The sequence below is a fragment of the Cibotium barometz genome, chromosome 17, assembly GCF_041138505.1.
Source record: "Cibotium barometz isolate CiBa-2024 chromosome 17, ASM4113850v1, whole genome shotgun sequence".
Classification (NCBI taxonomy): Eukaryota; Viridiplantae; Streptophyta; class Polypodiopsida; order Cyatheales; family Cibotiaceae; genus Cibotium; species Cibotium barometz.
The window spans coordinates 13189118-13261206 of record NC_141062.1 but is presented as its reverse complement, the minus strand read 5'-3'; the positions used below and the strand labels follow the sequence as shown (position 1 = coordinate 13261206).

Below are 72089 nucleotides of genomic sequence, written 5' to 3'. Positions count from 1 at the left end.
CCACTGCCCAGCCCAGCCCACACCACCCTCTCTCTTCTTCTCCCACCCTCTTCCCTCCCCCTCCTCTCTCTCTTCCCTCCCTTTCACTCTCCCACCCTCCCTCTCTCACTCTCTCTATCCTTCTCTCTTTGCTAACTCTCTCTATCCTCCCCCTGTCACTCTCTCTATCCTTCTCTTTTCTCACTCTATGTTTCCTCCCTATCTCACTCTATCATTCTCTTTCTTAACTCTCTCTATCCTTTGCTCTCTTTGGTAGCTCTCTTTATCCTCCCCTTCTCTCTCTCTCTCTCTATCATTCTCTTTCTTAACTCTCTCTACCCTTTGCTCTCTTTGGTAGCTCTCTTTATCCTCCCCTTCTCTCTCTCTCTCTCTCTCTCTCTCTCTCTCTCTCTCTCTCATTCATTTCTCTCTCCCTTCCTCCCTTTCACTCTCCCACTCTCCCTCTCTCTCCTTCTCCCACCCTCCCTCTCTCTCCTCTCCCTCCCTCCCTCCCTTTCACTCTCCCACCCTCCCTCTCTCCCTCTCTTTCTCTCCTTCTCCAACCCTCCTTATATGGATAATCTCTTCTTCCCTCCCTTTGGCCCTGTCTCTCTTTCACCTTGTTTCTCTCTCTCTCTCTTCCCCTCATCTTCACATGCATTTGGATAGCATTGCATGTAAGTTTATTTTCTACATTTGTATTTTTGTGTTTACATGACATTGCTTGCTCTTTAGTATCCAATTGCATGTTAATACATGTATGTGCCATTACAATACATTGCATTGCATGGCATTGCATCTAGATGTTATTACATGTGCATGTCTATGCCCTTTGCACAGTGTTGCATTTCATTTGTATAGTGTTGCATGTCATTGTATGCCTTTATTATCCAATTGCATGTCAATGCATGTATGTCATTGTATGCCTTTATTATCCAATTGCATGTCAATGCATGTATGTGCCATTACAATACATTGCATTGAATGGCATGGCATTGCATCTGGATGTTATTACATGTGCATGTCATTGCATGGTATTCTATGCCTTTTGCATAGTGTTGCATGTCATTGCATGTCTTAGCATGTGTTTGTATGTCATTTGAAGCCTTTGCATGTGATGGCATATCATTGCATGTGAGTACAATTAACAAGGTGAATAATGCAAAGAATGATACATTGTTAATCTAATTTTGGGATTAACAAGAGCTACCACCATTATCTTACATCAAGGAGTCACGGTAAATACACCAAAGGGTCACACATTCAAGATATAAAGCAATAGTGTCCAAAACTACAACTTGGACGGGCGCCTGTAATGGTGTGACGAAGTATTTATGGCGATTCTCGCTTTAAGAGCGCATGATAGCAAGATAGGATGAAGTCCTAAGTGATGTACTTTATGGATATATTATGAGAGTAGTCATTGTAGTAGCATTAGGCCTCTTATGAGCCTAAAGTGTCAAGTCGGCCACCGTTTAAGTGAGTGTGAACACTTATGGCCATGTATATAAGTAAATTTCTCTCATAATACATCATACTCTCCCATTGTGCAATTGAGTCTTGCTCTTGCTAATCTCTCTCCTTAATGCATGCTAGTGAGTGTGTGTGAGTGAAGTGAGGTGAGAGAGGAGGGACGAGGACCTGTAGTGCAACGTGGCGGTTTGACAACGCTCATGGGAGATGCAGTGGAATTGCTTCTCAAGGAGTTGTAGAGCTTCAAGACCTCAAGGGTTACGAGCTCGGCCATTGGAAAGATCCTCACAATAGTTACGGTTCACCAGGTAATCTCTTTTTGGATGTGTTCCAAGGAGGGTTAAGGTGAGCCATAACATTTTTGGCGCCGCTGCTGCTGTCGGGGAGCCATCCCTTGGCTTTTTCCATCATTTTGCCTCTAATCCATGCATTATCCATTGCCCATTATCTTGATTAATGGTTTCCCATGAAAAAGATGTGGATTTGATGGTGATTTATGTGAGATTTGGTGGAGAATAGCTCTCTTTTTTGTTTTTGAAAAGAATGCTTTTTGCTTAATTTTTAGATTAATTTATTGTTTTGATAGTTTTTCATGTTCTTAGGGCTTGCACATAGTTTGTATTAGGCTTAGTTTGAATCCATTACATCAAACAATGCAAGAGAATGCATTTCTTAGTGAATGTTAGCTCTCTTTAGTTTAAACATAGATCTAAGATCATTAATCTGAGTTTAATTGTGTGGTTTTTGTTGAAATTGTTTGGATTAGAGTGTTAACAAGCATTAGGAGTAGCTTAATCTTTTAAAAAAAATTTTAAAATCATAAAAAAATCCTTGGATTTGACTAATTTCTCTTAATGGACTAGTTTTTGTCATTAAGGGTGATTAATCTTGTTCAAGAGGCTAAAAAATTAGAAAATGTGTTAATTGGGATCTAAATTGATCATATGAGTAGTCAAAATTGGAGTTTTCGTGTTTTGAGAGTATCTAGATGCATCAAAACACCTAATCACATCAATTTTTTGATCAATTGGAGAAATTTAAGTCTCTTTACTTAAATTTATCTTAGAAGAGGAGACTATAATTAAGAGTCTAATTAATCTCCTAATTTAGATTAATTTACACAATTGTTGATGCACAAAGATTAGGTTTCCTTGCTCTATTCAATGATGTGCTCAATTGTTTGAATTGATTAGAGATTAATGGTTAATTAGAGTCCTTAATTAGTGTAAAAGAGAGTAAGATTAGTGAAAGGATTAATCTTTAATCACTTTTTTACACAACTCATTAAGGCTAATGAGCATTCAATGAGTAGATGCTCATGAGTTATCAAATTTGTCCATTTTGGAGGTTATCTATGAAGGGTATAAGGGGTGTCATTAAAAGGTTGACTGTTTTGATTCCCACTTACTTTTTTGGAAAAATGCCCATAACCCTTTCATTTTAAATTTAAAAATATCCCCCCCCCAAAAAAGGAAAATTTGTATTTTCCACTAGAGTTTAAAGAAAATCGAATTTAATATTTCAAGGAGTCCAGTTTACGACGTGAAAGTCTAAGGTTTCATGCGCCAAAAATAAAAAATAAAAAAATTAATATTTCGTCACGGCGTGAACAATTTTTTGCACTTTCACGCAAAAATAATAATAATAACAATAAATCTAATTTAATATTCAGTGAATTCCAGTTCACGGCGTGAACCATTTTTTGTACTTTCACGCGGATTTTTTTTAAATTTAATATTCCGTGAAGTTCGGTTCACGGCGTGAACCATTTTCTGCACTCACGCGAAAAAAAAAATGAATTTAATACTCCGTGAAGTCCGATTCACAATGTGAATCATTTTCTGCACTTTCATGCAAAAAAAATAAAAAAAACAAATTTAATATTCCGTGGAGTCCGATTCACGGCATGAAAGCCTAAGGTTTCACGCGCCAAAAAAAATAAATTGAATTTAATATTCTGTGAAGTTCGGTTCACGACGTGAACCATTTTCTACACTTTTACGCGAAAAAAAAATTCAAATTTAATATTCCGTGGAGTCCAGTTCACGGCGTAAAAAGGGGTCCGTCGGTTTTTTTATTTTTATATTTATTGTGGAAAACATTCCTGTTTGGAGGCCCGTATCTCCTAAACCGTATATCCGATGAAGGCGCTTTAAGGCTCATCGAAAAGCTGATATTGAGCTCTTCGACTTTGAACGTGGTCATCTGAAGTCAAAATCGATCATTTTGGCCTCCAACCAGCAGCTTCAAAATTTGACCCAGAAAGCGAGGTAAAAAACAGCCCAAAAATCACAAAAAATTATTAAAAAATAGCATGAAAACAATGACGAGCCATATTTGGGCTATTTTTTGAGGGTCTAAACGACAAAATCACGACAACTCAGGGAAACAAAGTTGTAGTACTCCAAAAATACTACAACTCCCTCGTACTACAGAGTTTTTCAAAACTCCTTTTGGAACACCCTCAAAAAAACGTGTTGCGAAACAAGGAAAAATTTCTCAAAAAAAAAATTTTCGTCTTGAGACAGTGATGGAAAATAGGTTTTAGGACCTTCTCTTCCATTTAGGAAGTTCCTAGTATACTCTTTTTTCAAAAAAAATATCTCAGGTCGTTCACGTGCGTATAGTGCCTAAGCTAATTAAGGCAAACGGACACCTGTTTAATCCAACGAAGAGTACATCAAGTCTCTTGAGGCTATAACGGGCTGTGGGAAAGTATAAAAACAAAAAAAAAACTGTGATTGCCATTAAGAAGCATTTAGGTACTATGACGGCCACGATAGAGGGATTGCCAGGGAACACAAGCTCTGAACCCCCAATGGCTGACATCTTCAAGCCATTGAAATCTATGCTACAAATTCACCTCCCCATGCCATTGGCCATGCCTATAATAATAAGCGTGTCATCGGGTTTTACACCCCCTATGACTTTGATCCCACCGGGCTTTGGTCCCTTGCCTAACCGCAAATCCTATAAGTATCAACCCTTTCCTGGATGCCCACACCTTGGACATATTGACTAGTCTAGGAAGGGGGGTGGCCCAAGGACTCACTGAGTCTCTTCCAACAAGAGCACTCACATACGGCCTCAATGATTCATACAGAAATACGGGCGTACAAATTTCTAAAATTATGGGCAAATACGACGGAACAATAGACCTTGTTCAATTCATTCAAATGTTTGAACAGAGATGTGAAGCCTTTGGAAACCCCAACTACCCAACTGAGGTACATGCGTTAAACTTATGCTTAGAGGGAAAACCTAGTCGATGGTTCATTGCATTGATGCGCCGGCGATCAAGACTAACTTCAAAACCTTGAAATCAGCCTTTATACATGGCTTTTCCAGACAAGGTGATCGGTGGAGTGCAACAAAAAAACTCTATTCAATTGAGCATCAACCTAATGAATCCATTAGAGATTTTATCCTTAGGATAAAACTCTTGGACTCACGTTGTGAGTCATGGGAAAAATTAAACGATGTTCAATTGAGGAGATGTTTCATGATGGGCTTGAAAAATAATAGCTTACACAACTTGATCATTGTATCCAATCCGCGAAAACATTCGATCAATGTTGCAAAGAAGCAATACGTTTAAATGACAACATGCTAGAAGATGAGCATGCTATGAGGTGTTCCTCATCTAAACCAAGTGAAGCAATGGCAAAAGAAAGATCGATCTCGGAATTGACATTCCCAGAATTTTATGCAGCCTTGCTTAAAACCTTACAACCAACATCCCTAAGAGAGGATGAAAACCTTCAAATCCATACATCCTTAATGCCTCTAAAAGTGAGAAGCGAAATGCCTTGTGTTTAATGCAATTACTACTACGACCATCCCAATCCTCATTGTGCATACAAGGCACCTATCCTTCTATACTGCATATATTGTAAAATCTTTGACCATGATACTAAAAAGTGTCCCACTTCATCCACAATGGACTCAAAACCTCCATCTTCCATGCACCAAACAGAAACAGTCCAAAGGGTAAAAACTGCTGAGAAAGCACTTAATCGAACACTTCAGTGTTTCTATTGTCATGGACCTCACAAGGTGGTAGATTGCATAGTTTGGAATACTTCCATGCCCATAGTCACTGACACCTTGCGACCAATGTGTGAACGATGTGGCATTAATCACATGTTCCAAGATTGCCCAAGACGAGTTACATCAATGCAGCTTGTCTCACAAAATACAACTCTTAACATCTTAAGTGTACAAAATGGAAAATTGGCCACAGTGCCCTTGAATGTACTTACACGTTTTCAAGCCAAGGCACAACAAACAATAGAAAGGAATGTAAAAGACAACACCTCAACATGGGTAGAAGAACATGCTTTAAAACAGAACCCAAAAGAGAAAACAAAACCTTCTAAACCCAAGAAAGACAAGGGACAAAAAACTATCGAAACCAAGGTCGAATTAAAAGACTATACATGATGCAGAAGCATCCACCTCAAAAGTCACAACACAAACCACAACACCTATGTGTGCGACACAGAATACAAAAACTCAAAAGAAAATTCAATCTCGTCGCATGGGCAAACATAATAAAAAACTGACAAACCAAAGAAAGAGAATGAAACAAGTTCTAGTATATTGCTAAGTGAGGATGAAACAAGTTCTTACTCTTCGCTTAGTGCACCACATAGACCAATCAAGAAACTAGAACCCACCCAACCACCCCAAATGGATAATGATAATCATATAACATATGTAGAACGCAAAAATCAAGCTCAGGAGAGCATGCTTAGCTTGGTTGAATGTCTTACAGTGTCACCGGTTGTGATTGAACCTCATAATGCCAAACCTAAAACAGTAACCCAAGATACAAAGCCTAGAGAAGTACCGCTTTCCCTTTCAAGAGGAAGACATACTCTCTATAGAAGAGTCGTTTAAAACAGACTGTACGAACTATCGGCTTGGGAAAGCATATAAGGAATTCGTTAATTCCCTTACAAGATTAAAATAGTTTCTCAAAACCTCATTCGTAAGGAGGAATGCTCTTCTCTGATAATAAAGCCAACATCACATCAACACTTGCACCTTTAATGGCTTAACCTGAGTTATACAAGGACATAATGAACTCCATAAAATAGGACTGTTAGGATTCACAAGTTTCCAAACAGCCCTCAGAGGGCCAAGTGTGCCATTGTACGCATTTGGTACTCTTGAAAAAGCTGAGACCCAAACAGAGGATGAAAGTGAATGAGAATATGAAACAGAAACCGGATCTGAGACCGAGTCAATAACCGAAACATCCATGGTTCCTTTGGAAGATTCTATCATGGTATGGTTGGATTTCCCTACAGGCAATGATGTTCAGCACAAACGCGCATTGATTAGCCCTCAAGCAAGTCATAACATCATGACAATAGACACTTGGGTGTCGTTGGGACAACCTAAACTCATCCCTGCAAGCAATAGTCTTGTAAGAGAAGCCAATGGACAAAACATTGAAGTTTCAGGTACTCACCTGCCTCGTGTCCCCGCCGCACTGGTACCCCCATACTACACATCAGTGAGTCTTTGGCCTACAATTGTCACCCATGAACGTTACCCATTCACACTTATTAATATAAGCGGTGATGTGTAATAGTATGCCACCATAGGTTTTCCCATGCAACGCCCACGTGTCCCATGCATAGCATGTAAATCTCGCATATTGATGTGTATGCATCCCATGTGTTACCACGTGCAAGTCCCACATGTTGCCACATGTAAGGGTCATAACATTCTTTCCCCCTTTTGGGAATCATCCTTCTGGATGACAAACTACGAATAACGCTTATAAAATTGAAATTTGGTTTCCTAAGTGGCATCTGTCAAGTGATGTCCTTTCCATTCTACAAGGAACTCCCAAAGAGTACAATTTTGCAATTGTCTTTCTCTATGTTCCAGGATTTGTCCTGGTCCATGATCTTCTTGCTTAGGTTCCTACAAAGCAATCATACCATTAACTAAATTATCACCGTTCGTGAAGGTAATGTCTCAATCGGCTCACATGAAATACCAAGTAGACACAATAGTCTTGTGGTGGTAAGTCCAACTTATAAGCCACATATCGACTCATTTCAAAATCATCCATGGCCCACAATATCTAAGCGATAGCGTGGTATATTTACCTGCACAAAGTGTCTCAGTCCTTTTAGGAATAAGTAGAAATACTTTCTCCCCCCCTTTAAAAGAACAAGCTATCCGCTTAGGATTAGCATACTTAACTGCCCAATCCGTAGCCTGACAAATATAATCTCAAGCTCTAGCTAAATTTACTGCATCTGAGATAGAAATTTAGCTGCACTGTGCGTCATCCTCCGAGGTAGTCCAATTGTACCTGGCATCAATGGGTTATACCCATAATTCAATTTAAATGGAGAAAAGTTTGTAGAGGAATGCTTGCATGAATTACATCCAACCACCAATAAAGGTAAATATGTTTCCCACTCGCTTTGTCATTCCCCGACATAAGCTCTCAACATATCCTCCAAGACTTGGTTAACTCTCTCAGTTTGTCCATCACATCAGTCTATGGGATGATCACCATTGCTTATATAAAGTTGTGTACCAAGTTTACTAAAAACATAAAATTACCTGTAAACCGTGGATCTCTATTTGACATAATGGATTCTGGCAAGCCATGTAATCTAAACACATTGGCAATAAATAATTTTGCTTCTTTTGCGGAGCTTCAACTTTATTCATAGTAGGAACAAAATGTGCCATCTTAGATAGTATATCCACAATTATAAAGATACTATTATAACCTTTCATGGTTCTGGGTAAACTCATAACAAAATCCGTGAGAATACTTTGCCATTTCCTCTCTAGAATAGACAATAGATGTAACAATCCCAATGACTTCACAAGCCATGTAATCTAAACACATTGGCAATAAATAATTTTGCTTCTTTTGCGGAGCTTCAACTTTATTCATAGTAGGAACAAAATGTGCCATCTTAGATAGTATATCCACAATTATAAAGATACTATTATAACCTTTCATGGTTCTGGGTAAACTCATAACAAAATCCGTGAGAATACTTTGCCATTTCCTCTCTAGAATAGACAATAGATGTAACAATCCCAATGACTTCACACGCTCGAATTTAGTAACTTGGCACTATAAACAATGTGTCACATAGTGATTAATATGTTTTGAAGAATAATTCAAAATTCACATAAACATCAAGAGCTAAATCGTAGAATTGATTTCAAATTTACAAGATTAAGCATAAATTAAAATAAAAACAAGAGATAGAATAGACGTCAACTTTAACACAGTATTGGGTGCAATCTCCCCCCCTAAGAAGTGTCGGCATACTTCCACTTCTTGGGTATTTATGTCTTTATTCACAAAAATAGCCTAGATGCCAAAAATAGTTGCACTCTCTTGCATGGGCTTGCCCTTTACATAAAACAGGAGTTGTTTTTAACAAAAGCTTAAATAAATCTTTCCTATCCAAATCACTAAGGACAAATACATATAAACCCCCAAGGGCTAATTTATGTGCAACAAAATTAATAGGTTCACACCCAAGTATAACAAAAGTGGGCGGCTAGCAAAAAACAAAAATATGCCGAAGTAAATATAACGGCCAAAATACCAAAATCATTGGCTATCCCGCCAAAGCCAAAATACTAAAAAATAAGAACCTTCTAGAGAATTTCTCATGCCAAATCACCCATCATCATGTCCCAGCCATACCAGCTTACGAGCACAAGGCTCGTTAATCTCACCAATATACAGGTTGTCCATTCAAACACATTACACATTAGCAACACCTGCTAAAATTACACAATAACACATAAGCATTAAATCCAGCACTTAGTTGCAGCCATCCCTAAATTCATATGTCCTACACATGGAATATTCGACGGAATCACCCAAGTGCCATGCCACGAACATAGTGGTAAATAGGCGTCACCAATTAACCAGAGGGACAGACGAACAATCCGTAACATCCCTCCTACCTAGGATAGCATCCTCAGTTACGTCATATCAACTCACCTGTGTTTGAAAGTAAGATTAGATGAAGTCGAGATAGGCACGAAAAAACCACTAGGGAAAACTTAATCAACACATAATGCATATATGCAATGAACCAATGAAATGAACATATGTGAAATGAGTCTAAGTGTCCCATACCACCAAGGTGTATTCCACATACACACATAAGATGGTAAAAGATAGAAGACATAAATGTGTATGGTGTAAGTACATGAAATGAATCTGATGTCTCATACCACGAGATTAACTCCATGTATCACTCCTTCAGAATAGAAGTTTGAGACGGAGTGACCAATTCCCTCTGAAATTTAAATTTCGACACAAATTTCCTTTATCTTAAATTTGTTTAATTAATACCTAAGTGTGAAAAATATTTAAGGTATGCATGCTAAAATCTATTCTTGTTTTTCATCGGATATTCTTTAGCATAATGTCCTTTTTTATGACATCTGTAACATGTAAAGACATACTTCTTAGAATTTTTGTTAGTAATGGAACTACAAGTGGTGTTGTTAACTTTTCTTAGTTCTTTTGTACTACTTCTGCTCAATCGCTTGTTGAAAAGTTTTTTCTAGAATTTATGTCAAAGTTTCCATTCTTTATATAAGAACTCGCAAATAGAGTCAATTTATGTCAAAGTTTCCATACTTTATATAAGAACTCGCAAATAGAGTCAATTTATTCTTGAATCATAGGGTATTGTGGTGAATCTGCCATAACTGAAACTAAAGAAATAATAATTATTTATGATAAAAAGAATGGTAGAGAATGGTAGAGAATGCATATCTCGTTGTTGTAATGTCATTGAAAATATCTGTCAAAAATAATTTTAACACTCCAAAGACATGTGAATCTTTATACTTTTTATGCATGGGAAAGATAAACTTCTTAATTTAAAATGAATAATTAAAGAAGGAGAGAAATAACAACTACAGTTAGAATTTATGAGTTGTTATTGCAATAGTACTTCAACACAATTCATGAGAAACTTGACATTATACAAATAAAATATAAATTGATTATTGATATAAGGATAGGAGAAACTTACCTTGAGTTGAGAATTGAATTTCAATACATTCAAAATTTAAGTAGAATATAAACATGAATATAATGAACGACTAACAGCAATTCTAATAACCTTGATTGATAAAATGAAAACATGGGTGTAACTATTTCATTGTAACTCTCTCTCTTAGGAATCAAAATAACAAAGTTCAAGTCATATCTCCACCTAGATCGTCTATCAAATCATCGATCCTTGACATTGGATATTGATGTTTTATAGTAAGTTTATTTAAGGCTCTATAATCTATACACATTCGATAAGAACCATCTTTCTTCTTAACTGCAAAACCAAAGAAGCGAATGGTGAGAAACTAGGGCGAATGAGTCCTTGCGCTAGGTACTCATTAATCATTCTCCTTGACACCTCATTCTCCTCGACCAAACTGTTACATTGTGCACAAGCTCTATTTGATGCTCCACATTTATGCACGGAGGAAAAGAAGAGGGTAGGTCAGATTTGAAAATATCAAAAAAATCCGTCAAAATTTTCTCTTACAAAGATTTGGTGGCATTATAAGTTGGAGTTCCACTTTCATGTATGTTTACAACACTTGGAAAAATTGAACCCAACCTAAAAAGAGAGACTTACAAGATATTTTAAGCATTTGTGTAGTAGTAATTAATGCATTCTTGGGTAGATCTGGCCACCTTTAATGTGCTGTATCCTCCGCTCATGTATGAATTAATAGACATGCGTTGCGAAGTTGATGACTTTTATGCATGCCATTATTTCCCTAGCACAACATCAAAACGTGCTAATCGAGTAATATCAAAGTTGAGCTTCTCAAGACCAAGGCCTACAACCTGTTGGTCCCAAACCTGTTGGTCCCAAACCTCGTTCCTTTGTCATCTGCTAGTAGCTGAACTGTGTATTGATATGGAGATGGTTGAGTCTTCAACTTTAACTTCTTAACAACTTGAGAACTAACCACATTCCCACTTAGAAAGCCACTGATATACTACGTCAATCGTGCAAAGGTAAAGTGCTAGTGTACTTTGGTGGTTTCAAATCCTTTAGTGCAAGTTTTGGTTTTAATCCCTTTGCCTCTGTACCCTCACGACTACCCAAGTGATTGGTATTTGATGTCGGTTAAGGTTCTGCAGGTGTTAACATAGTGTGGATATCATTTATAAATGAGTTCATTTGCTCCCCATAAATCATGCATTTGTTGGCAAAGAGGGACAAACTCCAGTGATTGTGGGGCAGAGCGATCAAATTCCATTTTTAACAATAATATGTAAGAAGCACTAAATGAAAAAAAATAGAAAGAGAACGGATAAGTGAGCCTCTTGGTTTCAAAGACGTCTAATGCTAATGTAGGCTAAAGCTATGTAAAGCTACAACTTCATGAACGTGCCACCAACAAAAGACCATGCATGAACTTCCTCTTAGAACCTTAAGCTAAAAAAAAAGCTTTATGTAAAAGCTTTGCTTTATAGGGATATGGCAAGCGATGATGATGACCTATTGACACTGTAGAAACGAGAGAGAGAGAGAGAGAGAGAGAGAGAGAGAGAGAGAGAGAGAGAGAGAGCCGACCTGGCTGTGTAAAGAAGCACCTAGCCTTGGTGCTTGTGGCTTAGCCAACCACCACCCTCAAAACCATAAGGCGATAGCCGACAGCAAGAAGCGACAAATGACAATGGCAATGAGATGATGGCAACACGGCCAACGAACGAACGGAATCCAGTGTTGATGGACAGGGAAAAAAAGAAATCTACTGATGATGAGCATGGAACACCTCCCTTCCAAGCTTAAATAGGCACCAAGCTTTCCCCATAGCCATGAAGAAAACCCTAAGCTCTAATACCAAATGTCAAGCCCCCATGTGAGCAACCCTGGCTTTGTGAATCTTGCTTCAGGCAAAAAACGCGAGAGAGAAGAAGAAGAGCTCCAAAATAGCAAAAAAGAAGCCTAGCTTGGTATACCACATTTAACCACCCAACCATTATATATACTAGTGACCTCAGGCGTCCAGTGTGTACCTTACCAGTGACACACCATACTCACGTGTCCTCTGTGTCCCCCCGTGCTACACATCACTGAGTCTTTGGCCTACAACTGTCACCCACGAACTTTACCCGTTCACACTTATTAATATAAGCGGTGATGTGTAATAGTATGTGCCGCCATTGTTTTTCCCATGTAACGCTCGCATGTCCCATGTATTACTAGTGTGTAAATCCCGTGTATTGATGTGTACGCGTTCCACGTGTAAGGGTCATTAACAGTATATACATGTGTATATATGTTTACACATATATGTATAGATGTATGTATATACATACATACATAGATACACACACACGTGTGTGTGTGTGTGTGTGTATGTACGTATGTATATACATACATACATACATACATACATAGAGAGAGAGAGAGAGAGAGAGAGAGAGAGAGAGAGAGAGAGAGAGAGAGAGAGAGAGAGAGAGAGAGAGAGAGAGAGAGAGAGAGAGAGAGAGAGAGAGAGAGAGAGAGAGAGAGATTTAATAAAGTCTTCAACCCAAATGGTGTATGAGAACATAACATAGTACATGTTATCTAAATGTGAAATGTAGGTCATGAAACATGGAAAGAGAAAAGGTCACAATCAAAGGGTTTGTGTTCCACTTTGAGTGTGTGCCATTTTGTCTAATAATTATAGTGATACAATGCTAGAGTTAAGTTGATACAATGCTAGGTAGTGACTTGGTGTGAAAGCTCCTTTGACCTATAGCCTTAGTATATGAAATCTTTTAAGGCCTTTTCTTTTACATTAGTGCATTACAAGTCATTAGTGTAGTAATGTAGAGGACCTTATAGGTTGGAAAAAGATGAGATTTTTTACCTTGCACGCATGTATGTGCATGTACGTTTGTACTTGTGATATATATATATATATATATATATATATATATATATATATATATATATATATATATATATATATATATATATATATATATATATATATATATATATATATATATATATATATATATATATATATATATATATATATATATATATATATATATATATATATGGGGGGGTTTCTTAAAATTTAAGCCCCCATAAATAGATAATGCATAAATCTACAAAAATGGTATCCATGCACTCATTAAAACTAAAGGTAATTTGGACTTTAGGAAACATTTTCTATATATTTGGCTTTGATTCATAAGGAGGACAATGACTTTGAGAAGACAAATTTAAGCATTTTACAAACATGCATGCTAAGGGCGAGTTGAAAAAGGGTGCTTCATTGAAGATGATGCATCATAATTGTTTATTTGGACATTTATAGGGGATTTAATCCTTTAAATAGAATTCATTACTAAAAAGTGTGCTTTCGATTAAAGAGCATTGTAAATATACTAAAAAGTTAGTGTCATGGATGCGTTAAGATGTGATGTGGTTATGAAGAGTTGACATCATAAAAGATACGGGGACTACTAGTACATGTATGTGGAAAGGTCTTGATGGAGATGCCAAGAGTTAGGAGCATGTGCAATACTAGACTTGCATGATGTGGATGGGGGAGATGGAATTAGTTGAGAGAGAGAGAGAGAGAGAGAGAGAGAGAGAGAGAGAGAGAGAGAGAGAGAGAGAGAGATTTAATAAAGTCTTCAACCCAAATGGTGTATGAGAACATAACATAGTATATGTTATCTAAATGTGAAATGTAGGTCATGAAACATGGAAAGAGAAAAGGTCACAATCAAAGGGTTTGTGTTCCACTTTGAATGTGTGCCATTTTGCCTAATAATTATAGTGAGATAGTTAAGTTGATACAATGCTAGGTAGTGACTTGGTGTGAAAGCTCCTTTGACCTATAGCCTTAGTATATGAAATCTTTTAAGGTCTTTTCTTTTACATTAGTGCATTACAAGTCATTAGTGTAGTAATGTAGAGGACCTTATAGGTTGGAAAAAGATGAGTTTTTTTTTTTACCTTGCACGGATGTATGTGCATGTACGTTTGTACGTGTTATATATATATATATATATATGTGGGGGTTTCTTAAAATTTAAGCCCCCATAAACAGATTGAATAAATCTACAAAAATGGTATCCATGCACTCATTAAAACTAAAGGTAATTTGGACTTTAGGAAACATTTTCTATATATTTGGCTTTGATTCATAAGGAGGACAATGACTTTGAGAACACAAATTTAAGCATTTAACAAACATGCATGCTAAGGGCGAGTTGAAAAAGGGTGCTTCATTGAAGATGATGCATCATATTTGTTTATTTGGACATTTATAGGGGATTTAATCCTGTAAATAGAATTCATTACTAAAAAGTGTGCTTTCGATTAAAGAGCATTGTAAATATACTAAAAAGTTAGTGTCATGGATGCGTTAAGATGTGATGTGGTCATGAAGAGTTGACATCATAAAAGATACGGGGACTACTAATATATATATGTGGAAAGGTCTTGATGGAGATGCCAAGAGTTAGGAGCATGTGCAATACTAGACTTACATGATGTGGATGGGGGAGATGGAATTGGTTTAGAGAGAGAGAGAGAGAGAGAGAGAGAGAGAGAGAGAGAGAGAGAGAGAGAGAGAGAGAGAGAGAGAGAGAGAGAGAGAGAGAGAGGCTACATTTGCAATGAAATATAAGGGAACCTAAGATGGGCTCACAAATTGTTTGCGATGAAGAAGCACGATGTAAGCTTGAAGCCATGTCTCTTTTGCCTTATTCCAAGTGCACATGCAAGAAGAGGATCTTTGAAAAGGGACTAGAGAGTTAAGGAGAAGAGAGGTCTAAAAGGAAGGCGTATAAAAGTGAAAAGAGGGGCTCATGTGAATCCTAGAAGAGCCCATCACCATGCTTTGACGTGGGAGCTTAAAAGGAAAGAGGGATTTAGCTAATGTCAAAGGCCAACTAGAATTAGAACACAAGCTCACTAATGAAATGCTCTAAAGAGAGTGTATTGAGAGTTGAGGTTCCATTTATGCTTATTTTGAAGGTCCATGGAGTGGGCTACAAGCACATAGAGAGACCACTATAGGTTTGGAGGAAGGAGATTAGAGGTAGACTACACTATACAAGGTAGGCAATGCTAGTGAACACTAATCAATTTGAAGGAGTGGGACATTAAAGGCTTTTAGGTGTATTCTTCCTTAACTCTTGAAACCCATCTAATAGTTCAACAAGCACTATGCTTTAAGCCCCATGTAAGGGTCTATTCCAACACCTAAGTTAACAAGGCTTTTGGCCTTGAGACTTATCCCCATCATGAAATTGTGGGTGATATATTTGTGTTGTGTAGTTCACTAGCTACACCGAAGGGAACTCTACAACACCACTGACTATTACAGGGCTTTTTCCCACAGCCAATTTAATTGGTCCATGCAAGGTGAAGAATCGGTAAATGCATGAGAAAGTCTTGCATTCTCGTGAACTTTTGAAATGTCATGCCGATCGATTGATCGCGATGGCCAAGTTTTGAAGGGAATTCCTAATTGTGCGGATTTGGCATCCCTAAGAAATGCTTGGCCAAGCTATATGTAATGAAAGGGGCCAAGTTAATTGTGCTTATGGGAAGGTACTATAACGAGTGGGTAAGGTGCTAAGCCATGAAAATGCCATCTCTCTTACTATTGGTTCCTAGTAACTACTACGGTTTACTTCTACCTCCTGCAGCAGGAGTCAGGACTCGAGAGGCGCGGGCGGGATTCCTTTGAGCTCAAAGGCTAGCATAGGCTAAAAGGACTGTATATATATATAATATTTATTAGGTTAGTCTAGGCTATGGCTCTTGCTGCATGCTATCAGAAATTGTGGCCAAATTTAGTAATCAGACCGTAGATGAGGCTCTCAGACAAGGTCAGGAGGGCCTCCAGGCTTCCGCCGTAGCCGTGCCGCCGAACATGTGCTCCGTTGTGAACTCTTTTTGACCTAATTTAGCTCTGCTTTTGTAGCCCACAGCTGCCCACTATCAAGCTCGCCCACATCTTCTTCTTTTCTTTGGTTGCGCTGTCGTTTCCGCCTGTGTATACATTCCCCATTGAATGCCGAATGCCCCATTTTCTCCATTTTGGGAGTTAACTCAGAGTTCAAGGAAACAGGCAGCGGCATTGTTCCCTTCGTCAAGATTAGGGTTTCGGGAGGTTATCTTTTCATCAACATTAGGCCCTACCATGCAGACACCCCCGTTGCAAGAAGAAGGCCATTCTCTCAAGTTAGGGTTTCAGGTGGTCTTCACTGTCATGCATTACCCCGCCTTAAGCTTCTTAGACTAGGGCAGGGCTTCAGGAGGTTCATACTGCGAGGCAGAAAACCCCCGTCTGCTGAAGGCCATTTGCTTAGATTAGGGTTTCAGGAGGTTTTGTACACTAACAGGGAAGCCCTACCCTGCAGATTAGGGAATCTCCTGCGCTGCGAAACTTTGGACAATTTTTTGAACTTTCGTTGGCTGTGTGCAGCCAAAATGCATGCTCCAAGGCAGAAACATTCCGCAGTCTGCGCAGATCATTGTGGAGGAGACGTTGCCAACAGCAGTTGAAGCAAAGGAAAAGCTTTACACACAGAACGGGGATGGGTTGTATATGTGCCAAGGAGGCTGCTACTGTGCAGGACGACTTAGACAGGAAGGAAAGAGTCCATGGATCCAAGAGGAGGACCTCCTCTGCATCAGGAAGGTTAAGCCATGTTGTGGATGTGGGCAATGGCAGAGAAAGAGAGAGGGTGAAAGCAAATGGCACTGTAGCCTCGAAGATTGTCTCTGTGGAGGAGAGGAGAGAGAAGCAGTGGGTGCCTGCTGAGCCTAACCCTAGGTTAAGCAACCCTCCTAAGCACATAGAAGGTGAACAAGTTGCTGCTGGTTGGCCTGCTTGGCTCTCTGCAGTGGCCGGAGAGGCTATTAGAGGATGGATCCCCAGAAGAGCAGATTCTTTTGAAAAACTGGACAAGGTAAGTCTACCTGCTGCCCCTCACTCCAGTTTTTGAAGCTTTTTACAAGTGCTTTTCTTTTTGGCCCCTTGACACATATACCCTGCCTTTCCCTGCCCTCAGCGGATCTGACAACAGCCCGGGGATGGCTGCTTATGGATGGGCAATCAAGCCAGCGCCTAATCCTTCTCTTTTGGTTTCATGGGCCCTTCTGTAAAGGGCTTTACCTTGATCTACAGTTTGTTACTCCTGGCTACATTTGCATTAGAAACACTACTGGATTAGCCATGGGACAACTTTAGAAGTCACATTGATTACTTGAACCAAAGGTGTGATGTTTGGCAATCCGTTGATGTTACAATAACATTACTTAATACCAATCATGCTTAGAATATTACTCAACATCAATGGATTATTACCTAGATCCTATGTCTTCACTAGCTCAGCCATGGACGAACCTCAACATAGACAAATCTTTTACACCTGACTGTGTAACGGTTGGCACAAGGCTGCAATCAAATGTTTGCGAGTAGTCACCCGGTCCTTGACGGGGACTGCTTGGCGGGGGGCTCTCTACCGATCTGTAGGTGCCTCACAAAGGGTGATGGATTGCGCAAGCAAGTTAGTACAATATAGCCAATTTTTTGCAAATTTTCCAATAGGAGAGCGTTGATGCACCCTTTTTGGTGACTTGTTCTAGGGTGGCCACAAGACTTTACTTGGTTAAGGTTACATCAGAATTGCATGGGATTATAGGTAATTTGTTGATTGGTGTGATGAACAAATTATCTTTGAAGTGAAAGGAGGTGATTGAGCTTGTCAAATCATATTAAGTGGTTCTTGGCAAATCATCAATGCATGTAGTTTTTGTGGAAAGAAGAGGCACATTTTTTTGTACCATCTTTTCCCCAAAGACCCCTCCAACTTGCTTGTGGAGTGACTGGACAAGCATTGCTATTGGTTTGATAGCTGGCTTTCAGCGCACTCTATTAGTTGGCAAAGAGAGACACGGATCGAGCCATCGACAGTCTTGTTCACGGAGCCCTTCTTCAACAGACTTTTGAGAGAGTTTTTGCTTCCTCTCACCGGCTTGGCATCGCAAGGCCATTGGATTACCACCGAGCTCTTCCTCCATGCCTCATGAGGAACGAACTCAGCTCTTGAAGCTATCAAAGCCTCCCAAGATGGATGGTGAGGGTTTAACCGATGGGATGTGGGAGATGGCTCCTATGCTTGTTGCAATAGGTGGTTTTGACGTTTTTCAGTTTCATCTAGTTCATATGCCATTGAATGGTGCTGCTTTCTTGTGATGGGAAGACCACCTTAGGCATCATGCCATCACCAGTTGGGAGGATTGCCGCAAGGCCGTTTTGAAGTAGCTTGTACTTGTGGAGAGGTCGGTCACTAGCAAATCGTCCACATAAAGGTTCAGGATTATGAATTCATCCCCTTGTTTGTGAACATAGAGGGTACTCTCAATAGGGCTATTTTGAAAAATATGAGAGCAAGTTGTGAGGGCAAAAGGACGAAAGGACCAGATGTACGAGAGATCAGAGCAAAACAACACAGCATGAAATAGGTGAGTGAGTCTATATACAATGGTGAGTGAACATATGTACAAGAGCCCTTTGGTGTGAGGTGACTCTAAGTAGAAGACCGGTGCAGAAGCAAAGACGATGTTGGAGCAGAAGCACGGTCGATGACGAAGGCTCGTGTCGATGTGAGGCAAAGGCACTCCGTGAGGTGGTTGGTGTCAAAGGCTCGCGTTAGTGGATGCAGAGGCACTTCGAGGTTGTAGTGTGCAACGGAAGCTGAAGTGATGTTGATGTCGATGATGGTGCAGACTCTGGTGACAAGGGTGCTGCGGTAGTTGAAGTGATGTTGATGTTGATGATGGTGCAGACTCTGGTGACAAGGGTGTTGTGGTACCTGAATGGTGATGAAGAGAAGAGAGGGCTGCTGTCCCGAGTGGTGCAAGCTTTGGTGACAAGGGTGCTGCAATACCTGAGGGGTGGTGAGGAGAAGAGAGGGCTGCCGTCCCGAGTGGTGTAGTGGTGCAAGCTCTGGTGACAAGGGTGCTGCAATACTTGGGGGATGGAGAGAAGCAGAGAGTGGTAAACTGTAGAAAAAAAACGATGATAAACTGTAGCAGAGAGTGGGCTGCTATCCCAAGTGGTGTACTGATGATTAAACACTGAGGTGCTGTACTATGTAGCAAAGAGGGTTGTTGTCCCATGAACTGAAGATAAAAACGCTAATGTGCTCTATGTAGCAGAGAGGGTTGCTGTCCCATGCACTGATAAGAAACATTGATGATATGTAGCAAAGAGTGGGCTGCTGTCCCAAGGTATGCTGTTGAAGGAAAATGCTGCAGATATGCTGTCAACGAAGAAGATGTGTTGATGTAGGGCAGGCGCGGCGGCAGCAGCAGCAACAACAGATAGATGATGTGGTACTGAATGTCTATGAAGTGATACAAAAGATTGAATGAAGAGGCAATGTTATATTTAGCCGAGAGGGTTGTTGGTCGGCTAGTGAAAGGGCAGTCGGCCAACAGCAAGACACAAAAAAGATGGACAAAATCTAATAAATCCAGAATAATCTAGATAAATCCCCTTTTTAGGGCTGGATAAAATGCCATTTTCAGACACAAGTACGCATGTATCTTTTGATACCAAGCACAATGAGCCTGTTTAAGGCCATAAAGTGCTTTACGCTATCTGCGTACTTTATGCTATCTGCGTACTTTATGCTCTCCACCTTCTGAAGAAAGCCAAGAGGCTGTGATACATAAACCTCTGTTCAAATCACCATTCAGAAATGCAGTTTTGACATCCAACTAATGCACATTCTATCCTTTATGTGTAGTTAATGCAACAATAGTGTGTATGGCGATCATAGGTGAAGTAGGCGCAAAAGTCTCATCATAGTCAATGCCCTCTCTTTGGCATATCCTTTGGCGACTATAAACGAGCCTTATAGCAATCAATGGAGCCATCAAGCTTGCGTTTCAATTTATACACCCACTTCGTGCCGATAGCACGCTTGCCTGGAGGCAAGTCACATAACTCCTATGTAGTATTATTTTCAATGGAGGCCAATGACTGTAACCCATTTATCATTCTCCAATGCATCAAAATGAGAAAGTGGCTCCTCATTACATGCGGTAGCAACAAGGGCTGTGTCAACAAAATGAGATGCATGTCGAGAGGCGGCGCATGTATGACTTGGCATAAGTGTAGGTAGCTTGCTGTCACGCAAGGTGTCAATGAGCCAGCGGGGAACTCTTAGTGAGTCAGAATGGCTGCTTCCTCTTCAACGAGTGCATCACCAGTGGCATCTTGATCAAAGTGTGGCAGATCTGGAGCAATAGGGAGAATGTTGGGCTCCTGATTTTTTTGATTTTCAGCAGCAACGAGAGCTTGATTTGGAGCCAAAGGAGGCTAAACAGGTTCAACATGTGTACCAAATAATGGTAGCAATGTAACAAAGACATATGGGGCATCAATTGATGGTTGTAGTATACATGAAAGCACAGGTTGGGATGCATATTCATCAAAGATGACATCTCTGGACACAATAATCTTCCTAGTGGAAGCTACATGTAGCCTGTATCCCTTGCTCTCACTGTGCTGTACCCCACAAAAATACATTTCAATGTCTTTGCTTCAAGTTTATGTTTTTGTTGTGCTGGTACATGCACGTAAGCTAGACATCCAAAAACACGCATATGAGTGACTACATGGATTCTGCCATTCCAAGCCTCATAAGTTGGCATAGATTTCAATGCTTTAATGGGATAGTGGTTCAACACATAGTTGGCGCACATGATCGCTTCAAGCTCAAATCTGGATGGCAAATCCTTGCTTTTAAGCATACATCTCGCCATTTTGATAAGTGTACGATTATGGCGCTCAGCCACACCATTTTGTTGTGGTGTATAAGAAGTAGTACATTGATGAGGAAGACCACATGACTGCATAAAAGCTGTAAACTCATGTGGCAAATATCCTCCCCCTTGATCTATACGCAATGTCATGAGCTTATGGCTGCAAGTATTTTCAGCCATAGGGAGAAACTGATGGAAAGCTGAAAATGCATTTGATTTAGCTTTCAAACCATACACCCAACAAAATTGAGCGTAAGCATCAATGAAAGTCATAAAGTACAGATGTCTTGTAAAAGATGATGCCCTCATAGGGCCACATAAATCACTATGTACGAGTAGCTCACACAGTGCCATCCTTTGGAAAGGAGTGACGATGCATCTTTCCCAGTATACATCCCTCGCATACATGCTTGTGTGGGAGTTGCATAGGCGGCAACTCATGAACCATAGACTGACGCTGTAAACGCATAAGAGAAGGGAAATTATGGTGACCAAACCGAGCATGCCATAGCTCAATGTCATGCATAACTTGTGATGTGGAAGCAACCGTAGCATCATCATGAGAATCACTACTCTTGTCATACATGTCAAGCCTGTAAAGCCATTTCGCAATGTACCAGATAGCATAAGCGCATTAGAATCTGTTTTGTCATAAATGGAGCAACAATGATCAGAAAATTGGATTTTGAGACTAGCTTTTGCAGGTGCTGAGACAAAAATAAGATTCTTGCGAATTCTAGGTATATACAAAGTATCTGCAAGAGTATATGTGTGTCAAAACCCCACGGATCCCCTCGTGATCGATCTTGGTTCGAAACTCGAATCCTGCAAACAAACGAACAAACAACAAGCAAGGGGGTGCAGGCCTGACTCACCTCCCAACCATGACAGCCGTGGGCGAGCCCACAGTCTTGGCTGTCCCCACGGAGCCACGAGCTGAGCTAACTAGGTTGACGTACCGACCAATCTCCTCCTCGTGACGTCCCATACCGCCACGAAGCTGCCCTCGCGGGCTTCGAGATTGCTGCCGGCCTCGGCTGCATAAAGCAGGTGCACGTTTGCACTAGATCCAGGCTCCAAGACCATAGAGCTCTCACAAACTCGCGAGACTCTCTATAATCCAATAACTAACCTTGGCCACCCTTTTATAGGCTCTTGGCCGGTCATCGGGCGTCCACACTTGGCCGCCCGCCTGTCCATACTTGGGTGCCCGCCCGTTAGTATTTCCCTAACTCAGCTCGTCAATCAGCCTGCCTAGTTCCAAGCTTCCCCAAGCCTCGAAACTAGTCTTGCATGCGTATAGCACACGGTAGATACGCACTGTGCACATGACATACTCCCCTTCCTCTAAGAGCTCACTCCTGAGCTCACTAAAAAGCCAGGGTAATCTCTCTGAAGAGAAGTCAATGTCTCCCATGTAGCGTCCTCCTCAACACGATCCTTCCACTTGATCTTGTATTCCGTGATAAGCGTATGACGCAATCTTCGTTCACGAAATCCAAGAATCTTTTCAGGTTCGTGCGGAACAAATGTCATGTCCTGGACATCTATGATTTCCTGAGGAGTAACTAACTGATCTGCTCCACCCAGTACTTCCTTAAGTCTACTGACATGAAATACAGGATGAACTTTCACATGAGAAGGCAAATCCAATTCATATGCAACTGAACCAACCGGTCGTGTAACACGAAATGGTCCACAGTATCTAGGGGATAATTTCGGAGATCTACCTGTCCGTAAAGTCTCGGAATCTTTCGGAACTCGCAAATACACCATCGTTCCTTCAGAGAACTCTCTGGGTGAACGATGTCTATTAGAATAAAACCTGTCTCGGTCTTGAGCACTTCTAATAGATTCCTTTGCAACTTGTAACATTTCCTGCATATCTTGCAAAAAATTACGTGCTGCATCATGCTGAAGTCCTGAGAATCCTACTGTAACAGGTGATCTTGGTTGAAAACCGTACATAAGCATGAAAGGACTAAACCCTGTACTCGTATGCTTAGTACTGTTATATGCAAATTCTAACATAGGAAGATAATCCTCCCATGAACTTTGTCTTTTGGATACATATGCTCGAAGCATATCCTCCAAAATCTGATTCACTCTTTCAGTCTGGCCATCGGATTGAGGATGATCTGAGGAACTCAAATTCAAAGTTGTTTTTAACTTCTCGAAAACAAGTTTCCAAAAGTCACTCGTAAACTTAGAGTCCCTATCACTGACTATGTCCTGTGGTAACCCGTACAGTCTAAACAATTGCTCGATAAACTGCCGAGCTAATTGCGTAGCTGTAATATTCTTCCGGGTCGGTAAAAATCTAGCCATTTTTGTCAAGCGATCTACCACAACCCAAATAGAATCGTGGCCTTGATGTGTTCTTGGCAATCCGGTAATAAAATCCATGGAAATACTTTTCCACTTATTACCTGGGATTTGCAAAGGATGCAATAATCCAGCCTGTCTAAAGCGTTCAGCTTTATTTGCCTGACAAATCTGACACTTGAGAACATAATCTTCTACATACCCTTTCATCTTCGGCCAATAAAAAGTGTGTTTCACTAAAGATAGCGTCCTATGTACCCAGGATGTCCAGAAGAAGGGGCGTCGTGACACTCCCTCAGAATCTTGGACCTAATGTCCGGGATTTGTGGTACACAAATTTTGTCATTACGGAATAGTAAACCATTCCGAATCATCCACTGACCTCCTGCAGCCTGAATGGTAGACTGCGCAGTCACCGAGTCTTGGTCAATCAATGAGCTCCCGTCCTAGATCTTCTGCCAAAATGGACCAAAATAACTATCAGTCCTGCAAAGCCCTCTCAATGACTGAAATAAGTCAGTAGAAATCTCGGTGAACGACAAAGTATTCACCTCTCTAATCCGACTAAGCGCATCTGCAATATTATTCATGGACCCTTTCCGATAACGGATCTCAAAATCAAAATCTTGCATTAACTCTGCCCAACGAGCTTTCCTACCTCTCAAATCATCCGCATCACACACATACTTGATTGACTGATGATCAGTCAATACCACAAACTTGGAGCCATATAAATAATGTCTCCAAACCTTGAGAGCATGAATCACAGCATAAAGCTCCTTCTCAAGGGTTGGCCAACGAGATTGAGTGTCGTCTAGCTTTTTACTTTCAAAAGCAACCGGTCTACCATCTTGAAATAAAGCAGCCCCAATAGCATAGTCACTGGCATTAGTTTCGAGAACATAAGGCCGACTAGGATCAGGCAATGCTAAGATAGGTACTTCCTTGACTTTATCTTTCAAAAGTCTGAAGGCCATATCCAAATCGTTATTCCAAGTGATAGGCTGATTAGACTTACGTCCACGACCTTTCAATAAGTCGGTCACAATAAGTCGGTCATCGGTAGTGTGAGCTGAGAGTACTCCCGTGCAGATTTCCGAAGAAAGACAACAAAACCGAGAAAAGAACGAAGTTGTTTCACTGTTCGCGGTATAGGCCAGTCCAAAACCTTCTGAACTCGGTCATAGTCAATGCTCAATCCATCTCTAGTGATCTTGTGTCCCAAGTAAATGATGTCGGTCATAAAGAACTCACATTTACTCAACTTAGCATATAGTCGATTCTGTCTCAAAATAGATAAGACAATTATGAGGTGTCTGACATGATCCCCAAGAGTACGGCTATATATCAAAATATCATCTAGGAACACCACCACAAATTTCCCCAAATGTTCACGAAAAAGATCGTTCATCATTTGCTGGAAAGTGGCTGGAGCATTGGTTAACCCAAAAGGTAATACGAGAAACTCGTAATGGCCATACCTAGTGCGAAAGGCGGTTCTTTCGACATGCCTTTCATGAATACGTATCTGGTGATAGCCAGTACGTAAATCTATCTTCGTGAAATATTTCGCTTCTGCTAACCGGTCAATTAGGTCATCTGATCTAGGGAGAGGATAACGGTTCTTAATTGTCAGCTTGTTCAATCTTTTGTAATCTATACACATTCTCCAAGTATTGTCCTTCTTTCTCCTAAGCAACACAGGTGCACCCCAAGGTGATTTACTTGGACGGATCTGGCCCATCCTCAAATAATCTGCGAGTTGTTTAGCCAACTCATCTTCCTCAGCTTGGCTCATCCTATAAGGTGGAATACTCACAGGATGAGCACCAGGGATCAAGTCAATACGATGATCTACTGCCCGTTCAGGTGGTAAACCCGATGGCAGTTCCTTAGGAAATACATCTTGAAACGAATCAAGTATCTTCTGTAATTCTTTGCTTTCAAACACACTTAATTCATTCACATCCATGGAAGGGATGAGAAAAGAAGAAAGTGGAATCAAGACACAATGGAAAGCGGTGTACAAAGAAGAATTCATTATATTTCCAAAATCAATTGTATTTACAAGAGGTCCCTGAGAGGGATGAATACAATCACCTAAAATACTATACTTGGTGTCTCTATGCGGAAAAGAAAAAATATGACTAGACCAATCTATCTGGACGTCAAGAGTCTTAAACCACTCAATCCCTAATAACAAGTCTACATTTTCCAGATGCATAACATAGCATTCCAGAGTATCTTTGTAGTCCTGAATCTGGATTGGAACCATCTCCACCTTGCGATCCCAAACTTGTCTTCCCGCCGCAGGTAGACGTACCTCATAGGTATGGTCGCTGAGTGTCGTATCAAGACTCAATTTCTGCACAAGTTTGTAGTTAACAAAGTTATGCGAACTGGCAGGGTCTAAAAGAATGTGAATTTTATGGCCATTCACTTCTCCATAAACTCGGAGAAGATCATGCATGCCAAATACCTTAGAATTGAACAGACAATCAGAACAAGTACTAGGGCGAGAGTACAGTAATGGACGTACCTGTCAAAGACAACTGGTTAGCTGCCTTTGGCTTGGGTCCTGCGTTTGACTTGGTACCCTTTTTCTTCGGGCATTCATTACGCATGTGTCCTTTTTCTTCGCAGATAAAACAACGTCCTTCTTTCTTGAGCTTTAAAGCCCTAAGGAGTCGTTTCTTCTTCGCTGGTGTTGAACTTGTATTCTTCGAAGGTTGGTCCGAAGACTTGCCTTCTGACGTGTTAGCCATAGGTGCGGAGAACTTTCTTTTATGCTTGTTCCCCTGCTCGGTAACGGGTTTTGACTTGGAAGAGACCATCGTATCATCATAGATACGAGCTGAATGAATGGCCTCGTCCAATGTTTTGCATTTGTTATTTTTAACCTGTAATCGGTACGAGTGTGGTAAACCAGCTACGAAAAACCCCAAAAGAGTAGTGGGATCCATCTTTGTAGCTTTCATCTGCAAGTCACGGAACTTCTGGAGGTAGACCTCATAAGTGAGGTGCTGCGAGGTCATGGTCAAAGCTGAAAACCGGGCAACAACATCGTAGTCATCCTCTCTCTTGAGGAATTCTTTCTTGAAAATGTCTTCGAATTGTGCCCAAGTCGTTGGCTTTGGGTTCAGTTCCTTCCACCAAAGCAAAGCTTTGCCGGACAGGAAACCTGCTGCTAACTGTATCTTCTTTCCATCATCATATGGATGAAACTGAAAGTGAACTTGCCACTTGTGTAGCCAAGTGTCCACGATCTCCTTGGTTCTCTGCTTCTGCTCGCCCCCGAATGGTTCCGGAGTAATATTGGGGCCTAAAGCAGAAGCCAAGGTATCCATTCCCGAGAAAGTAGAGAGGGTAGTGGTCAAGAGAGCGATGGAGTTCTGCAAAGCCTGCATCTGGGCTGCGATTTGTGCCTGACGTTCCGACAAAGAAGCTTCGAGAGCTACTTTGAACTCTTGGAAATCTGATTTTGACACAAACTCGTCAAAAAGATCGGCATCGGTTCCTTCCGTAGCCGGCAAGCCTTCGCGTTCCACGAGGGGCTCCAACTCTGATTCTTGGGTCGACATCGTGAAGAGGGTACGTGGAGAGAAAATTCGATCTTTGCACAATGAAAGTGCGAGCGAACTTGAGAGCTTGAGAGCTTGAAAACTCGAGAACTTGAGAACTCAAGAACTCGAGAACTCGAGAGATGTGTGGCAAGAAGCCCACTTGAGGGGGTTTATAAAGGTTTCCCAAAAGCCAAAAAAAAACTCGAAAAGCTAGACTTAGCTTTTGCTTTAGCTTTTGTGTTTTTTTTTTCGTGAATAAATATATATATATATATATATATTTTAATATATATATATATGGATATATATATATTCTAAAGTCTTAAAAAAAATAAAAACCTTGGAAACCTTAGAGAGGAGAGAACTTTTAAACTTTTTTTAAAAAAAATAAAAATTTAAACTCGAAAAAACGAAAGCTAAAAAAAACGTAGCTTTTCTTGTTTTTTTTTTCTCCCCTGGATTCGCCCGTCGATCCTCTGTAGGCGCATGCTTTTCCTCTCAGCGCTGACGTCTGTCTGCTGACGGCGAGTACTGGAGGCGTGACCCTGCCTGCCGTCGGCTACTGCCGGTAGTTGCGCTGCACGCCAGTCTGCGCCTGCCATCAGCTGCTGGAAACGGGTGCCTGCTAACGTAAGCTGGCTGCCTACAGGGCCTGGCTGGGGCGCTTGCGTAGGCCTGGGCGCTGCCCGCCTGGCCTGGGCACCAGCCCGCCTGGCGTAGCCTAGGCGCCTACGTGTCTTGGCTGCCTGGCCGCCTGGCGTAGGCCTGGGCAAGCCTGGGTGCTGCCGGCTTGGCCGAGGCGCCTTCAACCCGCCTATAACCACTGCCTGCAGTACACGCCAGCGCCAGTGCACCAACTTGCCAGCGTGACAGCACGTCTCTCGTCCTCTCTCTCTCTCTCTCTCTCTCTCTCGTTCAACAACGAAAAGCAACGAAAACAACGTGCTTTTTTTTCTTCTTTTTTCTGTTTTCTCTCCCTGCAAGTTATGCGACTGCACAACAAAACAGGCTCTTCTTTGCAAAAGCAATCAACCCTATTCAACCTACCATCTCCCATCAACATGGGGTTCTTTGATGAAGAAAAAACACATACAAAACTGAAAACTGCAGTATGCACAGAAAAAACAGCAAGCTTTTTAACACATACCGTTCTTCGACCTCTTCTTCTCTACCTACCGACTTGCTCGTTCACGAGGTATGCTCTAATACCACTGTCAAAACCCCACGGATCCCCTCGTGATCGATCTTGGTTTGAAACTCGAATCCTGCAAACAAACGAACAAACAACAAGCAAGGGGGTGCAGGCCTGACTCACCTCCCAACCATGACAGCCGTGGGCGAGCCCACAGTCTTGGCTGTCCCCACCGAGCCACGAGCTGAGCTAACTAGGTTGACGTATCGACCAATCTCCTCCTCGTGACGTCCCAGGTCTTGCCATGGAAGGATGAAGTTCGAGCCAACGCCAAGGCACTCTGGTTGTTCGTAAGAATACGGATTGGAGAATCCGAGAGTACATCAAGATTGTTCAACATCTGGAACAACCATAATGGCTCATAGCAGGTATCCAGATAAACATGGTACTCAGCCTTAATAGAAGATAATGAAATTGTATTTTGCTTCTTGGATCTCTAAGAAATAAGACGAGAACCAAGAGTGAATCAATCACAAGAAGTGGATCGTCAAGTATCTTGAACACCTGCTGGGACGAATGTCATGAAGAATGGTCCTGTCTGGAGTCATGTGAGTAGTACAACCACTACCAACCACCCAATCTGTAAGACGTGAGGTGGAAGGAACATGAGAGTCAGAGGGAAGCTCCCCAATACCGATGAAGACAGTCCCCTTGGTGGACGAGGATTTTTGAGTTTGGTTGGTGGATGAAGAGGTTTGATTAGGGGGTTTGTTAGTAGAACCATCAAGCTAAATGTGGCCTTTGAGACCACAATAATGACAAGTAAGCTCTTTATGAGCGGGATTGTTGGGGCAAGTTTGTGGTCACCTTTGTTGCTCGTGGAAACCTTGGACTGCCATTTACTTTTGCTCGTAGCCTGAAGAAGGGGCTCGGAAGTACTTGGTTGGTCTTCTTTCTCATGGCCCTATCTTGAAGCATGTCAACAATGGTATGTAGATAAGGAGTAGAAGAAAGAAGTGATATAGTATTACAAAAAGCAGAGAAAGTCTCGGGCAATTTGGCGAGGAGCCGATTGGCAAAGTCCTTGTCTGTAGCTTTGCTCCCCAAAGAGACCAACTGCTTTTGAATGGTTATGAACCCCGTAACAGAATCCATGATGTTAGCAGTATTGACGATCTTCAGATTGGAGAGTTGATTCTCCAGGGCTACCTTTTGAGTAGAGTTCTCACGGTGATACCTCCTCTAGATGATATCCCACAATTCTTTTGATGTTTCCTCATCATTGTCATCAAATTCAAATTGACAAGCAATAAAGGGTTTTATGTTAAAGAAGATAAAGGCATGAGTCCTTGCATCTTTGTCAGCCTAGGCATCAATATTAGCATGAGGAGAAGTAGCATCGGGAGAGAAACAATACCCTATAGCAGATGATATCGAAGGAGAGTCTTCATCTGTAGTGCCCAATCAAGATAATATTATAGTAGAAAGGCTGCAAGTAGGCACCCGGGGGTTGCCCACTGCTCCCTAGACACTAGGTGAGGTGAAAGAAAGATGTAGAAATGTACTCCTACTGGAGATCAAGGCACACGGGTGAAGACGGGAGCCGACCCGATGCGCGATGAAGTAAGGGAGGGAGATGCTAATGGAGCAAGTGCACGGTGCTACCATTGGTCCGGATTAGAGCGTGCAAAAGCAAATAGAGATCGCACAAGAGAGAGTACACAGCTAGGAGAGATCCAACACTTGAGCCAAGAATTGAAAGTATTGAATGAATTATGAAGAGGCACAATGGCCATGCTTATATACATCTCATGGAGAGTAGTCGGCCAGTAGCAAGACACACGACTGTAGCAAAAGTGACAAATGCCTACAAATAAGCTATAAAATAGTAGAAAAATATGGGAAAAATCCCTAATGACACGAGATAAATATCTGGATAAAAAGGGCCATAAAATGGAGTAAAAGAGAGATGGAGATGACATGTCCAACATCTTAACAGGTTCATAAATTCGCCTTAGGGTTAAGATAATTTAGGTGATGGTATGATTGCTTTGCAATAACTTGATCAAGAAGATCATGGACCAAAACAGATCTTGGAACAAAGAGAAAGATGATTGCGAGATCGTATTCTTCGGGAGTTCCTTGTAAAATGGAAAGGACATCTCTTGACAGATGTAATTTGGGAAACAGAGTTTTAGTTTCATAAATGTTATCCTCAGTTTGTCATTGAGGACGATGATTCCTAAAAGGGGGAAAGATCACATGTGAACTACTCAAAACAGGGATTAGTTGAAAAACAAAGCCTACAAATAGAACGAAGCCTTTTATAGCATCAAGGCAAAATACAAACACAAACAAATATAATCATGTTTTGGGGGACATCCCGGGTAGAGAACCCTTATTGACTCTCAACACAGATAAAAATAGGAAAATGATTTTTAGGAGATTGAATCCCCCCTCGATCTAATGTTGGTGATGAATCCTCTTCCACCGGCATTGCCAGCAAGTCAACACCTGGAGCATCATTTTAGGCTACATGGCAAGGGCAGAGAACTCGGAAGCTAACATCGGAGCGGCTTAGAAGGAATCCAAGATTTTTGGCAATTTGGCAGCTTCAATTTGATGTGGGAGGACCAATTTCAAGAAAGCCCCAAAATTGGGTGCTTGTTGAAGCTTCAATTTGAGGATTTTCTCCATGATTGAGAAAATCCCCTGATTTGTAATGCTTTAGGTGCTCCAGATTTTATGCTAAGGGCTGATTTCTGTAAAACCCCCAAACTCTGTGCATGTGCAGGGTTTCAATTAGACAGATTTTCTGAAAAGCCCTAATTTTTGTGGGCTACAGGAGCTTTGATTTTGCAATTTTCAGCATGAAATCAAAAGACCCGAAATTGATTTTGGACCTTTCTCAGGTACAGTTGCTAACACGATAGCTGCTGCTGATGTGGGCGGCTGAGATGAGGCACAAAGGAGCTGCAGAAGAGGGCTGTCGTATGGCCAATGCACAGGTGCACAACAAGAGTTGCTGGCGTGGCGATGGGCTCACATAGGGTGACACAAATAGAGGTCGTGGCGACAGATTGATAGGCGGAGGCAGGTGAAAAAGGCATCGCTGGTCGAAATCAAGGTCAGTAGGTTGGGCAGCGCGGGACGCCTTTGCGTGGTCTCGCGACGAGCAGAGGTGGCAGCTGAGCGGTGCAAGTCGACTGCGAGAGTTTGAGCATGGGCGATGTCTGAATAGAATGTAGCTGTGCAGAGGGTGTCGGCAGTGCAAAGCTGGCGGGGTACAGGGTGCTTCTTCTTTGTTGAAAGGATGACCAGCTCTACCTTTGTCTGTGTGACAAAGCTCCACCAAGTAGAGTGCTTTTATAGCTCTAGGGTTACACCAACCCCAAAGACTCATGTTTAATGCACACTTGTCCACCTATATGAGGTGGTTCACACATACAAACTAACACTCATAGGGAGTGTTTACACATACATAGACTCTGAATCCCAACAAGTTGTACCACTTGAGTCACTAGTTTCGGGAATAGTACCACTTGAGCTAATACACCTGGACTCCGAGGAGGATTGTACCACTTAGTCTTCTATTGTCAAAGCAAATCCAAAACTCTACCACTGAACACACCAAGTTGGCCAATAGTACTTTTCTGGAGGGGTGGGCTCAAATTTTAGATCCTCATCTCCATCTACAAGAAAACAATCCACATTCTCCTTGCACAGTTGTAAGGGTAAGGATGCACATAACCAATGCAACAACTCTTGTTGAAAAAGAAAATTAAAATAACTAATATTGCAACCTTGCGAACTCAAAATATACTTAGCTTTTATGTTGGTGTTGAATTTTTCTCATCCTTTGATACGAAGAGGAGGTCCTCTTGTCGTTGCCAAATATTTTGATGTTTGTGGTCGCATGAGGACGACATCCATGGGACGACATCTTTGGAGGACACATGTACTTTGTCACACATTCATTGATGACTTTTCAAGGTTCGCTTGGATTTATCCAGTAAAGGCAAAGCCAAATGCGTTCATGTGCTTTCAATGCTTATTTATTGGAAAGAGGCATAAAGCATCAATGCACGTTGCCAAACACCTCAGCAAAACGGTGTGGCTGAAAGGAAAAACAGCTCTCTTATGGAGATGGCACGATGTTGAGCCCATGCTAGAGTGTAGAAAACACTCAGATGTAGGCTCACATGATATGTTTGAGGACTTACTTCTCATCTGTGTTTTAGACGAGCATCCAAGGATTTTGTGCCTCCGGAAAGGGCTGTAAATCAGCCATTACAGCAGGATAATGAGCCCGATATGCATGTTGAAATTCAGCCAATTGATCGGACAACTGTTGAGGATGTAGTTGGAGTTGAAAAGACAGCCACACACGAAGCAAGGGCTGTCCCTAGATGGCTGTTGCAAACTTTGCAGGACAACCGACTCACAGCTCCGCTCTCTCGGAGGACTAGATTTGGTTGGCAGAATGCTTCCCATTACTATCTTGATTATGCCTATATGAGCGCATTGTGTGATGATGAGGAGCTTGTATCTTATGAGGATGCATAGGAAAATCAGCATTGGAGGAGTGCCATGCAACAAGAATTTGATTCCATAAATCGTATTGACTCTTGTGAGTTGGTTGTCTATGCTTCATTGCTAAACCTAAATCTAACCCTAAACCCAATAGTTCGTATGGGAATAGAGTCGCACGTGTATGAAAAAATTCGAGCTTGCCCCAAGGTTCAGACACAAGAAGGTGAACCTTGGGCTTTGATACAAGTATTGGATGTTGAGAAGGGCTAGAATGCAAACTCACACACACAAGGAATAGTTGACTTGCAGAATTGTGGAAATGAGAGCGCACATCTTTCTTGGGATAAGGTGCAAAAAATAAAAGTACACCCTAAGTATGAGAGTAGTGACTTAAAGTCACATCACACCAAAATAAATCTAGAAGGAAAAAACCCTTCATGTGTGAAGGTAAAAAGTGCCCCTAGTTAGCCCTTGTTCACATGTGCCACTACTAAAAGTGTGTTTTCGTACCCAAACAGGTGTCTGGAGGCTATTTTGACTTGGTTGTATAGCCCAAGAGTCATTTGCAAGACATCGGGAGTTCATACGTGTAGATTTTGATGCCGGAGGCTGGCTGTTTTAGACTTGTCGTACTGTTTACAGGTTGGACAATAGTGCTGTGTGAGATTAAGGTGTTCCAAGTGACCATAGTGTAGAAGATGTTGTTGGAAAGCTTTGGAAGAAAGCAGCCAGGCATAGACTCATCAGACGGGTGTGTCATTGGCTGAAAACATGGTGGATGTATCTGTGAAGATTCTTGTGTAGGGTGGCTGGACCTATGAAGACACAGGGCAAATGTACTTGTGAAGACAATTGGGCAGGGCGGATGTACCTGAGGAGATGCTTGGTTGTCAAGAGTAAGTTTTGGCTTGGTGATTTGTGCTCACAAGAATTCTCTTGTTTGCTTTGTATTCACTTTTGATGTACTTGGAGAAATCCAGGCCAGTTGTGAATCTATGGGTGCCGTGATCTAGTTCTTGGAAGGAGACTCATTTTGGTAATATAACCTACGGTTAATTTGATTCTGGAACACGTGCCCACTGGCTACATTGTGCATAGTCATCTTTTGCAGAATATACTGTACATTAGGTTGAGACAAGCAATTCTTTCGTTGTCATCTCTCTTTTTCTGATGTGCCTATTCTTTGTGTATATTCAATTTAATGCATATTAGTTGTCTAAAATAGCACGCTTTTGTCAACGTACATTTGATAGTGGTATCAAAGCAAGGCAAGGCAAGTGTTCTACATTTGACATGAGTATCATAGCATAGGCGCCAGAGCCTCGGGTGTCTTTTATCTATCATTAGTACTAGAGGAAGTCAAGTCTAGGTTTTTTTTTTTTTTTTGGCTCCTGTTGGATGAGTCAAGTGCACAATGGGAAACAAGGACTCCATAGTAGACGGGTATTAACGAGAATGGGAGATCTTGGAGGAGCACTATCGTCGAGACTAAGAACGCTTAGAACGAGAAGATGAAGCATTTGAAGCCCAGTACCATCAGAAATGTGTTTGGTATAGACGGGAAAACAAAGAACATGAAGTCAGATATCAAAAGGAAAGGGAGAACCTGATGGCAGTTTTGAGAGAGAGAGATTCAACGCAAGAACAAAGCAACATTGGCAGACAAAGACATGATCAAAGAGCACTGAAGTGGTGATGTCACCATGGGTCAAAACTTAGCAGGAGCGAGTAGACAGAGATCTCCAAGGAGTGGACGTTGTTTGGGAGTTAGGATCAGCGAATCACCAAGATACGAGATCTGCCAATTCAAAGTCATGTGCAGTAGTGTAAGTGCTTGGATCAGCAAGAAGGCAGCCCCAGTGTGCAGATCTCAGCCATACACAAGTAACCTTTTGTTCATGCATGTAGCATTTACATTAGCATAATACAAGTCGGGATTCAAGTCTATCCCAGATCAATATTGTACACAATCATATTTTGGCAATATATAGTAGGGTTACAGGACATAGGTGATGTGAAGTTTAGTGAAGCAAATACCTTCTCATTAATTGTGGCTGACCTAGTAAAGCTTGGGGCCCTCCACCATGAAGATTTTGGGTCACGATGGGGGGTGTGATAAGGGGGTGTTGTTATCACTATGCAGTTACCACCACTTAAGTTTGCCACATGCCTATGCTCGATTCTCTCTGGGAGATGATTAGCAGCCTAACTGGGGTGAGGCTGTGGTTGAATGCTCCCTAGGGCAAGGACACAAGCTTCTATCCTTTCACCTCACAACTGAGCATAATGCTTATGCATTTTGCTAATGCCTTATAAATCAGATTTACTAGGATTCTTGCATTATGATTTGGTATTGGAAGCTCATTACTTGCTACATGTTGTTGCCTATTTTTGCATGTGAACATAATAAATTATCTAATGGGCTATTCACATCTAGCAAATGCAATTCTTTTGTTGAGAAACATCATGCAAGACAAACCCCATGCACATGTTAGGAGTGTTGCAGTCCTGATGCTCTTATGCCTGATTGATGGGTCATTTTTCATATACACTAACAGAGAACCTTGTTTGTTTTTCTCTTATCTTTTTTGCATGGTCAGATTGGCCAAGGCACATACAGCAATGTCTACAAAGCCCGCGATTTGGAGACGGGGAAGATTGTTGCTCTTAAAAAAGTGAGATTTGACAACTTGGAACCAGAAAGTGTCCGCTTTATGGCACGAGAGATTCAAGTGTTACGGAGACTTGACCATCCGAATGTTGTTAAGCTGGAAGGTTTAGTTACATCAAGGATGTCTTGCAGCCTTTATCTTGTTTTTGAGTACATGGAGCATGATCTAGCTGGGCTTGCAGCGTCCCCTGGAACAACATTCACAGAACCACAGGTTAGTAGCCGGCTCGAACTTGTGTGAAAGGCCCTCTTTCACTTTAGTGTTCATTCTGTGCAAATCCCCTTTGACAAGTGATAAACATGTTAAAATTTCTAAGTGATTCAATACTGTGTGTTTTATCATTTTTGGCCTGTAGTTGGCAGGTCTTAGTCATGCTCTTTGAGTCAAGGCCCTTTTTTAGCCTGGCCAAGAATGTTTAAATTAATGGGAAAAAACTATTGAAACCTTAATGAGGAGCACACCCCCCTTTCTTTCTTTTTTTCCTGAGAAAAAGATCCTTCTATTAGTTAAAAAATAGCAACCCGAGGGCTAGATGTACATGCTCAGCACCCGCAAAGGAGGCAAAATACAAACCAGGGAGGGGTGTGGATGGCTGCTTTCGGAGGGAAACTACATATTACAAGAGATTTGGGGGGCCTCTCGCCGTCTATGCATGTGATCTGACCCGTCCTGCAGCTTCCCCCACTGACCGTGGAGTGTATGAATGATGTCAGTCCAAATGGAGCAGATGGACTCAGCTGGAGGGGTGAGCCTCGATGGCTTTGCTCTGCAACAGGCCCTCCAAATATGCCATGCAGCTATGCTGCTGATGAGCTCCCATCTCGAGCTAGTGCCCAGAGACGGGCTCTTCTGAACTATCGGGGGTGGGAACTGTATCAATCCTGCAGTGAGAAAGAAAGAAAGATATATTCAGCGTCTACTAAGGACCCAATAAGCCACCAAAAACACAGGTTTGGGGCTGAATCTAGCAGATCTAAGATAGGTGACTGCTTTTCTGGGGAGCTTGGAGCTGGTTGACTGCTTGTGTGCATGCAACTGGGCCAGTTGACTGCTTCTTTGCATGTACCAGGGCTGGTTGACTGCTGTTTATGCATGCATGAGGGCCTGGGACTGTTGCTTTTAGGCCCTGGGAACTGGACAATCATGAGGGAACCCTACTGAGGGCTGGCAGATGTTTGTGGACTGGTTTAGGGCTGTTTTCATGCGGGCTGTGCGCGTCTGGAGCTTCCGGAGAGCTCTTTGCTGGCTTTCAGGTTCCCGTTTGGACTGGTTATTGTCCTGGAGGGCTGTGGGCAAGGGAGGCATTGAGCTAAGGGGCTGGACAGCACGGTACTAGTGCTGAAGTCAGCGGTACTACGGCGTCCATGGAGGCCACATGATTGGATTTACGGATATCAGGAGCCTTGGGAGGTCCGGGCACTTCACAGGGAGTCCAAAAGAGCCTAGACAGCCCTTGGAAGTGTTTTGAGAGGCTACAACAAGATATGTCTGTGTTGTTTTTCATGTTTTTGTAAGATGGAAGAGTCACCCGAAAGCTGTATCTGAAACAGACTCTTTTTTTGATAATCTAACCATAAAAAGAGAGGGGGGGGGATGGGGGTGGTCAGCCCATCTTCTGGCCCCTAGTGTGGTGTACTGTGCAAATTTCTTTCTCTCTTTCCTACAGTGTATATTTGATGTCATGTGCTTAATCATGGTTTCGTGTAATTCAATTCCGTGTATCACTGCCCGTCCGTTCACTAGGGAGTGCGATAGCTTGTGGGAGAGCCTTGGGAGAGGCCACGCAAGCTTTGATGGAAGGAATCCTAGATGCCCTGGCTACCACCGAGGCGGCAGTCTAGGAGAAGTCATCTCCTGTCTATTTGAATACACCAGGGCCTCTGTTGTGGGTGTGCCCGCCCGTATATCATTTTTCCACACTCCCCGTATTTTTTCCCTATTTTTCCCATTTTTTTCTAGTGGCTGGAGGGCTGCCAGGTGATGCCAGGAGCACTCTGAAGCTGGCCGACTGCATCTGTATCAGTCGTGGGCTGTCTGAGTGCTGGCCGACTTGTTCTGTGCAGGCGTGGGGCATCAGATGCTGGCCGACTGCTAATATCAGCAGTCGTGGACATTTATTCAGTCGTGGGCCTCTTCTAGAGCTGGCCGACTGCCCTCATGGGCTTGTATATATTGCCCCCCATCCTCCTCCACTTTCTCATTCAGTATCTTCGGGATCTTGTGTATAGAGAAGAGTTTACACACATCTCTCTGTGTTTCTTGTGCTGATTATTTTCTGCAGTCTACTTGCTCTTGTCTACCCAAGTTTGGATATCATTTCCGCTGCATATTCTGACGTGGTATCAGAGCCCTAGGCTCTAGGAGATCTTGGGCGTTTTTCTGAGCAAGAGGGGGAGCAACAGGTTGCTGATCGGTGGACTGTTTCGGGCTGAACGGGAAGTGAAGGTGCAAGAGGAAGGCGGGCAGAGGGGCTGGACAGCCACTTGCATATTTTCTGATTTTCAGATTTTTCCCATCCACCCACCCTTTCAGGTTACTCTCCGAGATGGCGGATTTACTCGAGATGGCTGAGAAGCACGTGAAGATCCAGTGGATCGGTAGTTGGACGGGTCAAATTATGGCATCTGGAAGGTCATGATGGAGTCAGTTCTGGAGTCATATGATCTTGCTGATTTTATTATCAAAGGGGTGCCAAGGCCGGAAGCTGAGGAAGGGGAGGTTTTATCGACGAGGAAGGACCGAGAGGCACAGGCACAAATGTGGGACCGTGTCAACGCCAGGGTCCGGTCGTTTATATTCCTCAATTGCACACCACAGGTGATCAACCATGTGAAGCATATGACGCTGGCGAGAGGCATATGGGAGCACTTGGCTTCTTTGTACAACAGGGTGTCACCCATGAAGCGGATATCCTTGGAAGTGCAGATGCGGGTTATGAACCCTGCAAAGTCTTCGACGATGCGGGAACACATTAACAAACTGCAGGCCCTTCAGCAAGAAGTCCTTCAAGCTGGGAAAGAGATATCATCTGAAGATATGGCCATCACGTTACTTTCCCACTTGCCTGGTCAGTATTCCGCTTTCTATTCCTCGTTGATCACGAGTGGCAGGCTCAGCACCATTACTTGGGAGGAGCTTGTGCCAATGGTCCTGGACCAGGAGGAACGTTTCACGAACCCTCCTCACGGCGGAGGTTCGGAGGCCTTAACTAGCCAACGGTCGAAAGGCCGTAATACCAACAAGGGCAAAGGGAAGGCTTCACCAGATAAGTCTTCCGAGAAGAAGCCTGATCCAGAACGAGAGAAGCTGAAGGCCGAAAGATCGTGTAATGATTGTGGCGAGAAAGGCCACTACTGGAGGAAGTGCCCTAAGCGGACAGGAAAGAGTGCTGAGTCCTCAGCCTCAGCTGCGAAGACTCCGGCATTTGTGCACTTGGAGATGGTGGACTCCGATGATTCATCGTCTTCGAGCGAGGAGGCAGTTGGCTTCACCGCAAAGGATACCCGGGAATGGATTCTCGACAGTGGTGCTTCCAGGCACATGACTCCATCCCGTGACTTCTTCTTGGATCTGAAACGGCAGTCAGGTCGTATCTTTATTGGCGATGACTCCACTATTCCGATTCATAGTGAGGGCCGGATGGAGATCATTCCCGACGGCAAGGGGGGCAAGCATGCTTCCCGTGTTCTTTATGTCCCTGCTCTGGGCTTTCATCTTTTGTCAGTGCATGAGGTATGCAAGACTGGCTTTCGGGTGGAATTTGAGGAGCATTCAGTTGCTCTGAGGGACCGTGAGACAGGCAAAGTTGTTTGGGAAGGCGGTGTGGAGAATGGCATCTACAAGCTCTCTGCACTCTCCTCATTGACAGGCTCTCAGGTCGGAGATTTGTGGCACTTTCGTTTTGGCCACTTAAATGTGGATGCTTTGCGGCGCGCCTTCCGGGACCAGATGGTGGTTGGCTTGCCAGATGTTGGTAGTAGGCAAGGACGCTGCAGTTCTTGCATACGTGGTAAGCAGCACAGCGAATCCTTTCCGAAGCAGGCTTCCAGGCGGGCTTCGAAACCTTTGGAGTTGATTCACACTGACTTGTGTGGACCACAGCAGATACCATCCTTGGGAGGATCTCTCTATTTCATGCTGCTTGTTGATGATTGTACCAGATTCACGTGGGTCTACTTTCTTTCACAGAAGGACCAGGCTTTTGCTCGGTTCAAGGATTGGCACGTGATGGTGGAGAAAGAGTCTGGATTTCAGGTCAAGACTCTCAGGGCTGACAAAGGAGGGGAATTCTCCTCGATTGTATTCTTTCGGTTTTGTGCAGATCATGGCATCAAGAGGGAATTGGCCAATACCGGATCGCCTTCGGAGAATGGAGTTGTTGAACGTAAGAACAGGACTGTGGTGGAGATGGTGAGGACCATGCTGGAGCATCGAGATCTTCCTCGTCCACTTTGGGGTGAGGCTGTGGCGACAGCTGTCCATACCATTAACCGCTCTCCGACGACTTCTGTACCCCATATGACTCCATTTGAGGCATATTTTGGCAGGAAACCCGATGTCTCGCACTTCCGTGTCTTTGGGAGTGACGCGTATGTACATATTCCGAAGAAGCAGAGGGGGAAGCTTGACTCCAAGTCCCGCAAGCTGGTATTTGTGGGGTATAACTCTCTTTCCAAGGGATACAGGTTGTATGATCCAGAGAGGAACGAGATTGTTGTCAGCCGGGATGTGGTCTTTGACGAGCATGTTCCAGCATCCACTGTTATGGAGCCGCCACTTCTTGGAGATCCAGAGTCTGATGATGATTCCCAGTCTAACACTCCAGTTGATCCACCTCAGTCAGCACAGGAGGTTGAGCCCGCAGCTGGAGTTGAGCCCCCGCGATCACAGGAGGCTCCACGATTTGGTCGAGTACCTAGGTGGTTGATGGACACCCTTCGGGAGTCAGGTGTCACGGAGCTACCCTCCGAGTGGACCACAGAGGACGGCCCTCGAAGATCACATCGAGTTCGAGATAAAAGCAACACGGCGGAGCTTCTTCAGGTGAACTATGCTCTTATGTCTCGTATCATGCGGGATAAAGAGCCCACTTCCGTAAAGGAAGCCCTTTCGCAGGATACTTGGAGGGAAGCCATGCAGGTGGAACTTGATGCCATCGAGAAGAACAACACTTGGGATCGAGGCCGTCGAAGCGTCAGTCATTGGTGTCAAATGGGTCTTTAAGACCAAGTACGCGGCTGATGGGTCGGTGGACAAACACAAAGCCAGGCTCGTGGCTAAGGGTTATGCTCAGCGGCCAGGCATCGACTACGAGGATACCTTTGCACCGACAGCGCGGATGACCACGATTCGGACCGTTCTTGCCCTTGCTTCTTCTCAGAGGTGGCCCGTGTACCAGATGGATGTAAAATCGGCGTTCCTTAATGGTGACCTGCAGGAGGAGGTGTACGTTGAGCAGCCTCCAGGCTTCATTGTTCCAGGATCGGAAGGGATGGTTTACAGGTTACGTAAGGCCTTGTATGGTCTTAAGCAGGCTCCGCGGGCTTGGAATCAGAAGATTGATTCCTTCTTTATTCGGACTGGATTCCAGAGATCGGTTGCAGATCCGAACCTGTATCTCTTTCGGGAACGCGGCATGGTCACACTCATCATCCTTTATGTGGATGATCTCATTCTCACCGGCGGTCATGTGGAGCACATTGGAGTGACGAAGGCTGCCTTGTCAAAGGAGTTTGAGATGACCGACTTAGGCTTACTCCACTTCTTCTTGGGATTGGAGATCTGGCAGACCCAGAGGGGGTTTTTCGTCTCTCAGCAGCGGTATGTTCATGAGTTGCTTGAGGCCTTTGGGATGGAGAACTGCAAGCCTATTACTTCGCCGATGGACCTGAATACAAAGTTAACCGTTACAGATCCTTGTGAGCCAGTTGATGCCTCGCAGTACCGGAAGTTGGTTGGTTCATTGATCTGGTTGTTGAACACCAGATTGGACTTGAGCTTCTCCGTGGGGCTGTTGAGCTCTTTTATGCAGACGCCATTGAAGACTCATTGGGACGCAGGATTGCGGATCTTGCGGTATCTGCAGAGTACGAAGGATCTGGGACTCTTTTACACAGGAGGGAATGGAGTCAAGCTCCAAGGTTGGAGTGACTCAGATTGGGGAGGAGATCCAGACACGAGGAGATCTACTTCAGGATACACTTTTACCCTCGGCTCAGGAGCGATTTCTTGGAGCAGCAAGAAGCAGCCAACTATTGCCCTTTCTTCGACAGAGGCAGAGTATTGGGCTGCTTGTGAGGTTGTATGGCTGCGGAGGCTGCTTGGCGAGATGGGGTTTCCACAGAGGGAGCCCACAGTCATCTAGTGTGATAACCAGAGTTGTACAGCTATTGCTCGGAACCCGGTTTTCCATGCCCGGACCAAGCATATAGAGATACAGTATCACTTTGTTCATGAGAAGATCTTGGCGGGTGACATCTTGCTACTTTATTGTTCGACGGAGGACAATGCGGCGGACCTCTTCACGAAGTCTCTACCTCAGGCTACGCTCAGGCGGCACTCCAGCTCCCTGGGGTTGGTTACACAGCCAGGAGCTGAGAGGGGGTGTTAGAAGTCATCTCCTGTCTATTTGTATACACCAGGGCCTCTGTTGTGGGTGTGCCCGCCCGTATATCATTTTTCCACACTCCCCGTATTTTTTCCCTATTTTTCCCATTTTTTTCTAGTGGCTGGAGGGCTGCCAGGTGATGCCAGGAGCACTCTGAAGCTGGCCGATTGCATCTGTATCAGTCGTGGGCTGTCTGAGTGCTGGCCGACTTGTTCTGTGCAGGCGTGGGGCATCAGATGCTGGCTGACTGCTAATATCAGCAGTCGTGGACATTTATTCAGTCGTGGGCCTCTTCTAGAGCTGGCCGACTGCCCTCATGGGCTTGTATATATTGCCCCCCATCCTCCTCCACTTTCTCATTCAGTATCTTCGGGATCTTGTGTATAGAGAAGAGTTTACACACATCTCTCTGTGTTTCTTGTGCTGATTATTTTCTGCAGTCTACTTGCTCTTGTCTACCCAAGTTTGGATATCATTTCCGCTGCATATTCTGACAGACTCCATTACTTGCCCGAACATCTGTCCAATTAAGCAGAGGAGAGGGTGATACTCCTTTCTGAGGCCGAGGAAGCTGACCGTAGCTTTGTATTGTGATGCGTGTTGGTGTTGGACTCACACACACAGAGAGAAACCTGCAAATTAGGATTAGGTGTAGGAAGAAGAAGCTCACACAGAAATGAGAGAGAGAGAGAGAGAGAGAGAGAGAGAGCCAAAAGTGTGGTAGCTACAAAATGCAAGTCAACCACTGCATGTGTGTCACATCCATATAATATAGAAGTACAAAATATTATATGGATAGAGTGTCCTTTCACACTTGATATCCAAGGGGAAAAACCACATGGGAAAAAGTGTCCTTGGTTAAGCCCTGTTCACACATAGCACTACCATAAGTGAGCATATGCCTACAAATCCCCCCTGTAGTGAAAGTGTGAACTTGTACAAGGTAGCAGATCACTCTCTGTATGAGAGTAAGCCCAAAGCTTTGTGGAAAGCTTCAAACTTTTCTCGAGGTAAAGCCTTTGTGAATAGATTTGCAACATTATCCTGTGTAGGGTAGTAAGATAAATTGATCTCCCCTGCATGTAACCTCTCCCTGACATAGTGATAATGAATTTCAATGTGCTTGGTACGTGCATGAAATACGGGATTTCGTGCCACGGCCATAGCACTCTGGCTATTAGTGAGAATGGTGGTGGGTGTCTGCTGACACTCACGAAGATCAGCCAATAATCTCCTCAACCATACACAATCTATTGTAGCTGTGAAGACTGCCCTGTAATCAGCCTCGCAAGTAGATGTGGCAACAGTGGGTTGCTTTTTGCTCAACCAAGATATGCATGAACTGCCAAGAAAAAAACAATTCCTCTGGTGGATTGCCTGGTATCATAATCACCAGTCCAATCTGAATCACTGTATGCATAAAGTTGCAAGCTTCCCCCCCGGGATAGAACAAACCAAGATCCAGGGTACCTTGAAGATAACGAAAAATGCGTTTGACTGCTTGCCAATGCTTTGTGCCTGGGCTGTGCATGAATTTGCTCACCAAAGACACCCCAAAAGATATGTCTGGCCTTGTGTTACACAAGTAAATGAGGCATCCCACTGCCTGGCTGTAAATGTCAGCCTCAAAAGGCTCTCCAATATCATGCATAGTAAGCCGTACACCTGGTTCTACTGGAGTAGAAATGGGCTTACATTCATCCATGTGAAACCTTTTTAGTAAACTTTTTATGTACTTAGTTTGCTGCATAACAATGCCATCATCTGTATGCATAAATTGTATGCCGAGATAGTAGTGTAAAGGCCCCGAATCTGACATATCAAATTCAGCTTTCAAATCAGCTTTGAAATCTGAAATTCGTGCTTTGCTAGTCCCTGTAATGAGCATGTCACCTACATACAAGATGACTATGAGAATATCGGCACCGGTTTTCTTCACATACAATGTGCTTTCAGCTGGACTATTCACATAACCTTGGCTGGTTAGATGAGCATGTATTTTATCATACCAAGCTCTTGGAGCTTGCTTTAACCCATACAATGCTTTGTGTAACTTGCATACTTTATGTTCCTCACCAGGAACTACAAAACCAATGGGTTGATTTACATATACTTCCTCCTGTAAATCCCCATATAAGAATGCAATTTTGATGTCCAATTGATGCACTTTCCATCCTTTATGTGCAGCCAATGCAATCATTGATCTTATTGTAGTCATTCTGGAAGTAGGAGCAAAAGTCTCCTCATAATCTATTCCCTTTTTCTGAGAATAGCCTTTAGCTACAAGTCTTGCTTTGTACCTGTCAATAGTACCATCAGACTTCCTTTTGACTTTGTACACCCACTTTGTTCCAATGACATGCTTGCCTTTCGGCAATTCCACAAGATCCCAAGTATTGTTCTTCATGATAGAAGAGATTTCATTTTGCATAGCTTGCAACAGTGCTCATTCTCATGTGCTTCTTTATAAGAAGAAGGCTCTTCTGAATCAAGGAGACCACCCATGGCTAATAACGACTCCCCATGATGCATATTCAATGCATGGTTGGAACTAGCCCTTGTTCTACCTGTGAGTGGAGTTGCAAGTTTGCTTTCTTGCAAAGTTTTCAGCAACCATCTTGGCACCGACTTGGCTGTGTCTATGGCTGTTTGCTCTTCCCTGACAAGATCTTCCACTTCTTCCATAGAAGGGGGCTGAATGGCTGGCTGTTCCACATGTTCTACATGAGGATTTTCTTGTGTAGGGGCTGGATGATCTGAATCCCCCCTAATTGCAATGGGTAATAGTCCATCAAACATGTCATGTATGCCTGTATCATTACTTTTATACAAGCTGTACATGGGCTGTAGTGAATTTTTCAGTAAATACCACGTCTCTACTGACAAAAATCCTGCGTGTTGTTGGATTATAAAGATGGTATCCTTTGCTATCATTGCTGTAGCCCACAAAAATGCATTTCATTGCTTTATCATCTAGCTTTGTTCGGAGTTGTTCTAGCACATGTGCATATGCCAAACACCCAAATGTACGCATATAAAATCCCCTTTTGGCTTTCGGTTATACCAAGCCTCAAATGGTTTTATGGTTTTCAAAGATTTTGTTGGACACCTGTTCAACACGTGAGTTGCACACAAATTGTGAGGCAACTTTTGTGCTTTCACCATGCATCTTGCCATCTCTATGAGAGATCTATTTTTCCTCTCAGCCTACACCATTCTGCTGCGGTGTATAAGGCACAATACATTGGTGTTTGATGTCCCTTTGAAGCATATAATCCTTGAATGCATTTGACATGTATTCTCCACCTCTATCTGAGCGGAGTGTTTGGACTTTACATCCACACATATTTTCAGTCATTGCTACAAAGTGTCGAAAGCATGTAAACACCTCTGCTTTCGCTTTCAAGGGGTAAACCCAAGCAAACCTGGAATAGTCATCAATGAATGTGACGAAATAAAGATGCCCCCCTATGGATGGTGTCCGCATTTGACCACATACATCACTATGTATGAGCTGTAATTTACTTTCAGCTCTAACAGCTCCATCCTTGGGAAATGGTTTTCGATGCATCTTTCCCAAAATACACCCCACATACATGTCTTGTTGGAGACTGAAGAGGCGGCATATGATCAACCATATGATGCTTCTGCAAAAGCATCAAACTCCGAAAATTTACATGCCCAAAACGTGCATGCCATAGCTCTGCATCATGATAGCAGGAGTGTGGGCAGCCATTGTATTTGCATCATAAGTACGCTTGTCATAGCTGTCCAGCTTATACAAGCCTTTGTATCGTGTTCCAGAAGTGACTATTTCATAACCCTTTGATGGGTCTTTTACCAAACACTTCCCATCTTCAAATTCAACCTTTAAACCTTGGTCATTTATGGCTGAGACGGAGAGCAGATTTTTCTTTATCCCTGGAACATACAACACATTTTTCATACATATATTGGCACCATTGGCTGCAATAAGTATGACAATGCCAATTCTCTTTACTGGATATGTGGTATGATGTGCACATGATACAGTGCTACCATTTGAAGCATAAACCAAGTTTTGAAATACATCTTTGCATGAAGTGATGTGGCTCTAAGCACCACTATCAAAATACCATGATATTCCTGTCTGTCAGATGCAATGCAAGACATATCATTGTCTGAAGCACTTGGTATGTCACTAGTGCATGTGACCAAAAAAGTGTACTCTTCCTGAATTACATTAGCCGATTGCTGTGCTTTGTCATCAGAAGAGTTTGCTACTGCATTGCCTGTATCTGTCCTTTTCTCTTTTGCAATTTGCTTTCTACATTCATTGATGTATTGGCCAGGCTTATGGCAGTAGTGGCATTTGCCCTTCTTTTTAGGCTTGTTTGCATCCCCTTTGTCAGACTTTTCACCACCAGAAGAGGGCTGTCCATGACCTGTCCATGACCAACCTTACTAGACTGTTGTCCCCCATGCTTAAAGCTCTTTGCTTTACCGTTATCCTTGGCTGTAAATGCCTTGTCTCCACCACGGTTGCTAGATAGGTTTGCTCTTGTTTGCTCTTCCTACAAGAGTAAACCCACCAGCTCTTCAAAAGTGACGGGATCACCACCTCCTCTCATAGAGAGGTTGAGAGAGGTGGAAAGCCCAAGTAGGAAGGTGGTAAAGAATGAAGAGTGTTGGTGACCAGCTGTCTATCTGGGATAACCTCATCAATGTTGAGCAATTGTTCCTGCAAATCTTTCACTTTGGTGAGATGATTTGCCATGGAGTCACCCTCATCCATAGAAAGAAGATCCAATTGCCTCTTCAAGTAGGCAACTCTTGCCTCGTTGCGTACCTGATACATTGCTTCCAATGTGTCCCATGCAAGCTTCGATGTCTTGCAAGACAGAATGTGTAGAATAATAGTCCTTTTCATTGAAAGGGCTATCGAGGACATGGCCTGTGCATCCCTAGAGTCCCATCTCTTCTGCTCTTGTGTGGGAGTAGGTTCTTCTGCTCTTGTGTGGGAGTAGGTTCTACCTCTGGAGCTCTTTGAGCACCTCCCCTTTGAGGGGTTGCTGGCTGTATGGTAAGTGGGCGTGTGTCATCACCACACACGATGCCCCAAAGCCCTTTGGCTACTAGAAAATTACGGATCATGAAACTCCAGAGGGAGTAGTTTGATCCATCCAACTCGTCCTCCTGGGTGAGCACACCAAATACATATGTAGCATTTTGAGCCATGTTGGCAAAATACACCTATAAGCAAACCAAGCACCAATGTGCACAGCCAGGCAACCAAATATCGTGTGCAAATTTTTGCCTGCAACTTGAAGCAAGTATAAACCTGCACCAAATTGTCCAATTACACACAATGTGTATAATAGATATGCAACAAATCACTGCTGTAATCCCCAATTATTGCTCCAATATGAAAAAGCCCCAATTTTTATGCATTGCAATCGCTTCAATGTGTAGTCAATTGCCCAATTTTCACAAAAGCCCTAAATTTTTGCAATTGAAAGAGGCTCAATTTACTGATTTTGACCTCAATTTGAAAAACTCCCAAATTCTAAGCAAAGTAGCATGTTCAATTTTTCCAATTTGGCATCAAATTGAGAAATCCCCCAAAATTGTCTGAACCTTGCACCAAAATGTCTGCAAGTTGATTTGTGCAACAAATTTTGTTTTTTTTTTGTTTTTTTATAATTTCTGGATACCTGCAGGTAGGTGCAGACGTTGACCACGGCTGAAGGCGGCCATGGTGAACAGGGCGAGATGGATGGCGGACAGCTAGCACATTGCAGGGTGAGGTCGATGTTGGTTGACAGCTGGTGATGGGGACGGCAGGCACTGTCCACTTTGTGATGGAGAGATGGCAAAGGGGGAGCTTCAGACGGGAGGCACTCTCCAGTGCAGGCGAGCAGGGCGTAGGCCGTACGGGCGCGGCACGCGCATGCAACAGGCAGAGCTCCTTGGGAACACAAGCGGCTATCGAGGGCGCAAGCAGGGCGGCGCAGCCAATGGGGGAGGCGGAGCCCCCTGCACTAGATCCGTCGGGAACAGGAGGCGGGAAAGGGCGGCGACGGGGCACTGCGAAGAAGCGCTGCTGGGAAGGGCGGCTGCAGGGGGTGGAGGCTGTTAAGACCGCCTGTTAAGACCGTCGACTGGGTTTGGAGGTAGCGGCTGACGGATTTATCCCGAGCAGCACCATATTTTTTCCTCATGTTCAGGCCCTTGGTTGTAGGGTTGGCCACCCATTTCTCACATATTTATTTTGTCCAGTCGTGGGTCTTTTTCTAGAGCCAGTCGGCCAGCTCCAGTAGGAGCTATATAAGGCCAGGCTCTTGCTCACTTGTAGATACCTTGACAGGGGCTTCGAGGCCCGGGTCCTCCCTCAGGGGAGTTGCTCATCATGCCCTCACTTACGGGGACCACCCCTTGCACAGGGCTGTTTGTATCATTGCTTCTTCATCATTATGCAGATTCGTTTTCGTCCTCTTTGTGCCTTCCGCTGCGCACTTTTGACATGGTATTAGAGCACCGGGTTGAGGCTCTTCTACAGAAGGTGTTGCGTTTTTTCTGAGAGAGAAGGATTTCTGCGCTTTTTAATACTGCTAGTTGCAGAGGAGGAGGGAGCGTTTTGGCCTTGTCTGGGGCGGCTGGAGGAGGTACAGGGCAGCCAGCCCTACTGGCTGCGTTTTTTGCAAGTTTGGGGCGGCCAGAGGAGGTACCCTATTGGCTGCGTTTTCTGCCCTTGTGAGCAGGTGAAGGGCAGCCACCAATGGCTGTGTTTTTTTCTCCACGGGAGGTGCTGGGCAGCCTGGCTGCGTTTTTCTCCAGAGGAGGTGCTGGGCAGCATGGCAGCGTTTTTCTCCAGAGGAGGTGCTAGGCAGCATGGCTGCGTTTTCTCCAGAGGAGGTGCTGAAGGTGCTGTGTTTTCCTCTTCCCTCTCTTCTTCTTGGTACACGTGCTGCCGGCTGTTTACAGCAGCGTTTTCTGCGTTATCTCATCTGCGTTTTTGGAGGCAGTGGAGGCAGGTGTTCTTTTCAAGGAATAGTGCCTTCCCACATGGCCTTGAGCCTTGCTCGGCCAATCTTTGCTTTGTCAGAGTTTTCAGACTCATGGGTGCACACTTGGATTCACATCCTCGAGGTGTGTGTGTGGCAGACAGTTAGTCCTTTCTTCATAGCAGAGGGGGTCTATGAGTTTGTGCCAGTTCAGCATAGTTTTGCTGGTGTACAGGTGTTTCCTTTAGGTTCTCAGGGTGTTCACCTTGAGAGGGGGATGTGGTTACTTGGCAAGGTGAGCCACTCTTATTCCCTAGGCAGATGGCCTTTTGGATTACAGGGTACATGCACAGGAGTCTTCATCCCTTGGATGAGCATTGATTTGGGAGCTTGGTGTACAGGTTGATATCGGCATTCATGCAGAGGCAGGCTAGGTTATTTGGTGACGAGAGCTGTTGTCGAGGTTCACAGGTACTTGCTCAGTTGCAAGATGGGAACATGATGCATGGCAGGTGTACAGGTTCATTGGGTACAGGTAGGTACCAATGGAGCAGCAGTTTGGAGCAGATGATTGACATCAGATTGTGCTTTGGGATGATGAGTTGTGGATGGTTGGTTCCACATGGACACGTGACTAGTTGGTTGGGAGCTTGCCAGCTAGGGGTGTCAAGTTTTGGCAGGAGAGCTTTCTTGAGCTCAGTGCCATAGTTAACACCAAAGAGCTCAGGGGGTGTTGCCATGTGATTGGGTGACTCATAGGGGTGTGTGAGTAGTAGTCCCATCACGCGACGACGAGTTGTGGATATAGGTTTGAAAGGTCAGGTGCCAGCAGGATTGTCAGCTACAGTGCTGGAGGTATGTTTCTTCCATTTGGAGTGTTAGCAGGATAGAGAGGCATTCTTGGACCAAGGGATACATGGAGATCCGGAACCTTGTATTTGGAGATTGGTGCTCAACAAGCTCAGAGTTGGAGGCTTGAGTACCAGGGCGGATGTAGACATTGTGGACCTCTAGGGTGTTTAGAGGGGATGCCAACAGGGAGAAAGTTTGGCGGTGTTCTCTAAGGAGCAGATTTTTTCTTGGAGGTAGAGAGTCAGACAACATCCTTTCTTGGGCTGAAGAGGGAGCACACTGTGTGGACTGGTGTGATACAGATTGGGTCGGAGATATGGACATCTGGTGGTTCATTTTTGGATTTTGCTGGACTTCTGGATCGGGAGAAGTTTCTTGGAGTACATGGTAGAGGCGGGAGCTGATCGACTTCTCGACTTGCTTTGGAGGTTTCCTTTTTCAGCTCCTTGGACCGGTTTCTCTCCCACGATCTGAGAGGGGGTGTTAGCATTATTCATCTCTTGGTAGTGTGCCCAAGTTGTGTATCAGGGATGCCTAGATTTATCCCGGGCAGCACCATATTTTTTCCTCATGTTCAGGCCTTGGTGGTAGGGTTGGCCACCCATTTCTCACATATTTATTTTGTCCAGTCGTGGGTCTTTTTCTAGAGCCAGTTGGCCAGCTCCAGTAGGAGCTATATAAGGCCAGGCTCTTGCTCACTTGTAGATACCTTGACAGGGGCTTCGAGGCCCAGGTCCTCCCTCAGGGGAGTTGCTCATCATGCCCTCACTTACGGGAACCACCCCTTGCACAGGGCTGTTTGTATCATTGCTTCTTCATCATTATGCAGATTTGTTCTCTCTCTCTTTGTGCCTATGTCTCACGCTTTCTGCTACGCACTTTTGATAGCAAGTGCTAAACAAGGCGCTTCTGATAAAGCCACCCTGAGGTTCTTGAATGCCTCCAACGCTCATGGAGTCATTTGAATCCGTTGCCTTCTTGTCTTGACACCCTTTAGCAAATCGGTGAGATCTGTCGAGAGGTCAGAAAACTTGTCTATGTGGGTTGAGTATGTCTGGCATATACTCACAAAGGATCTGATGTCTCATTGTCTGAGGTACTTCCCAATTGTTAATCTCGGCCACCTTAGTCGGATCAAGTCGAATGCCCTCTGCACTAATTATATATCCAAGGTAATGTACCTCGAACAAATAAAATTCCGACTTCTTCTCATTGACGTAGAGCTCGTTGCTTTCTAGCAACTTTAGGACTTTCTCTACATCAATGTCATGCTGCTCAACCGTAGCAGAAAATACCAGTATGTCATCCAGAAATATGCACACTTTCCAATTAATTCCCGGAATACATGCATCATCATGCGGTTGAATGTAGTTGGGCGTTCGTCAAGCCAAAAAGCATGACCACAAATTCATAGTAGGCCCGTTTCGTACGGAAGGCTATCTTGGGGATGTCCCCCTCCACAATCCTCACCTGGTGGTACTCACTCTTTAAATCGAGTTTCGAGAACACCTTAGTTCCATTTAGCCTCTCAAGAATATAATCTATTCGAGGCATCGGGAATCTACTCTTGATAGTCAGCTTATTGAGTGCACGATAATCGACACACAAACGAGAAGACCCATCTTTTTTTTTTGACAAACAAGATCAGTGCTGCAAATGGCGACACGCGGGGCGGATGAAGCTAGATTGCAACAATTCTTGGAGTTGGCGGTCCAACTCCGATTCTATTGCCTTGGAAAGGCGATATGGAAACTTGCTTGGGGGTTCTGAGCATGGGAGGAGATCAATCTTGTGGTCCTCCGGTCTGGACCGCGCGGGGGGGGGGGGGGGGGTGGGGGGTTGGGGAGGGAGATTGTCTTGCAGAAAAATCTTTTGGAACTTTTCATGGAGAACCAAATACTTCTCGGAAGCACTGGCCACCGTTTGGGTAGTCTGGATGTATATCATCGCACAAGGTGCGCCTTTCCTGATTGCTCGCTTAGCTTGCAAGTGTCTCATGAGCGGAAAGTTTGGAATTCTTGGCTCACACTTAATGGTCACTGGGACGTTTGACACATTCCGATTAATCTGGAAAGTGTGTTTGTCCCACTTGACATCAGGAAGGAACTTGTGAAACCACTGAATATCCAATATTATGTCTGCTCCTACGAGAGGGGCAACCATGAATAACCAATTTAGTACCTAGAGCTTCATACTTGACGCTTGTTGTCATGCCTGTGCTAAAACCCTCAACTTGTTTGTCCACTGAAGTTAGGACGAAACGGGCACGTCGAGCGGCCTGTTCCGTGACCACGTCCTCCGTGCTGCCGCTGTCAAACAAGACAACGATTCTCTGGTCACCTATGTAGCCAAAGGTCCTGAGCAATTCGTTGCGCTCATACTCCTGGTCATGGGCGCCCTTCTGCTTATCTTCGAGCTCCCGGCTAATGATGGCTCCAACTGAAGCATTGGGATTTGAAGAACTAGGGGCAGTCACTAGGGTCTGTGTGGGAGTTGGGCTCACCACGGAAGTTGTGGAGGCTAAGGCGGCGGTCTTTGGAGCGGTAGTCTTCTTAGGACACTCCCGAGAAGTGTGTCCTTTTGTATGACAAAAGACACACCTACCCTCCTCCTTGTACCGAGAAATCTCCTCAGCACTCAACTTGCCATGTGTCTTACCTGCCTCTGCTTTCTGGTATGGAGTAAGCTTGGACGCATTGTTTGAGTTCTTGGAGCCAGAGGCTCCTGTGCTCTGTCCTGGGGAAGACCTCGTCTAGTTCTGGCCTTTTTCCCCCGAGGTAGTAGCCGGCTGGGAAGTCTTGGGCTTGCCACCATTGTGCTTCATTTCAGCACTTTGCGCAAGCAAGAGTGCGTCTTCGAAGGTGGTTGGCCTAAACATATGCACCTCCCATTGGATTTGCGTGTCAAGGCCATACAAAAATTGCCCTTTCTTGTCCGTATGAGATAAGTCTAATTGCAAACATAAAGTTGAAATTCTATTGGCAAACTGAAGGACTGGTTGCGCGTTCTGACGCGCTCCCCTGAACTCGTCTTCGAGTCGCTCAAGGTAATGGGGCAGTAGAAACCGCTGCTTAAGGTCGCGGACAAACTCGTCCCACACATAAGCTGCCATACCTAATCTGGTGTGGGCATGAGCCCATTGGGTCCACCAAGGAATGGCCTCACCTTCCAAGTACCAACTGGCTAAGATCACTCTGTCAGTATCATTCTTTCTAACTGCGGAAAAGTAAGCTTCAAACTGATGCAACCATGAATAAAGAGTCGTGGGGTCGAGTTTTCTTCAGGGATAGGAGTCACTCCGAAAGGGGTAGTCCACCGGAGTTTGAAAACCAACCACACGAGCGAGAAAAAATTTCTGGTTTCTTGCTGAATCTTTACACTTGAAGTAGGCTCTAATACCACTGTAACATGCGGAAGCTTTGAGGAAGATCGGTAACTTCACTGCTCAGAAAAACAGCACACTTGTCGCGACGAAATTAATGCACAAAATTGAATATAGATGTGCAGAAAAATAGAGAGAGAGGAGAGGGCGAAGAGGACACAATATTGGGTCCCAAATACCTATTGTTGGGTCCCAACCACGAATGGTGTATTTGCTTAGAATGATGCAAAACTAAAATAAAAGATTGAACCTGTAAAACCGGCCTCTGATAGAAAACCAGAGTGCGGTAGATTAGCAATCACCCGTCCACTTGTAGTCTAGATGTGAAACAAAGCAGATTGGAGCTAGAGTGCCCAAATCTGAAAACACAGCGACACCTGTTGGCCCCAAAGCTTGGCGCCCCTTGCGGTATTTCTTTATTCAATTATAATAATATGAATGGCTGAGTACAACACAAAGATCAGCCAAGAGTTTACACCTGTAAGTCCAATCTGACGGCCCACAAATCCTTCTCAGCACAGAGGATCTATGCACACAGATCTGTGTCTCCAAATAACACACTGTGCCTCCCTCTGATCAGCCAAGATCACTAAGCAGGCCAGCCATGGGCATACATCTGGCATAACTCAAGTGCATGATACATCATCTCAGCTCAAACATACATGTGCTGTCCAAACTCTGTCTCAACCCTTGTCAATCTGCCATACCCCTCCTCTCACAAGGGGCCAGATAACTCATATCTGCAAGACATCAAGCAGTAGAAAGAGAGATAGATGAACAGAAACAAGGCTTACCAAGTTCAGCTCGTGAAACAGCACTGGAGGAAGCAACAGCACCAATCTGTACTTGCAGGCACTTGTATCCACAACCCTGCTTCACACCTGTGCTTGTACTTGCCTGTATCCTCCTCCTGATGTTCACTCTTATGCTGTCCTTGAAAATACAGATCTGAAAATCAGCACTGTACCCGTCTGTACCACCTCGGGATACGTGCCAGGAGTTGTACTTGCACAAACAGTCTGCTGTCCTGATTCTGGTCGCCTGAATCTGAGTAACCAGGCCTGTCCAGCACCTGTCTGCACCCCTGCAGCAACTGTACTTGCTGTACCTGGCTGCCCGTACACTGTACGGCAGCCGTACAGTACTGTACTTGCTGAAAATCTGACTGTACAGCCTGTGTAGGGCCTGTGCGCAGCCAGTCCAGCAGTGAAGAAGTCTCACAGCTTGTACCAAAGAGAGAGAGAGAGTGTGTACTTGCACAATCTGGCCGTACAGTGCTGTACGGCTGATTTACACTCAGAAAAACAGCAACAGCCCTCCAAATCTGCAGTCGACTTCCTCTTCCACCTCTCCACGTTTTGTGTACATGCGCTTGAGAAACTCCACGATTCCCTTCCCAAAAAGCTAGAGAGAGAAAGAGAAGAGAGAGATACACTTACTCCAAAAGTGGAGTGACTCTCCCCCAAAATAATCCCTAGGGCCCCAAACTTTAATAAGTTCCCTAGGGCCACTAAGGCCTAGGGGCAAACTTTAATAAACATTAAAGTTTAATGTTTCTAGTTCCCCCCTTCACACCTAGGGATGTCCACACATCTTAAACTCTGTCCGGGCACCCCCCATGTGAATCATAAAATATTCCGACTCTGCAACCACCATGCCCACACTTGTACTGTTCCATTTTCACAGGGCCATGACAACCTGAACCTTCTTGGCTGAGATAGATCTCTACCCTTGACCTTCAGTCCTTCACCTCTTGCGTTAGCTTGTGAAAGAGTGCACAGAGCAGAAGCAGAAAGGCACTAGAATGTGCTCAACAGAGAGTGCAAGAGAGAGAGAGAAATGGAGAAAACTATGCTGAATATACTGAAGCAAAACAGTCCCAAGCAAGAGACACTACAAGTTTCATAAGTGAGGGAGCAAAATGTGTACAATGAATGTGCTAACACCCCCTCTCAGCATCATATGCTGAACATAATTCCGAGAAGCCGAAGAAGTCGTCCTCTATCAAAGACAAAAGAAAGCAGCAACAACAGGTACCAAGAAAGCTCCACAAGCAATCTCTACAGCAACTCAGCTACAAAAGGAACAGAACAAACTGCCAGGTACACTGTTCTTCTAGAAGAAATCAACCATGAAGGTTGCACCGTGCTGCTCCAAATATCGGTGGCAAACCCAAATATAAACACAGTGTCACAGGAATCCCTAGAAGCCTACAGCTCCAAGAAGATAATACCCTCAAAAGAAATAGAGTCCATCTGCTCCAACTCTGTACCAAGAGTAGCCAAATTCTGTATAATAGCACCCTCCTCGAAGGTCGGCATCGCCAGATGTAAGGGCTCAATTGCCCCCTCTGAAAACTGATGTCGGGACTCCACAAGCCCAACCAAATCCAAATCCCAATCCTTCAATCCCTGGAAGTACCACTATGCTCCAGGCATGGTCACGAACACACCTGACCACAATCCAAAATCCTCACACAGAGTAAGGGGAAGAGGAACATTCACTGTAGTGGTAACTGAAGTAGTAGTAGCCTCCTCAATAGCATCACATAGCGTAGAAGCAGGCTCCTCTATAGAAGGCAAAAGGACCAGCAACACATCGTGGTCATTGGTTTTCGAAGAAAGAGTCGGAGGCGAAGCAATAGGAGACAAATCCCCCTCAGAAGCTGTGAGCAAAGATAGCCCACTATCTTCCTCAAAAACATTACCAGAGATATACCATCCTGGCAAGGAGAAGTATGCAGAGAAACTGAAGGCAAGGCAACAGGAGAACAAACTCCTCAGATGCAGTGAGCAAAACTAGTCCACTATCCTTCACTGCAGGAACATCTCCAAAAGAAGTATCCATAAGATCACTGGCTGTAGAGCACCCAGAAGCAAAAAGCATCTGTCGATCACTGGCATCACCATACAGGTCACAAAGCAACTGCCACACATAGAAGGTAGAAGCATCATCAGGAGCATAGATGAAGTGTCGAAGAACCAAATCCTGACAATTCAAGAGGAGAAAGCCATAGATTTGTCCGTCAGTCTTCCTCCATCGACACACATGCTCCGCAGAGGCAAGGTCCGGCAAGCACCAATTCTTGTACGAGAGAAACTCCATCAAACCATACTCCCTTAGGATAGAAGTAACTTGCAACTTCCATGACTGAAAGTTACCACCATCCAACTTGTTTGCCTCATGAAGGCTAATGTGGCGCGGCACACAAAATTGGCCAATCTCCAATTGGGTGACCCGCTAGAAATTAGGATTATCACTTTCATAATCAGCTATTGCTTTCGTAGGTGGAGAAAGACTCACCCCGTACACACAAGAGGCGGCTATGCCACAATTGTCACAGACGAGGCACAACCCAAACTAGAGGATTTTGGAATACAGCAAGACTGGCGGAAAGAATACTTAATAATTCCAGAGTACAGCCAAGTCTATATGTGCGCGCCACCAACTCAGCGGGTTGACCCATTGTACATGCGCCTTAAGAGAAGATGGACTCCACTAGAGTTTTAGGAGACTAAGCAACATGACTTCCATGTATGTTACAATTTCTTGGTCTTCATGCTAGCAATCTTTCCAGACATACGGGAGCAAAGGAAACAAATGATCACTTGGATACAGGCATGGTGCCGTATCTCGGACCCAACAATAGTGACAAGTGTTCGGTTTTTGACTTTGCTTGTCGTCTTGATTGATCAACCCAAAGAGCCCTATGATGGCTATGAAGCTGAGCAACTGAAGTTTGACATGAATCAAGGTCCAACTGATCGAGGCATGATGCTGTATTACCATCGTCTAAGGTGTCTTCCGGCTACATGCATGTCACGTTCGAAGACATGGTGGACCCAGGGTCCTGGCGCTCACACTCTGCATTCAAACGCACCCTCTGAAAGCTTTAGTTACGCTGAAACTTCTACCGACATGAGTTCGGTGACCAGGTCTTTAGACCTCGATAACAGGTTCTGAGGACAGAACCTGCATCAGGTAGGGGAGGATGTTAATCCCATTTTGGATTAACAAGCATGCTCCTCCAATTCAGGACATTAATAAGTGTCATGAAACGGCACTATAAAAATTGTGCATTATGAGATATTGGCCACCCAAGGCCTAGTTAAGGACGTTTTGGGCGCCCAAGTTCGAATAAGGGCAAAATGTATATAAGGCATTTTCTCATAATGAAAAGACATAATCCTCCTTTGTGCTATTGAGAGCTCTTCCTTGTGTCTTGAGAGAGATTGAGAGAGAGCATTCTAGCATTTGTGCCTCTTCTATGCTTGTATGATTCATGCTTTTTTTTTTTTTTCCGAGAAAAGATCCTTTCATTAGTTATATAAAAACGCCCGTAGGGCTACAAAAGATCTCTCCTGCTCCTAAGAGAGAGAAGAGCAGTGAATACATCATGGCAGCCCGGGAGACTCTCCCTAGGTGCTGCAAAATACAAGCATCAGTATAAAGAACTGAGCGGCTAAATCATACAATAGGGGGAGGGGAAGAGCCAAACAGGTGGCCTGTAGTGCCAACGGGGGGATCCCGTGTGTAAGGTGTAGAACGGGCCACAATGCCAAGTGGTGTGAAAGGCCTGGCGCCGTAAGATCGCCTCATCCGAGTCTCCCCGGATGCGGTCGTACTGTCCTCGCAGGGTGTGGATCAACTCCTGCCAAATCCCCCGTACAGTCTCTGCTGGTGGCTCCAATCTCCCCTCAAAGGCCGTAAAGCACCGGGCCCTCCAGGTGAACCAGATGGTGAGGCTGCTGAGGAGCTCCCATCATAAATCCCTCTCCTGTGTCCAGCTGGCGGACGAGAAATCCGGTGCCGGAACCAGGCGAGGCTGGCCCCTAATAAATCTGATGGCCTGACTGCCCTGCTCCATCTCATAGCCCATAGCAGGCCCTGACGAAGTCGACCAAGCAGCGGCACCCCACGTAAACACACCCTCTGGAGAGAGGGGGCCCAGAATACGCAGTATCCGCAGCCAAATCTGCTGTGCCTGAGGGCAGTCCCAAAGGCAATGTCTCTGTGTCTCCATAGGGTGGCCGCATCGGACGCAGGCCGCCGGAAGACCGCTGTAAACAAGCCAAGTGCCAACTGCTGAGCCCCTGTGGGCGACCAGCCACTGAAAAGCCGAGATCCTGCGGGCCTGCCGACTAGCCCAGAGCCGAGCCCAGAAATCCTCCAGGAACTCCTGTGAGAGTCCCTGCAATCGCCAATGCCCTGCTGCCGCTGGAGAAACCGTCCTCCTCGCCGTCAAAATATGCCGTCCCAGCCGAACAGTATACTGGAAAAAGGTGATCTCTGTGGCCTCAAGGGATGCATAAGGATCATGCCACTCGTACTCCCCGGGGTCCCACTGTAGTCGGGCCAAGGGGCGCGCTGCATATGCCCATATGCGCCAATCTGGGAGCACATCAGCAGGGTCGGGGTCAATATGCCACTTCCGAGAAGCGGCAGCCACTACCCGAATCCTCTGAAAGGTGCACTCTGCAACTAAAGGCGACTCCACATCCACTCTCTGGAGTCTGCCCTCATCCTGAATCTCATAGTAGAGGCATCTGCCATCCTCAGTGCTAGCTCTGACAGCAATCAGGATCTCCAACTGTGTAAAGGCTCCCATCCACCGTGGGGCCACTGGCTCGAGAGGTGTGAACCACTCCTCTGTAAGTGCCTCCTGAATATCATCCCTCATAATCAACCCCCCTCTGAAGTGACTCAGCCTCTCCACCTGGATCTCCTCTGGTAGACTGCAGAAAGCCTGCCAGTCTCCAAAACTACGAGCTGGGCCTGCCGCTAAAGGTCCCCAGGCTAGACGAGGCCGAGAACCCAGCATATGACCCTGCTCCGTACGAACCGTTGGGCTCCAGATGAGCGGCTGCCTGGCCCGCTCCTCAACACAAGAAGGAGGCCGCTGAGAGAGCCCCGGTCTCAGCAGCTCCCAAGCTCTCAGGATACTCAAAGCAAATTTGTCCTCCCATCCTCTACTGAGGCCTGTCCTCCTCATCTCTATGAAGATCCATCGAATCTCTGGTGCCCAAGTACCCCCTGCAGGGGGCGCCCGAGCCTGCAGTCGCTGCAAGAGGAGCTCTTTCCAAGGCTCAGCGCCTGGAAGCAACCCCCGAACAATGAGCTTCCCCAATAAGGCTCTACTCTGATCGACTGGATCTATAATGCCCAAACCGCCCTGAGCCAGCGGAAGTGTAATAACTGCCCATGCAACCTTTGCCCGAGCTGGCTGACCGTCCCGCCCAGACCACAGAAAGTTCCTGATCAGCCTCTGTACCTGGCTGATGCAAGAGCTCGAGAAAATCCAGCAAGACGTAATGTACCACATGGTCGCTAACAGCACCTGATTTGCCACCACCACCCTCCCAGCCAAGGATAGTCGAGCTGTACTCCAATACAATAGCTTCTTCCGAATGCTCAGAAGAAGCGGGGCAATCTGCTGCTCAGGTGACAAATCGAGGCCAATCTGGCATCCCAAATACCGCACTGCTGTGCCTGGAGGAATCCATCTAAAACCGGGGTCCGGGCTCCATGCTGGAGTGGGAGCACTACTGATCCAAAAGGCCACTGTCTTGCGCCAATTGATCAATGCTCCCGAAGCTGCACTAAAAACCTGGAGCGACTGCTCAGCTCGAATAAGATTGGCCTCTTGGCCATGCAAAAATAAGCCCGTGTCGTCTGCAAACTCAGCATCAAGCAAATCCTCCCCCCGGACTGGGAGCTGAAGTCCTCTCAAACCAACCTCCTCTGCCGTCAAATACATACTCATAGCCTCCGCAAAGAAGAGAAAAAGGAAAGGGGCGAGAGGACACCCCTGACGGACTGATCTGGTCAGCTCAAAACTCGGCCCCCGTCCTCCTGCAATCAGCACCTGGCTGCGAGCTGTGGAATACAGCGCTGCCACCCCTCTGATCCATCCTGGCTCAAAGCCCAGGCGAAGCATAGTGCCCTCTAAGAATCCCCAATCAACTCTATCGTATGCCTTCTCAAAATCGAGAAGCATCACGACCAAGTCCTCGCCAAGAAATCTAGCTCGGGCCGTCGCCTCCCAGAAAGTAAAGATGTTGTCAAGGATACTGCGCTCCTTGACAAATCCTGTCTGAGTAGCATGAATCAACTCCCCCAGGAAGGGCTGGATCCTCAAACTCAAGGCCTTTGCCAAGACCTTGTAGACAGTATTGAGGATCGTAATAGGCCTCCAATGCCGAATGTCATCTGATACTCCCTCCCCCTTGGGGATAAGATAGATCAAGCCCTCTGAAAAGCTCTGCGGCATCACCCCAGTGTCCAAAACATGCTGAAAGCCCCTGCGGAGGCCTGGCCCCAAAAGGTCCCAATAGCGCATAAAAAAGGCCGGCGTCAGTCCGTCCTCCCCTGGGCAACTATGTCGCGGCAGGACCCTCAAGGCCTCGGCAAGCTCAATCTCTGACAGAGGCGCACCTAGAACTGTACGCATATGGTCTGTGACCCTCCTCTGCACATGGGCCCACACAGTCTGTCTGCAAACATCTCGATCCTCAGTGGCAGGCTCCGCTGAAAGCAGGTCACTATAAAAAGCAGTGGCAATGGCTCTGATCTCCCCGAGCTCAGTAGCTACCGATCCATCCGGTCTACCAAGCTGGCGGACTCCTGCTCGCGCATGACGGGGTCCAGTGATCTCAAAAAACTCCCCAGTCACTCTATCACCAAGCTGCGTCCACTGAGAGGCCTGACGACGATAATAAAACTCATGTCTCTGCTCCTCTACCTCTCTAACCTCCTGGCGTGCCTGGCTCGGCTGGGACGCCACCCACTCACATGCAGGCTGCTGCTCCTGAAGGCGCTGTAGCGAAGCAAGGCTGCGTCTCAGCCGTTGCTCCCGCTCGCGAATCTCTCCCAATCGTGTCAAAGCTGCAGCGTGCAGAAAAGAGCTAAGATCAATGAGTCCCTGGGCACACTGGCCCGCTGCATCCTGGTCAGAGCACTGACTATCATGCCAGATCCTCTCAATGTCCTCAGCGAGACTGGGATCTGCAAGTACCCTCTCTGGGATCCTCAACTGCAGGCTGGGCTCCCGTGTCCCCTCCTCCAATGTCAATATAATTGGCGCATGATCTGAAAATGAGGTGCCAGCGAGAATGCCGACGGAGCCCCCTCGCTCCCCTAACCAATCGCCCACATAAAAGCGATCAATCCGTGATAGATTAGTCCCTCCCTGCCGGCTATCCGACCGAGAGAAACTAAGACTGTCCTGAGACCGGGAGAAAGCCCATGCTGCCATGCATCAGTGATCCTCAGTGACATGCAAAACCAGTCCCAAGCTGCAAGCTCCATGCCGTGCACTGTAACATGACTGCCTCCCACCCTATCTGCCGGGTCCTCAAGCATGTTGAAGTCTCCCCCAACACACCAATGTGCGGCCTCTGGCAATGCATCTGTAACCTGAGTCCAGAACTCTGCTCTGGCACTAGCATGATTGGGCGCATAGATGTTGAGCACACCCAATAGCTCATCATGCATCCTCAGAATGACATACTGTGCTCTACCAGGCACAATGACCCCTCGATCCACAATGGCCTGCCGCCATACATCTGCAATAACCATGCATACTCCTCCCTGTCCACCCAAAGGACCAAACCCTGCAGACCAAAAAGTGTCCCATCTACCAGGCATCACCGAACCATATCTCCGGATCCTGCTCTCACCCAAGTGGTGCTCCTGCATCATCAAAATGTCAATGCTGCCACCAACCAGGCACCTCTGAAGCTCCTGCCTCAAGCAACCTCGATAGCGTATAAAGTGTGCTCCGCCAAGGCCCTGTACATTCCATGAGATGATCCTCATGGATGCCTTGCTGGGGTGGATGCTGTCTCAGCTGTACGGCGGGCCTTCGCAAGCGGCTTGGATGGAGAGTAGTCCCCATCCGAGCGGCTGCGAATCTGCCCACCCGGTGTACTGCAAGAATCCCGGATCAGGCGCCAGTGGCTGTGGCCCATGGCGACTGCCTCCTGCTCTGACAGAGAAACCTCGTGTATACTCACATATCCAGGGTCGCGTGCCAAGTCTGCCACTATGCGCACGACCAAATGCCGAATCCCTGAGATATCCACACTCCCGGGATCCAAGAAAAAATGAGCCAACTCCCAAAGTCGACTTATCACATCTGTCACCTCCAGATCGCTCATGTGGTGAGAAAACTCAACTGCCTGAGTCTTCAAAGTGCTGAGAGCGAGCTCAAGAGTCCACTCCCGATCACAAGGTCCACATAGAGGGAACGAGAAGGCCACCGCTGAGTCTAGTGCCTCCTCCCCTCGGGCCGGAGGTATCACTACATGAACTCGAATGGGTGCTGGCTCATGGGGGCCCTCTGCTCCAAAAAGCCGTGTGAAGGTATAGTCAAAGGCCTCCGAGCGCTGTCTAATGCCAAGGCGACTCAGCCGACTGCGGATAGATGAAATCCGTGAGGCCCTAATCGGCATAGGTCTCCTCTGTGATGCTCGAGCGAGGTCAGTGCTCAGCGCTCTCCGAACTGCAGGTGAGCGCCAGGGAACTGCCAGGGTCTCCCGGGAAGGTGAGGCGGGCGGAGGGGGAGGCGAGGGAGGTGGAGAGGGAGCCGCTGCCGAAACCGGAGCGGGGGCGGGAGGAGGCGATGGTGGAAGCGAGGCGGTGGGAGGGGACGGGGGTGGGGGGGTGAAGGAGGGGGAGCTGGCATCTCCTGGTCCTCGGTCGCTGCAGGGGTCTCCTCCTGAAGGGGAGCAAAGCTGTTCCTCACGGGAACCCAGTGAGGCTGAGACTGTGGCTGCTGCTGCAGCGGTCTCTGGGCGTGCTGCTGTGGCTGTCTCCCTCGGCGGCGCCCCTGTCCAGGCTGCCACTCCGAGGTCTCTGTGGCCTGAGCAGGCGTCCCTGAGGCAGCCTGCCGAGCCGAATCTGTGGGCGGGCCATCAGTAGCCTGCTGCTGTGGTGAGGGTCGAGGTCTCCTGCGAGGGCAGGCCTTGGCCAGATGACCGACCTGCCTGCAAATGAAGCACTGGTTCGGGAGCCCCGAGAACTCCACTCTCTGATCTATCCACCCCCCCCCTATCCTAGGTAGCTGAATGACCTTAGGAAGGGAGGAGATGTCAGATACCAACACTCTGACCGAGGGTAGCCCAGCTGCTCTGGCCACCACTGAAGCAGCAGAGGGGCCCGTCTCTAGTACCGAGCCCACCAATGCTCCGAGCCTGGAGAGGAGCGGAAGATACTCCCGGCGGAGACCAGGGAAACAAACTGTAATATGGAAGAGGCGCTCTTCCTGCTCCGCCGCTGCTGGGTCAAATCCATGCTGCCAAGGTCTGAAGAAAGCCCGAGCACCCCTGATGTCCAGAGGACTCATGGCAAGGACCTTGGCAACGCTCTGGGCGGCCTCGAACTCGATCTGATAATGGCCCCGGCCCAGGAGCTGTACATCCAGGATCTTGCCCACATCTGCAAGAAGGCGGGCCTGAAGAAGATCCCTGATCTCCCCTCTGCTGGGGCGAGTGCCGACTATACGGCAGATGGTGGAATGAGCCTGGAGGCGTTCCACCTCTGCGGTGAGGCTCGCTTCCTCTTCCGGCGAAAGAGAAAGCCTGATGGGGATGACCTCGGGGGTGGGCGAGGGGGCTGCGGATGAGTCCCTCTGAGACGAGGCGGGAGGAGTCTCCATCAGAGTCTGAAGCTCAGGCGAAGGCGAGGCGAAAGCGGAAAACCTGCAAGAAACGGGCTGCTCACAAAGAGGCGGAAGACCGGAGGAAAAGGGAAAAAACACAAAACCCCCTGGGGGTGGAAAACAGCGCGAAGGAGGGGGGGGGGAGTGGGCGAAAAGACGAAGGATAAAACCAGGGGGGGCGGGGCGCTGCTGAAGAAAGGCGAAGAGGCTAGGCGGGGGGGGGGGGGGGGGGGGGGGGGGGGCGCAGCAGCAATGAGGGGGGGGGGCGCAATGGCGAGATGAGGGGGGGGGGGCGCAGAAGCGAAGGCAGGCAGGCGGGGGAAGGAGAGGGGGCGCAAGGGAGGGCAGGCGAGCAGCGAGCAGCGTGCGCAGGGTGAAGGCGGGAGCTTCAGCGATGTATGATTCATGCTTGTGTGGGAGAGTGAGAGATAGTGGATCCACGGGGAAGGAAGTAACAATTTGTATACATTGCTTGCAGAAAGCGCATCCAATGGAAGAGAATTAGTATGACCAACAAGTTGCCAATCATGAAGTATGTCGTGATCATCAAAAGGTGGGATGGGTTCAAAAGGCCACAAACAAAAGCATAGTAATAGTTTTTCACACTCGCTTGTGATGCAGACCTAAGTTATGTTTTAGATAGGCTTAGACGCTAAAAAGCATGCCTTTCGTGGTTCTTGTACCTCAAGTGGTTGAGGAAACACCGAAGACCAATGAATGCTTTCCAATCGAAAAGAATTCCCAGTAAGTGCATCTCTATCATGCTAGCGAATAGAAGACAAAGCTAATTTCCAATCACGAAGAAGGAAAGATGCATGAGGATATCCCGGAATTTTTCCTTCAAATTTACTAAGCACTGCTTCCCAATGAGACATGTGCCAATTTATAAGCTCTAGTCTGGATGGTGTCAGAGTCACGTAGTAGTAGCACGCACACCACCCTCGGGCAGTGAGCAAAGTTGGTGGCTGGGCTCCCATCTCCTAGCCATTGCTTCCCCCCAAAAACCCGGCCGGAGGAGATATCTATGACAAAGTGCCACCACACCCTATATATGGCTCTTATGCTCTTGCATATGGGATAATCCACCACAACTTCTAGTCATGCGATAACTCGAGAGTAGCTACGAGAATTTTCACTTCCAACACCCTCCTTCAATTCGAGTACCTCGATCAAACGAAGGTTAGGACCGACCAGGACCACACAGGCCGAGCTCTGATACCATGTCATAGTCACGCAATAGTAGCACGCACACCACCCTAGGGCACTGAGCAACGTCGGTGGTTGGGCTCCCATTTCCTAGCCGTTGTCCCCCTCCAAAAACCCGGCCAGAGGAGATATCTGTGACAAGGTGCCACCACACCCTATATATGGCTCTTCGACTTCCTATGTGCTCTTGCATATGGGATAATCAACCACAACTTCTAGTCATGTGATAACCCGAGAGTAGCTACGAGAATTGCCACTTCCAACAGATGGAAGCACACATGTCTGCAAGTAATATGGCCCATGGCTGCCGAAGTTGGAAAAAAGTGGGAATCATGGTGGCCTTTCTTGCCAAGAGATGATAATGCAGATCAAGTATATTTAATCCACCATGCATTTTAGGTGTGCAGACCAAAGATCGTCTCAGAAGACGTAGCGCTCTCGGATGATGCTTGGCTTTCCGCAACAATTCCAAGGTATCAGACATAAAAGTATCTATATCAATTTTATGCCAAATCAACAACGGCAAGTAAAATTGCACATAGGCCATAATGATTTGAGACGCACATGTAAAGGACATGTAGAAAGCTTCCAATATGCCAGCTTGGGCTTCAATTTGTTCAATACCCAATGAATGGCATCATGTGTAGACATGTGCCATGCCAGTGGATATCCCAAATGTCTAACCGGGTGGTCTGGTGTAATAACGTGGACACACACACACACGGATACCCCCACAGCCAAACATGGTAAAAACCATTGCACACACACACACACACACAAAAAGAAAAAAACAAACGTGTATGCTTGTCACATAATATTTAAAACCATTGAAAACCGTGACATGGAACAATTTCTATGGCACCACATTTGGAAAAAACACCAGAAAAAGAATTGGCAGGCCTTTAGTGTGTTCTACACTTGTTAACCAACTTCTTTTCTGACAATAAGTTTTGCTATGACATTCATTCCTGATCTTCACAGCAGCTCAGATAGCAATGCTCATGGATAGAGTACACTATTTTCGTTGTGTTTAAAATGGAGTTTTTGTTTACAATCAAACAGGTGAAATGCTACTTACAGCAGCTACTCAGGGGGCTGGATCATTGTCACAGTCGTGGTGTCCTTCATCGTGATATAAAGGGATCCAATTTGCTTCTCGACAATGGGGGCAGTTTAAAGATTGCGGACTTTGGGCTTGCCACTTTCTTTCGTCCAGACCAAAAACAACCATTGACCAGCCGTGTGGTTACTTTATGGTATCGTCCTCCGGAGCTTCTGTTGGGGGCAACAGAGTATGGTGTGGCTGTTGACTTGTGGAGCACAGGGTGCATTTTAGCGGAATTATTGGCGGGAAAGCCCATCATGCCTGGCAGAACTGAGGTGAGTGCTTTTGTGATTGGTGTGCCTTTTGACTAAATAATATGTTTTATTTGCTTAGTAATGTAAAAAATAGAATTTAGAAGTTTCTCTCACACACACAAGTATACATATATATGTATGTGTGAACACACACACACACTCCACACAGACAGACACATATATGTATGTATATATACACATGTATACATGTGTGTGTATTTGTTTGTCTTATCTACACACACACACACACACACACACACACACACACAAAAAAAACATTCACACAGCCAGCCAGCCAGCCAGCCAGCCAGCCAGCCAGCCACACACATGGTTATATAACAAGAGTTATTCATGAAGGCAAGCTTTTGGGAAATTCCTCACTTGTTTTAAGTCTATTATGTGCCTTTCCTTATGGTCATGTATTTGCTTGTACCTAACAGAAAATTCTGATTTAATCACCATCATTGCAGGTAGAGCAATTGCACAAAATATTTAAATTGTGTGGCTCCCCATCTGAAGAGTATTGGAAGAAGTCAAAGCTTCCACATGCTACTATTTTCAAGCCGAAACAACCTTACAAGCGATGCATTGCAGAAACCTTTAAAGACTTTCCACAGTCTGCCTTGTCCTCACTCGAAACTCTGCTTGCGATAGAACCAGCTGATAGAGGGACGGCAGCATCGGCACTCAAGAGTGAAGTAAGCAAGCCTTCTCAAGTATTGAGGTCTGTAGTATAACTTAGGGCCCTTACACATATGGCTGCCACCCAAAAAGGGGGCCCAGATGGACCAGCCGCCGTTACTTTTGGATGGGGGATCTCACCCTCCCCAGGTCCTCGCCCTTCCACAATTCTAGGCTGTGTGTAAGTGGCCTTAAGCTCATTTGAACTGGAAGAAAGTGCTTACGTAATTGACTTAAATTAAAAAAATGAGTTGATTGCTGGATTTACTTGTTTCAGTTCTTCATTACAAAGCCATTGGCATGTGATCCTTCAAGCCTTCCAAAGTATCCTCCAAGCAAAGAATTTGATGCGAAAATACGCGACGAGGAAGCACGAAGGTATGCTATTGTTTCTACCAAAGCTGTCAAAGCTGCCAACAAAGACAGGCTGTCTTTACTCTAGGAGATGCCATGGCAGGCTTTCTACTAAGCTTCATTCATGTATGTTTGTTTATGCAGGCAAAGAGCTGCTGGAGGAAGGGTGCATGGTGCTGATGCAGTAAAAAGGGTCACACACACGAGCAAGGCTGTGCCTGCTCCAGATGCAAATGCAGAATTGGCAGCATCCATCCAGGTGAAATTACAGTTGTTTATCGATGTTGAGTATACCCAATTTAACTTAATTCATTTATTTAACTCCACTACTTGTTAATTCATTTATTTAACTCCACTACTTGTTCAAGTTCTCACGTCTGGCTGCTCGTACATGTTTCTGACAAAACATCTGTTTTGCAGAGACGCCGTCTAACCTCACATGCTGCTGCAAAAAGCAAAAGTGAGAAGTTCAATCCCAAGCAAGAGGATGCGGCTGTGGGTTTTCCTATTGATCCTCCACGCCTGGCAGATGGAGCTAGTGGAACCGGTGTCAATGCACCTCCTCCAAGTCGTTCTGGCTCGGTGGGAAATCCTAATTTTGCTTTGAAAAGGCAGAAGGAAGGGAATTCTTCTCTGCCTCCCCCCTGTCCTCCACCATCGAGATCCACCAAGTTTTTGACTGTGCCTGATATGAAGCCTCAAACTGTTGACACGTCTAGTCTTGTGACCTCAGTGGCATCAAGGAACAATGGAAATGGTGCCAAACAGATGGATAGGTTTGGAGGGCAAGATGGACTTCAATCAAGCAAACATGAATACTCGGAAATCTTGGAGTCTGGCAAGCAGCGGATGGAATTTGAGCGGTCAGATACATTTACAAAGGAGTCTGCCCAGCGTGATCGGCCTGCATTGGTAAGTATTTTAGGACATTATGGTAAGTCCCTTGGGCAGTCCTGAGTGCTCTTGGGAAGCTTAACAAGTTTTGGAATGTTTAGATTGAAGGGTGGGCTTCTTCAGTTGGCCCACTAGATTTTAGCTGGGACTCCTAAATAACGGCTGCATTTGCAGGGATTCGCTAAGCAGGCTGACCGAATACATTTTTCTGGGCCATTGCTGCATCCGTCTGCAAATCTGGAGGACATACTCGGAGAACATGAGCGCCAGGTACAGCAAGCTGTTCGCAGATCCCGGATTGACAAAGGCAAGAACCAACGACAGCAGCAGTCTTCCTGGGGAAGTGGATCCGTTGGGAGAACAGAAGCTCCAGAATCAGGTCATAATTATGGACCACCACCGACGATTGGCAGTGGACGCTGGAAACCACCAAGAAGGCCACCGTCTGCTGGGGAGATTGTGGAGCTAAGTGAATCTGAGCAAGGGTTATCATCTGTAGTAGAGAATTATGAGAAAGAGCAAGAACTATGAATGCATGCCACACCCCTCTGCTGCTATCGGGGGACTGGGGGGGTGGGTCCTGATCATCATCACGTGTTTCTCTATAATGAATACGCGGCATCTTTTATCAATAATGTGCACATAGAGTGGTAATAGATGACATTCATCAGCCATTTGTGGAGAAGCAGGAGGTCTACTCTATTGACCCAGCTGGAGCAAATCAATGGTTTTCCTACCCAGTAGCAGATATGATTGAGACGTCTTGGATACATTGTGTGTCATCTTTGTTTAGAATCATCTTTGCCAGCTAATCTCACTCTCTATTTATGTTCCTCAAGGTGGCTGGCATTGTTGGAAAGGCTTTTTTGCACCCAGAACTTATCATGTAAAAGATCAATTGTTGTATTCTACTGAATGATGCAGACTTGATACTGGCATGACTGCTGTTCTGGTTTAGTTGTACAGCAGGCGGCTGTTGGCCTTGATATTGGTTTTAGTCTGCTGCTTTAAAGGAAGGGACACATGGATTTGAGGATTTCAATGGTGGTATGCATTTGAGAACACGTGTACGGTACGGTCCTTGTCAAAGATGTATAAATGCGTTAGGCAACTTCTAATGTTAGGAGGCAATTACTACCATCCTAAGATAGCAAATGATGGACATTTCTTAATATGTGTTGAGAGTCCCTAGAAACCTTTCTTGACTGGACAAGATGAAGGCTATGACGGGTGGGTTACGGGTGTGTAGCATGAAAGCAGGTCCCATCAAGTAGTCCGCGGTGGTTGAGCCTCTTCAAGGTGGTAAGCAGGTCAGGCCTCTAGAGAGACGGGCCAATGGGACATCCCGTTATGAAGTAGTATCTCATACAGTCACCATCTCCAAGAGGGAACTGTCCTGTGTCTTGTGAGAACCTCTACAGCTATGACTCCATCAGGTCTATCTCTAACAGCATCAATGGGTCTACATGGAAATCATACCTGCAAACCACTACTATTGAAACATAAGTCACTCAACAAGAGGATGTCTCCTTGTTGGGCAAACTTCAGAGTATTTAAAAAAAGGAGACCCTCTTGCAATGTGTCCTATGCAAAAGGCAGAGGTGTTTGGTGGAAAGTAGCGAAGTTCAATGTGTAGCTAGGTGGGTGCACATGAATCTAGCCTCCTTATCACGACTGCCCGTTACAAGACTGCCACTTTTCCCAAATCTCCCCTAGCAGTGCGAATTTGTCGTCTTTATGTTACCCTCCATGGCTTTGGTATCTCTCTGTAGATGATCACATCACAACTAGCATATGTCTCGGCAAAGTGTGGTGTCGAATCAAGAGGTTCCAGGTGGCCCTGTCATTAGACCTTGTCCCCTGTGCGTGGCACCACCTTTGATGATAACACGGTTATCTTTGTGGACAACCCATTTTCTTGCTTCCATGACTTGACCATCCCAAGTTTTCCATATCCCAAGTGTTGTAAGGGGCCGAGATCCTCACCATTGTAGATCTTGGCTCTTAGGTCACCCTTTTTTTTGTAGATGTCATTGTTTTTCCCATATCTTTAAAGTATGCATTCTCAAAATATTACAAGTAAAGAAAATGAATCAAGGTCGAATCCATGTGGACAACTCACTTTAAGATGGTACATGGGTGAAGATAAGGAGGGGAACTTAGATGAGCAACTTTGTGGATCGATTGAGAGCTAGTATCTCCCAAAGTTTTATGACGAGATGATCACGAAGTAATAGAATATTGTAAGAAATTTGGTAAGATTGGGATTTTAAAACAACCAAACGAACTTGGCTCAAAAAGAAGGCAAGTGGGGAGTTTATTGAAGAGTTTCATAAGTTTAATTAAACCGACATCAAAAACCAAACCCAAAATTTTGGTGATCATACTTGATGCTTGGCATCGTAGATCTATTAGGTGATTAGTAGGATGTTTTTTTAAATGTTTTCTTTTGCTAGATCATAGATGTAACTCAACAATGACATGGTTGTTATGATGCGTATTGTGTCATGTAGATCATTTTGCCTTTTGTAGATGATAATATAACTCTCTCTCTCTCTCTCTCTCTCTCTCTCTCTCTCTCTCTCTTTGTGTACGTCTATCTGTCCGTCTCTCTTTGTAGGGAAAGCCTTCCTTATTAGTGAATCAATTGAAAAGCTTCACAATCATTATACCCAAGCTAACCAAATTGTGAGAACAAAAATACTAAGAAATAGTGAGCATCTTGTAGTATTAACTACAAGGACTTTCAGCTTTGCTTTTAAGAGACGAAGTCAACTTGGCCACTCACATATTCATACATTTTGTGTGCATCTAAATATGTGCTACTCAATGCATCCATTGCCACCATCAATATGCCTTGACCAATCAAGACTACCCTCTTTACTCCCATGAAATTACAACACTGTTTGCAACCTCACAATGGACACCCTTATCCCAATTTATATTATAAGGCATGGACCAATGAATTCACTACTCCATTACACCATTGTCATTGAGCACTTGATAAATATCTTTGAGATGTATACCTTAATAATTTGGAGAAGAGACTAAGGGTTTGAGCTTGGCCAAGGAGGCTTTTGGCAAGACTACTCAACACTCAACCACATCTTCACCCTTAGAGCTATTATTCAAGTAGCCAAATATAGAGTGAAGAGACTATACCGCTACCTTTTTTTAAAAAAACTTTTTTCAAAACATTTGATACTTGGCAAAAAAAGCCGTTATCATATAAACGTTAGTAAACCACTACCATGCTTTTCAAGAAAAGCTTTGGGGGACTGTAAAAAGATGCCTTGAGAATGATATTCTTGAGATAGTGAAAAAGTACACTTACTTGGGAGTGAAACCTACATGAAATTGCATGCTTAGCTAGAGGATATACGTCATTAGCATGGTTGGAGAGAGAATGCTTCATCACAATTTCATGAAACTGCATGCTTAGCTAGAGGATATACATCATTAGCGAGGTTAGAGAGAGAATTTCCATCGCAATCACATAAAATTGAATGCATAGCTAGAGGATAGACATCATTAGCATGGTTGGAGAGAGAATGCTTCCATCACAATTTCAACAATGCCTCCTC

At 45.0% G+C, this 72089-nt stretch overlaps 1 protein-coding gene across 1 annotated transcript; it reads left to right on the top strand.

Moving 5' to 3' along the window:
• Window positions 1–16141: 16141 nt before the first annotated feature.
• Window positions 16142–69567, top strand: LOC147629700 (putative serine/threonine-protein kinase At1g54610). The gene is made up of 8 exons (XM_086811241.1): window positions 16142–17434; window positions 35456–35740; window positions 66280–66597; window positions 67047–67274; window positions 67535–67635; window positions 67756–67870; window positions 68032–68523; window positions 68680–69567. The coding sequence occupies exons 1-8, from the start codon at window positions 17060–17062 to the stop codon at window positions 69034–69036; spliced, it is 2271 nt and encodes a 756-aa protein (XP_086667367.1). The 5' UTR covers window positions 16142–17059; the 3' UTR covers window positions 69037–69567.
• Window positions 69568–72089: the final 2522 nt, after the last annotated feature.

Excerpts from the sequence above, each read along its gene's own strand:
- LOC147629700 (XM_086811241.1), top strand. The coding sequence starts at position 17,060 with ATGGGTTGTATATGTGCCAAGGAGGCTGCTACTGTGCAGGACGACTTA. Across the intron at positions 35,741-66,279 it reads CAACATTCACAGAACCACAG|GTGAAATGCTACTTACAGCA; the intron begins GTTAGTAGCCGG and ends ACAATCAAACAG. Across the intron at positions 67,636-67,755 it reads CGCGACGAGGAAGCACGAAG|GCAAAGAGCTGCTGGAGGAA; the intron begins GTATGCTATTGT and ends TTGTTTATGCAG.